The 72,089-nt window shown below is 42.3% G+C and overlaps 1 protein-coding gene across 1 annotated transcript; it reads left to right on the forward strand.

Annotated features, from left to right (window-relative positions):
- Window positions 1-11,283: 11,283 nt before the first annotated feature.
- On the forward strand, window positions 11,284-13,322 carry LOC134561901 (uncharacterized). Its single transcript, XM_063419245.1, has 4 exons — window positions 11,284-11,437; window positions 11,708-11,713; window positions 12,000-12,116; window positions 12,614-13,322. The coding sequence occupies exons 1-4, from the start codon at window positions 11,284-11,286 to the stop codon at window positions 13,306-13,308; spliced, it is 972 nt and encodes a 323-aa protein (XP_063275315.1). The 3' UTR covers window positions 13,309-13,322.
- Window positions 13,323-72,089: the final 58,767 nt, after the last annotated feature.

A 72,089-nucleotide genomic window follows, 5' to 3' on the forward strand; every position in this document is an offset into this window, starting at 1 on the left:
AAGTTAATGTGTCTCTAAAGCTACATATCTGATTTTGAGATATACATTTCTTTAGTCTGGAATGCTCAAGATAGGAATAATTATTCTAGGTGCTTGCAGCAGAAACTTCTGGACATTTACTGGTAGAAAAATCAGGGTGAGGGGGAAGGGAGAGAGACTCTAACAGCCCTGGTTACAGCCAGCTATGTGTAATAAAGTCTTTAATTAAGTAGTGCAAGTGAACTCTGTGAGCTCTTTTGGGATGGGAAGGTGGAGAGAGTGGGATTAGAGCCCACAGCTCTAAATCAACACACACAATTACAGGCACATGTGGTGCAAGTGGAATTCAGTAGAAGTTTGAGACATCTGAGGCCGAATCAGCCTCACTGCTATAAAGTTATCCAGTTAAAGGATAGCAGCAGAGGTCATGGCAGCTTATGCCAAATATAAAAATGAGAACTAGAGGCAGGAAACTGTGTTCAGATGTTACCGAGCTTTAAACCTGTTTTATGTCTGCTTTGGGCCTTCCATTTGTCCAGACACTGCACACCAAACCTGCTCTGGCCACATCAGGTACAGCACAGCCTTGTATTTTAACAGCCCTGGAAACAGCAGTGCAGCTGTGTGCCTGTGCTGTGTGGGATACTGGAACGTGTTTGTAAAAACTAATTGGTGGGCATTAATGTATTTATAGCCCCCCTATTCCCATTCTAATTGCAAATCAATTAGAATTCTCATCTTCCATATGTAGAAACAAAATACAAACCCCTCATTTCCACAAGACAGGGTGAGACAGAAGAAACAGGACACAGTTCCCAGCTGTGCACTGCAGAAAGTTCTCTGTGCAATGAACAGTGGCTACTAGGGCAGGATGAAAAAAAACCCAGGACCTTGACTTTATCAAAGTACCTTATCAAAGTTATCTTACAGCCTGGGTTTGAAAAAGGATTCTATACTAAAAATAAAATTTTTAAAAATGCTCTCTGCCCAAGACAGAACACCTTGTCTTTGTCTAAAAGAGAGGACTACATCCATTCCTTAACTCATAAACTTCAGCCCAAAAGATCAACTGGGTCCTAAGGAGGCTGACTAAACCTTTTCTCGAAATCATCTGCTTTAAGCAGGATAAGACTTTCCACAGCCTAAGGGCAATAGGAGGTAAAAAGAGAATTGGCATCAATTTCCAACCTTCAGAAGCAAGCTTTTGACTTTCAAACACACCTTCCTCACTGAGAAAATCTTATAACTGTGTATTTCTTTTATTCATTATTATCTTTTCTAGAAACATTTTTTCTGTGGAACTTACATTTCTGTGCCATATCTGATTTATGAATAAATTCATAAAGATTACTTTTTATTAGCAAATTCCCTAAGTTTTAGAGCAAGTGATATTAAAATCACTTGTACTCCTGGGAAAACTGAGGAAATTATTATAATACAATCTTTACATATGGTATTGAGGCCACATTTGCTGCAAGATGACAGATAAGTACTTATGGACTCTGCATACTGCTAACCACTTAATATCTGCTGGTATCATCATCGTGACAGACAAACAATATTTCTGCTGGTCCCAGCAGTTCAACACTGCCTTTATCCACTGTAGAATACAATACATGTATCCAAGTACATAGATGAAAACAGAATTTTGAATCAGTGCTGTACCTGAAACCATTTATTCTTTTGATCAAGGAGTCTGCTAAGAGAAACATTATTGATCTAGGGTTCAGTGCATCATTGCTGTGTAACTATTTTATGAATATGTGGTCTGATGGTGCAGGGGATCTTGTTTCCATACTGCTGTTAGGGGAATGTGCTTCCAGGGGTTCCCTGTTTTTTCAGAGTGGTAGCTCAGGGATGGAAGGGCTCTCTAGATTAATTGAAAGCTGTCTATGAGGTGGTGGGGAGATAAGGCCATGGAAAAGGGGTGGGTTAAACCTCGTGGACTCTCCAGGTGGACACAGGCGGCAGTTTTTGCAGAGGCAGCCTGACCAAGAAGACAAACCACAGGGACAAGAGACAAGAAAAAATGAAAAGAAGTGGCAAACCAGAGGGACAACGAAGCTGGCATGGACACAGACCATTCCTTGGCTGGAGTTGTATCTGCTTCTTTTTGGTTCCCTTCTACATCCGTGTTTTACTTCATGGAGGTAGCTGAGTAGTTAGTTATCATGAATATTGTTTCTAGGGCTGCTAAGGCAGCTGTGATAAATCACAGGGAAGCCCAACCTGTGCGTGGTGGGAACAGAGTGTGAGTCAGCTGAGGGGTGATGGATTCTGGGGTTATTTATTCCACACGATGCCAGGGTGAGCTGCAAGTGCCGTTGTCCCTGTGGTGACTGCAACAAATCATCTGATTAATAAAGTTTGCGTTTTAAACCCAGCGGTCTCAAAAAGTCAATGTGTTTTGTACTCTTCCCATTTTTCTCTCCTCTTATTTAAAAAAGAAATGGCAGAATGTAAACAGATTTAGCAAGCAGGTAACAAAATGTCTCCACAAGTGGGCATCTAGTAACTAAACAAAAACTCAAATAAGTACATAGTAATTATAGTAGCTAGCTGCCTGAAACAATGTTAATAGTAACATGGAACACCTTGGATGTGGATAAATTTTCACTCAAATTTCTGCATCTAATTAAAGCTTGTTTAGTTCTCCCTATTTCTATTTCCCTTGCAAAATGAGAAGGGAAAGGGAAAAATTCCTGCTTATTTCAGACTCCAGCATCCCCCAGTGTCTGAGTCACACTTTTCCCCAGGTCCAGCAGGGTAAAAACATAATCTGATTCAATCCTCCTCATAGGTAGCTGGAGATGGCTGGGATTTTTGGAAGAGGGACTAATGCAGGGAGATAAGTTCCACATGTCCAATGCAGGGTGGCAAGTTGCTGCTGATTAGTGATCTGCTGTGATGGTAATGCAGCCCAGCCTTGAGGGGATTGCAGCTGATCTCTTTTGAAGATACACAATGTGCCCCTTCATTGACCCAGCCTCTGAGGCTGCACAGCACACTGGCAGTGGAGGGTGGGGACAACTTTGAAAAGCTGTGTTTAAAATTTAGTTTCAAGGAAGACAGTTTCCAGCTAGCACTGTTTTGTTTATTTGCTGGCTTCTAGAAGTGTTGCATTGCTGTGTCAATACTACTGAAGTTAGTAGCGTTAAGGGCAATTTTAAATCTTAAATATCTGGTTTGTTTACACCCTGGTGGTTTAGCAATCACAAGTTTTGACACTGCCTGCTTGCTCGGTTGCATCAGTTGAAGGAATCCTTTCCATGAAATCAGAGAAGTCTGCAAAATCAGACTGAGCTGTGCCATCCCTCACAGAAGTTTGTTTGAATTTACCTGCAGAATTTCACTGATGGGGACTCTGCTGACTTCCTACATATTCATTTCCACTGCTTGCTTTAACAGAGAGATTTCTGCGTCAGAAAAGGTGAACAGAGTTGACATGGATGCTCAGGGAGTAAGAGACAGAAGGACTCTTGGTTATATTTACAGAGGACATCTGTGCTGAAGTTGAACTTGGCTGCAGAGGGAAGCAGCACATTCTCCGTGTCGAGGGAAGAGGAATGCTTTGTTCTCTGTCCCGTGCCCCTCACGGAGTCTCTCAGCTCAAACCAAACAACACTGAGTGAATTAAACAAGTTCATGCTCTCCTCCTACACCAAGACAGCCTCAGCCAAAAGCAGTGGGAAGGAATCATCCTTGGGGTTCACCTGCAACATTGTCACAAATAAATGATGATCAGTGGCTAATTTAAAGTCCCATGTAGCTCCCCAGTTTGAGTTTCTCCAAAAGAGTTTCTGTTAACAAGGCACTGCTGCTACAAGTTCCATCATCACAAGCCCTGCACAGCAGCTAGATGTCAATAAAATGTCCAGAAACATTGTTTTAGTGTGACATGGAAATCACTAAACTAGATTTAAAAAGCAAAGCCTTCCAGCTCCCTACAAGTATTCTACTGTCAGGACCCAATTCAGACATTTGCTTATGAATTATAAACCACGCTAATTTTACACAGCACTTAATTATTTTTCAGAGGGAGAATGGACTGCTGACACATTTGAAACAGGGAGGTTTTACGAAGAAGTTTGGATCCAAGAGGCTGCAGATCTTGCAGGGCACAAACTATTTGTCTGTTGTGCCTATTCCTGATTGAAATCCTTTCAACCAAGCCATCGAAGCTCTGTGCTCTCACTATTCTTGGCTAGCTCAGATGAACAGAAATTTACTGAAGATGGGTTTGGCTGATCTTAGAACATCATAACAGCAGTTCCCAAAGAAGCATGTTTTTCAAGGGATTTTGGTGCTGTTTGTCCCATTGTAACTCCAAATATCTGCACCTCTCTAGGTGCTGCTGCTTTGAAGAGCTTTGTGTGTGCTGCTGTGAGTGAAGGTGATCAAACCCAGCACAAATCTGTGTGCAGGGATGCAGTTTGCCAATCACAATTCCAGCACTGAAGGGCTGTGTGCTGATGGCTGCTGTGCAGCCAACCCACCTGTCAAGAAACAGGGAGAAATTACTTAAAATGGAGAACCCCCGGTGTAAATCAAATATTGATGAAAGGAGGCCTTTAATCACCTGCCTGCAGCTCCACCAGGCACTGTGAGAGTTGATTTCAGACTTATTTACTGAGTTCCTTTCACCTTTTCCCCCTTCATTAATTTGCTGGGAAATGCTAAATGGAGAGATTGTTGCCTAAAGAACAGGTGTTGTTGCAAGCACTGTTGGTTCTGATACTCTTCCTCTCTGCTTCTCTGCTTAAAGGAGACCCTCCCACACATACACACACTGTGCACAATGCATAGATCGGTCGTGGCACTATCTACATAATATTCAACACCATGATATATTTACTCAGTGTTCTTCCAGCTGCATGTTTTAGACCTGCTCATTAGTTTTGACCCCTCTCTGGTTCTTTTTATCTTGGGAGATTTGACCATGGGTGCAGGTACAAGGACAGTTTAAAGCTCCTTTAGACAGGTGGTTTATCTTTGTCTGCTTGAACAGTTCTGGTTAGGGATGGCTGGGGGAAGAAATTGGAAAGAAGAAAGAAATTGGATACATGAAGAGATAGGGCCACAATTTTCCACACAGTTTTAGGGATCTGACTACTAGCCAGGCACACTGTTTTGGCTGGGGACAGTTGCTTTTTTATTATTATTATTTGGCGCTTTTCCTCTGTCCTGGATTAAGAAGGGTTCAAAGCCAAAAAGGAAAGAGAGAATGGAATGAAAACAGCCATGTGGGGGGCTGTGAAAAACAACATTGCTGTGAAGCTGGGATAATAAACAGTGACCCATGATGATCATTGCTGAGCAGCTACAAAAGCACTGGGAAAAAGGGAAACATCACTCAGCTGCAAGAGAGTCTTTAAGTGACTGGTCCTAGGCAGCTGAACATCCGCTCAGATGGTTGGGAAATCAGCAGGGCTTGAGGGAGCCCAGGCATTTTGCTATTAAAAACCTTGATGTCCTCTCAGCACCAATGGCAGGAACACGTCCGAAGGTGCAGAGCATCTGTTCAGCTCCCTCTCCTGAAGCTGGCTGCAGTCTCAGCACGGAGAACATTGAGCTCTTTCCCCCATGCACTTCCTGCCCGATCCAGGATGCTGTCTCCCACAGCAATAAAGGAAATGATAGCCTCCCATATACATTCAAGTAATAATAAAATAAGAAGTAGGTAATAATAACCAGAGCCATATGAAATATGCACTTCATGAACCAAAATTAAACTGGAGAAATGGCTAAGCAGGAAAGGTCAGGGCTCATAAACTGAACATAATCTCCTGTGCTTTACGCCTCCCTCCCCAAAAGCAAATTAAATTTTAATGATTTTTGGAAGCTCTGACTGCTAAATACCATTTCCAACCTTCTGTATGAAATGACAGCATAACCCTAGGGCCAGTGAAAGTGGCCAAGACCGTGTGCTTTTACACAGAGTGTGTTGGATTACTCCCTAACGTACAGAACGTGCATCCTGGTGGGGTGATGCAAGCAGTCAGGACTGAAAGTTCTGCTCAGAGCTCAGGACATGAAGGTGACTGAGAGGACACCTCTTCAATGTCCATCATGATCAGAAGTGTCAGGAGGGTGTCAGGAGCCAAGCAAGGCCAAGAGGAAAAGGCAGAAACTGGTGCACAGGAGGTTCCACCTGAATACGAGGAAGGGCCGAGCACTGGGACAGGTCACAGCACTGTGCAGTGACCGAGCACTGGGACAGGTTGCCCAGAGAGCTGAAGGTTCTCCTTCACTGGAGATATTCCAGAACTTTCTGGACACAGTCCTGTGCTGTGTGCTCTGGGATGGCCCTGATGGGGCAGATGAGCCACTGCTGTCCTTTCCAACCTGACCCGCTCTGGGATTCTGTGATCCCCACTGCTCTAATGCTGACAATGAAAAATCCCTGCTAGAGCAGAAGACAATGGTGCTGTGTTCACTTTACATAAAACTAAACATCCACACTAACTGTAATATGTTGGGAGATAGGCTTAAATTATTCAGCAAAGGTAATTTATTGATATATCTCAAAACCTGCAAATCTTTGCTTCAGAACACAAGGTGTGCTCTTTTTTTCATTTTACTTATTTTTCTCACTACTACTCTATTGATATGAGTATTTAATATTCTGAACTCTATTCAGTGTCCATAAATCAGGATGATAGAAGAAAATGAAAGCCTAAAATGGTTTCTAAGATATTTCTTCAGCTTCAGATGAATTTTTTAGTCTTTTAGTGAAATACAGGTATTAAGCTGGGAAGCGAAACAGCACAAAATTAATGTGGACCCCAGCAAGAAAATCTTTAGGACTCTGGTGTAATATGTCTGGGATAAAGAAAAGGAGCTCAGTCTGAAATACAGTAGAGGCTGTACCTAAATCAAACCACACAAACTCCTTACACCAAATATTTCCTCCACGTTAACTTCAGCTGCAAAATAAACAAACAAAATTGGCAGCAGATTTTAAAAGGGTCGTTGGTGGCTTATTCAGTTCCTTGAACTGGTTATTTGCTTTACTTATTTGTTCCAAGCTTCTTTGTTTTCAAATAAAATGAACACAAAATGCAAGCTAATAGTAGTTTTTAAATTATTTTCAGACAAAAAAAAAAAATCAAACTGGAAGAGTTAAAGCTTTCTTAAAGATATTCGGCACTGACTCAGATGTATTAAATAAATTTGCATGAAAAAAGGATGGGTTTTTTTGAGAGCTTTCTAAGCATACGAAATCATGGCATTCACATTAAAAGGCAAAACTTCAAAGTACAAGCAAACTTCAGCTTTCATGATAAACAAATATTATTTCTAGTGCCAGACTGTACATCACCATTCATTTAAAAATAATCTGCAGTGATGAATCTTTCCTGTTTTACAGAAGAAGAAACAGAAATTAGATTTCACACAGCAGAAAAGTCTGGACTAAAACTTGTTCCTAACTCATCGCACTCTGATGGTTGGACACACTGGGAATTAGAATTAGTGTTTGTACTCTGCGTTGTTCAGAAGTATGGGAAAAGTGACTGGCAGAACACAAGAAAGGCAGAGGAGATGCATGAATAAAAGAAGGAGCCTTTTCTGCTGTGAGACTGTAGTGATGACAATTGCAGAACAAACCTCTCTTTACAGGAATCAGATCATCTCCGGGTCATTATCACGCTTGCAAAACCTCTGAGCATCGCTGACTTTTCACAGCTTTTGTGCTCGCCCATCTGTCGTTGCCTCCTCGAGTTCCTCCCCCGCCAGGGCGGGGAATGGCAGGCAAGGCAGCAGGGAAATTCAGGGGGCTGCTGTGTCGGGGGGTGCGGGCAGCTCGAATTTGTTCTTTACAGACACACGGGCCAGCCGGGAGCGCTCCCGCTGCCCGCAGCTCTGCACCTGGGCAAGCACTGAACACAGCCCGGAACCCTGGGCACTGAGAATTGCAGACTTTCTGTGCTGACAAGCAGTAACCCCCCCAAAAACCACTACATTTGACCTTAGAACAGGCTTCTGAAATTGAGTGATAGCACTGGGATTGCGGGTGTGTAGTTTGAGTAGAAGTGTGTGATATCACAGAGTGGAAAACTTGGAGTTTAAGGGTTTAGAATATAGTAATACATATATAAAGCAAGATGGAGGATTTAGGGCATAGGCTAAGTTCTTATTTTTCACCACCTTCTTCATGGGTTTGGGTAGTATCTTGTAATTGAATAAGAAAGTCTGCATTATGGGCCACAAGAAACTGCTATTAGGTTAAAAGTAAAAATAATTTAGGGGTCATTTCATAATTGGACAGTCTGTGCTTAGAAGACCTTGGAAAGAAATAGAAACAGAGCCATTTTCCATTTCGTTATCTAGAACTCACAACTTGTGAGACTGTACTATAGATGAGAATGAATAAACAGCTGAGCCCCTGCCAGCCTGGCTCTGATGGGTGCTGTGGGCTGTGATCCCTGGAGCTGAGGGGGCAGAGCCCAGGGGCTGCTTGAGGGCACGGGGGAGACCTGAGGTGATTTGGGGTTCCTGAGGTCACTGCAGTCCCTGGTGGGGTTACCTGAGGGGGTTTGGGGTTCCTGAGGTCACTGCAGTCCCTGGTGGGGTTACCTGAGGGGATTTGGGGTTACCTGAGGTAATTTGGGGTTACCTGAGGTGATTTGGGGTTCCTGAGGTGATTTGGGGTTCCTGAGGTCACTGCAGTCCCTGGTGGGGTTACCTGAGGGGATTTGGGGTTACCTGAGGTCACTGCAGTCCCTGCTGGGGTCATTTGAGGAAATTTGGGGTTACCTGAGGTGATTTGGGGTTCCTGAGGTCACTGCAGTCCCTGGTGGGGGTTCCTGAGGTGATTTGGGGTTCCTGAGGTCACTGCAGTCCCTGGTGGGGGTTCCTGAGGGGATTTGGGGTTCCTGAGGTCACTGCAGTCCCTGGTGGGGTTACCTGAGGGGATTTGGGATTACCTGACGTGATTTGGGGTTCCTGAGGTCACTGCAGTCCCTGGTGGGGGTTCCTGAGGTGATTTGGGGTTCCTGAGGTCACTGCAGTCCCTGGTGGGGGTTCCTGAGGTGATTTGGGGTTCCTGAGGTCACTGCAGTCCCTGGTGGGGTTACCTGAGACCATTTGGGCTTACTTGAGGTCATTGCAGTCCCTGGGGGGGTCTGCACACACCTGAACTTGGGGGTGAAGTAGAAGGTTCAAGGGGGAATTATTCAAGGATGGCAGCTCGGGAAGGTTGTACCTTCCCCGTATCTCAGGTTCCGAGAGGGGGCAACAGGAGGCACTGGCAAAATGCCCCGGAAACGTAGAGCGGGCAGCGAGGGGTTGGATTGGGAAGGGTCGGTGGAAGGGGGAGTGGAGAAATCTGGTCCAGGCAAATGGCAGCGGGAGGTGATGTGATAAGGAAAGAACAGCGGGGACTGGGGAGTTCTCTGCCTTATCTTCAAAATCTGCAGCCTGATAGAGGGCCAGCTGCAAGTCTTGTATTGTCGGCTGCCAGGAGAGGGAAATCCGGGAGGTGTTACTGCCCCACAGGCCTCCCTGGGTCATGATGGGGCCAGGAGGGGGGACCTGGGGCTGGACAGAGCTGGAGAGGTTGGAACGGGGGCTGGGGGGGCTTTGGGGTGTGAGGGACAGGGAGAGATTGGGGTGTGAGGGATGGGGAGAGATTGGGGTGTGAGGGACAGGGAGCGCCTTTGGGGTGACATGTAAGAGACAAACCATGGCCACAGCCTGGCCTGGTACACGAAGGGATTTTGTTTGTGTCACTGGGCATACGAGTGATTTTACAGAGAATTTGGTGGCTGTGGGGCTGAGAGCCCACAGGCAGCAGGAGCAGGGGATGGAGAGGTGGCAGAGTGCCTGGGCCCCCCAGGAATGGGTTAGAAAGGACAGCAGGTGTGTGATAGGTGTGAAAGAAGGGATGAGGAAAGGCCAAGGTACAGGCCAGGATAATGGCACAGTTTTTACAGGCCCTGATGGGAAAAAGTGCAGGGAGCCCCAGGACCACAGGGCAGGGGCAGCCTCCAGGACAGTGACTGGGAAGGAATCAATGTGCCCTTTGTAAAAAAGAACATAAAACTGGATTGTTGAGGGTGTCAGGTTCTGCTGTTTGAGCAGGGCTCACCACACTGGAGCCCTTGTTGCACCAAGAAGTGTTTCCTGCTAGTCCTGGAACTTCTGTGTCTGATTTGAACTCTGTGCCAAAGGGGGAACAATCGTTCAGGTGTTCTTTTGCTCCGTGGGGAAGATGAGCAGGTGCCTTTGGTTCAGGCACTCCTGTGAATGTGTGTGTGGGAATTACCCCAGTGAGTGCAGCCACAGTGCCCCTGCCCATTCCCTTCAGACACGCTGCCCTGGGCTGCCAGAGGCCAGGAGGAGCGGGGCATGAGCTGGCCTGGGCCCACTGCCTTGCTTTGTGCTTTTGCTAACAATATTCACTGCTTTGGGTTCTTTAACCCAGTTCAGGGCTCTGCACTGGCTGTGTGCAGCTGAACTGAAGGGCCACCACGAGCCAGGGGAGCTCTGCCTGCTCAGATCCTGCTGTTGAGGAGAAGAGAGGAACGAGGGCCCAGGCTGGGAGGGAGCTGTGGAGAGGCTGCTCTGCACCCCTGCCCCAGCCTGGCTCTGATGGGTGCTGTGGGCTGTGATCCCTGGAGCTGAGGGGGCAGAGCCCAGGGGCTGCCTGAGGGCACGGGGGAGACCTGAGGGGATTTGGGGCTCCCGAGGTCACTGCAGTCCCTGGTGGGGTTACCTGAGGGGATTTGGGGTTACCTGAGGTGATTTGGGGTTCCTGAGGTCACTGCAGTCCCTGGTGGAGTTACCTGAGGGGATTTGGGGTTACCTGAGGTGATTTGGGGTTCCTGAGGTCACTGCAGTCCCTGGTGGGGTTACCTGAGGTAATTTGGGGTTACCTGAGGTAATTTGTGGTTACCTGAGGTGATTTGGGGTTCCTGAGGTCACTGCAGTCCCTGGTGGGGTTACCTGAGGTGATTTGGGGCTCCTGAGGTCACTGCAGTCCCTGGTGGGGTTACCTGAGGTGACTTGGGGTTCCTGAGGTCACTGCAGTCCCTGGTGGGGTTACCTGAGGTGATTTGGGGTTCCTGAGGTCATTGCAGTCCCTGGTGGGGTTGCCTGAGGTGATTTGGGGTCCCTGAGGTCATTGCAGTCCCTGGGAGGCTCTGTCTCTGTTAATGAGCTATCAAGTCTCTCAGCATGACTCAGAAATGACATCATCCCATTGTGAGATGCTCCGCCCAAGGGGAGGAACCAAGCACCTGCCTGGGTATAGCTGGAGGCTTTGGCACACCTGAGCATTGTTTTCTACTGGATTCTCAGAGGATGAGAGCTACAGAACTACCACTGGATGTGCAGAGGAAGACCAGGGCCTTCTACGGGATCACTGCTTCCACAGAGTCCACTTCTCTCACTTCAGGAGGACTGCAGCCACCATTTAATCACACTGCTACCACCACCCTGACCGACAGGCTGCCAGGTTGTATGCTGACTCTGACAGTGTTTCTGTATTATTGCATTTAGTTTTATTTTCCCATTAAAATGTAGTTATGAATTGGAATCTCCCACTAGTTTACTTTTCGATTAGTACATGTTTTGGGACCCAACATGGGGTGAAGTCAGAATTACAGTTCTGTGTCACAAACACCCCCTGTTCCCCACGGTGCTCCCTTGGCTCCCATGCCTTGCTCTCTCTGTTTCTCTGCACAGGGGGAACTCCCTGCCTGCTGTAATGCTCTCCTGTGAACAGGGAATGGTAAGAAAATGGCTTTATTGGTTTGTTGTGTCTGCTGCATGATAATCTCTAAGGCAGTGAACATCACTAGAAATATGTGCTCAGTTCTGTCTGCTTGTCCTGGCCTGGGCTGCTAAATCTGAGTCGTCCTCAGCAATTGCACCCAGCCCTGGGGGGAAGAAGAGCAGAGAGGGGTTTCTTCAGCCTGTCAGGCCTGGCACAGTGGTTTTTGAGAATGCTGAGTTCCCTCTGGGTGTCAAAGGTGGCACAATCCTGCTGTGAGTTGTGCTTTGTCTCCTCTGTACAGCTGCACCGTGCGCACCGTACTCAGAGACAGAGCAGAGAGGAAAAGGAACCAAAGGAACTTCCCTGTCCCTGGGATCAGGAGGATCCAGGAAGCTCTCAGCCTCTGGGGTGGCTGCTGGTGAGTGCAAGGGGTGGGTGCCTTTGTGGAGAGGCCCTCCAGGTGCCCCAGGGAGGTGGGGCACAGTGGAACCAGGTGTGCCCTGCCTGAGGGAGCTCCTGTGCTGGAGATCCTCTTCCCCAAGAGCCCTGCTGGTGTCCAGTGCCCGGCACAGAAGGGCTGGGATTGGCACAGCCTGGGCCAGAGATGTGCTCTGGTACTGGGGGAACTGCAGGGCAGGGAAGGAGGGACAGGCTGGGAGCACTCTCAGCAAACAGGAATTCACAGGGACACTGTCACTGCCCTGTCATGGCCCCATGTCTCACCCATGGAGACAGAGCTGGCTGAGCACGTCCACAGCTTGACTGGGGAAGGCACCAGGAACTGGGAAAGGAGCTCAAGGAAGGAATTTCCCACATCCCAGCAGAGCCAGCAGGAGCCGCTGCCATCAGGAGCAGATGTCTCCCAGGCAGGAGTGAGGATACATTGCACAAGGTAAGCCCTGGTTTTTCCTTCAGGAACAGGGGATGGAAAACCCAGGCAGGTGAACTGGAAAGAGGAACATCTTCCACAGGAACTCATCCACAGCCAGTTCTGTGTCATAGACAGAACTCTGGATGGCACAGGAATGATAACAGGACTGATTCTCTTGAAGGGACCCCAGGAGGGGAGCAGCGTGTACCTGACCAGCATTGGAGGGGCCCTGCCTCTGGCCAGGGGGAGGACAGGGGCACTGGGATCTTTGTGTGGATCCTTGGCCTGGACCTCTGACCACAGAGATCTGGGCTCAGCTCTGGTGGACACTGAGGCCATGCAGCTAGGTGGGAGTGGAGCCCCTTTGTGTTCCTGGGGGCAGGAGGAGCCCAGCAGCTGCAGGGGTTTAACTGGGACCAGGGGCAGGAACGCCCCACCGTGCCTGGCCCAGAGGCCCCGAGCACCCTGGGCCCAGGCTGTGCCAGAAATGGGCATTCCAAATTCCCCAGGGACACCGCTGGGCTCGTGGGGGAGCTGCTGGTGGGACAGAGGGCAGCAGACCCCTGCACACCCTGCCTGCCCTCTCAGCTGGGCCCTGTGCTGGGGCTGCTGGGAGCTGAGAACAGCAGGGACACAGGTACACAATTCTTCTCAGAACAGGAATGTGCTGAACAACACCTCAACAACGACAAAGTGCTGCGCTTTTTTTTTTGGTTTTTTTTTAATGAAAACAAAATAAAAACCTAAACAAGACTTGTCTCAGCGTGTCTCTGTGATTCCCACCCAGGAGATGATTTGGGCACTGGGCAGCCCAGGGGAGCTCAGCAGGGCTCCGGGGCAGCCCCACAGGGCAGTGCCCGAGTCCAGTGGGCAATGGGAGTGAGCACGGCCTGCCAGGGCCTGAGGGGGGTCAGGGCACCACAGAGGGCGGCAGGGAGGGTTTCACACTAGTGCAGGGTCATCTGAGGCCCTCATCAGGGGTAATCTAGGTCACAGGGGTCATTTGAAGGTAATTTTGGGGTTACTCTAGGTCATAGGGGTCATTTGAAGGTAATTTTGGGGTTACTCTAGGTCACAGGGGTCATTTGAAGGTCATTTTGGGGTTACTCTAGGTCACAGGGGTCATTTGAAGGTCATTTTGGGGTTACTCTAGGTCATGGGGTCATTTGAAGGTCATTTTGGGGTTACTCTAGGTCATAGGGGTTATTTGAGGTCACAGGGGTTACTTTAGGTCATTTGAGAATTTTTCGATTTTCAAGAGGTTACTTTAGGTCATTTGAAACTCCGATTTGGGGTCATTTGAAGGTCATTGTGGGGTTACTCTAGGTCACAGGGGTCATTTGAAGGTCATTTTGGGGTTACTCTAGGTCACAGGGGTCATTTGAGGTCACTAGTGGGGTCACTCTCGGTCTCAGGGGTTACCCGAGGCCATTTGAGCCTTTTCAGGTTGTTCCGGGGTCCCTGAGTCCATTTGGGATTGCTGGAATGGGAAGCCCAGGTGGAACCGAGGCTGCCTCTGGACTTTGGTGCCCCAAAGCTGCAGCCAGGCCTGCAGGACGAGCAGCCAGCACAGCTGGACATGGGGGACGTCACACGGGGGTCCAGGGCTCCAGAGCCCCCCACATTTGGGACCTCTCCACTGGAAGAAAAGGATGGGAGACGTGGGCCACCAGTAGCCATGGGCAAGGACTTGTAGTGATTAATGAGCTTATACAAACTGTAATTTTATTTGTCATGTTTATTTTTGTTCTCTGGATTTGCTTGCCACACTGTTTCAAATGTTCTTCAGGTTGTTTACAAGTTAATAACTAGGGTTTGTAAAGACAAAGTGAGAAATAAGAAGAGGAGAGATTGAGAGGAAAGCTCCTGTCTTTACAAAGAGTTTGAAGGGTGAAGCTGTGGGTGCTGATGTCTTTGAAGTGGGTCTTAATGTCTCTGTTGATTTCAAGCAGCAGGTTTGTTGCAGAGCCAGACAGGCTTGTACGCTGGTTGACTCTCTCCATTTATTCCAATAAAGTTTCAGGACTCCTCTGTTTCCTTTCTGGACATGAACTTCTGGCCTTTGTGGATTTTCCTGATGCTGGAAATTGCTGTACCTTCTATTCTCAACTACTTGTGGAGGCAATGGAAATACTATACCTCTTTAGAACTGCTCCTATTCGTTGATTTCTCTTGAAATATTTCACCTGTTCAAATTGTAACAGAGCCCCAAACATTTTTTTTTTAATCCATGACAAACATCTCTCAAGAGATGGAACTACTGCAGTTCAGGAAGCTGCAGGTACTCCCCTCATTCACCTCCTCTCTGCTGGCACAGACAGGAACCTGCATCCATCTCAGCAGCCTTACCTTGACATCTCTGCAGAGCCCACCAGCATCCGGAGTCACTCTGCTCCTCTGCTCTGCCACCAGCACTTAATCACCGTTGTTACAGCCCCTGCTGTGGTTATCACTGAACAGTAATTACAGCTGCAACATTCCCCTCCCAGGCAGGAGGATATTTGTCCTCTCCCCTCACCACACCTTCCACAGAAATTTCTTCTGTTTTGAGACCTGGCAGTAACGTGGGGTTTGCTGCTGAAAGTCTCAAATGTTTGTTTTCTGCTTGCTCACTTGCAATATCTGAGGTGCTGGTGCCTGGCAAAGCTGTGCCTCTGCACCATCAAGCATTCTGCAAGATGTGACAAGACAGTCTAAAAACACCCAAATTCCCACTTTTCCCAGGACTTTTAACTTGCTGCTAATCCATGTGACTCCTTTTCAATGAGATCATCAGATCTGAGAAACAAACCCTGCATTAATTTTGCATCTTATAATTCTGGCAACTTCAGCTTTTGCTACTGCTCTGAGTTGGACTTGTTTTCTCCTTTTGACTTCACAATTCTTTCTCACTTATGTCTTTGTAAAGGTACATTTATATCTACATGGATTTGCACCATGAGTTTTGCAGCACATTTCTGGGGCAATGTGCTCCATCCATGTATTATAGGCCTCAGAATCACACACTGAACTAAAAATTTATCCCAGAGACAAGATGCTGCATTTCTTGAGGCTGAGAATTGATGAGGAATGGTCCTGCATCCCTGGTTTTTACTTGTGGTTTATGGGGAAAATAAAATTTATGCTGATAGATTAGAAACATTTGAGGGTTAATTTGATTTCATTCAGAATTTAGTATAATTTTCACTTACAAGTCCAGGAGGAATATCTATCTATATTGAAGGATATGTAAAATTGATCATAACTTACTGGAGATAAAGAGGTTTGAAGAGCTCCTCCACAGTTCAGTCTTGAATCCTTGCTGGAAATTAAGGACATGGAACTTCCCTATGAAGACAGGCTGAGAAAGCTGGGAATTTTCATCAAGCAGCACTCACCATGCTTGCTTTAAGGGAGTCACTACAAAGAGAACAGGTGTTTTATTAATTTCAATTTTTTACAGAACAAATGAGGTATTTTTCCTTTTATTTGGCACTTACATGATGGATAATCCATCTTCAGACAGCTACATTTCAGGTCCATATCTTATTAATAGAGATAGACCTTAAATTCAATATTCTAAACTGCTCTAAGCAGCATTTCTGTCTCCATGTTGATTACTTGAGAGCCTGATTTTTAATCACAGACAACTTAAAGTGCATTTCAGTTCACAGTGTTAGAAATTGGGTCAAATAAATAAAACACATGACATGACTTTTCAGGATGGTTTACATGTACCATAAGAAATATAAATCTGTCTGTGATTTATGCCATAAATGCTTTTACAGTTAAATACCAGCAATGCAATGAAAGCAAATGCAAAACCTTGAGATTTGAGTCCTAAAGATTTAGAAATTATTGACTTACATTTTTCTGTACAAGTCTCCCAACCAATTATTGTAGGTCATTTTGACATTGGCCACATAAAAGAGAGCTGGAATTCCTTAGTTCCTACACAAATTATACTGATTGCATCTACCCTGACGTAATCCACAATTCCATTATTTCTTCCTTTACTGAGCTTTCCTCTCCAGCTTCTTACATTTTTTTACCATAATTTCACAATCTTTGCCTTGGGTGTTTGGATGTTTTGTTGGTTTGGGGTGGGTTTTTGTTGTTTTGGGGTTTTGGGTGGGGTTTTTTTTGAGGGGGGTTGTATGGGGCAGGGTAGCTGCTGAGCATTCTCTTCAAAGAGGTTTTTCCTACATTAAGGGCAGTTACTAAGTTATTATGCCTTTTAAGAGTGGGAAGGGCTCATAAAACACAAATACACCCATCAATATTTACCTGAGCAAGAGGGGAGGTTGGGAACGGGATGCAGTTTAACTTAAGTTTAACAGTGTTCCCAGTTGAGGCCACATCAAGCAGAAATATCCAGTGTTTGTCTCCATGGACAATCACACTGACAGTGTTTTGCAATCAAAAAAAAAGCAAGAGGTGCCAACACAACAAGCTCTGTCTCCACCTTGCCTGATACAGTCCCCTGACACCGCCCCATTTCTGTGTTCCCCCTATTAAATTGTCCTTGTCCAGGCTGCTCCTGTCACAGATCTCTGGAGCAGCTCCCATCTTTCAGAGCAGGATTACTTATCCTGTGGCCTTTCTCTCTTTCACAGATGTCTAAACCCATATACACCTGTCGGATTTCTATCAGCTCCTTCCTGGGGACACCTAATCTATCTGTCACTGGCAATCTGCACAACAGCCATGAGAGGCAGGAGCCATCCTGCTAAATGCAGCCTGTCCTGGCTACCTGCAGCCAGGATAACATTTGATTCCTGGCTAAACAAACACCTCAATCACTATTTTTACACATATGAAATGCACAGTAGTAGATAGTTCATATTTTATGGTTCTGCACGCTTCTGTTCTAGCATGGGGTGGCACACAGGCAGCAGAAAACCCGGGGGTGTCACACAGAGCACTGGTGTCTGCCCTGTGCCTTTAAAAACTGACCACACATCCCATTACAGGAATCCCGTAAATGTCAGTCAAGGCATAATTAGTGTCTGCAAAGGTACTTCCTGGCAATAATTGATTTCTCAATCCAGATCCCAATCTGCTCCACTGATATTCTTTAATGACTTTCTGAAGTCAGTGATAACAAATTGGATAAGAAAAGATGTTTTTGTCAATCTGGAGGGCTCACAGGAGACACAAAGGCGGAGTTAACGTGGTGCTGTTGCCAAGAGTGACTGAGCAAACACTGTTTGCAATTACAATTCACCTCCCTAACTTCGTTTCCAGCAAAGCAGCAGCACTTTAAGTTTAATTATGGCAGCCCCAGAGTAAAGCAGAAGGAGGGGGAAAAATTGCTTTCCATCACTTATTTGTTCTTCTGTCTTTCACACTTCTCGGCAAACTCCATCATGTAATTAAACTCTAAAGGCTGTTTGCTGACAACCTGTGGTCAAAGATGATCATGGTGCTCCAGCCAGGTCCCCTCCTTCCCACAGTGCCAGGTCCTGCCAAAGTGCTTCCTGTGCACAAATTACTGCACATCCAAACCGGGTCACTGGCAGGCAGGCTGTGATGTGAGCGTGGCTGGCAAGTTTGAAAAGCTTGCCATTACAATTGCTTAATGAGGAACTACGTTAATAGCCTGTTCCTCCCACACCTCACATCCCGAGGAAAGGGTAAATTCAGCCATTAGAGTGGCTGGAAAACACCGGTATCTCATTTCAAAATTCCACTCAAATTCACCCCTAAGAGTAATAAGCTGCTGTGGCCTCTAATTCCAATAAAAGCAGTATATAGTATGGGGAGGGAGAGCTGGGGTCCCCAAGGGAAGGGGAACTCCAGAACATTTTCAGACATCATGGGGAAAAAATTGAATTACAAAGATTTGGGAACCTTAATGCCATAAAAAGCAATCCCAAGATTGTTTTATATTGCTTTCCAGCTTATATCTGCACACTGCAATATACCAACATATAAACTGATTTTTCTTCTACTACTGAAAAATCAAATAAATGAAACAGAGACTCTTGAAGGACATTCTACAGCGATCAAAGCTTGCCAAATTTCAATCCTGTGAGTAAATTGAGACAAGGGACACAGTCCTGTCATTTGAACAGCCTTCTGGCTCTACCTGGCTGCCTCTCTGTGGCTTATCAGCCTAGAAAATGAGAACATTCTGGGTCTAAAGTGACAGGAGAAACAATTAAACACAGAGTGGGATCTAGGATGAGCCAGAGGAACCTTTGGATCCAGACAAAATCATAGTCAGCAACTCCCCCACCCACTGAGCACTTACTGTGTATGAAGAAACAGCTGGCAGAAACAAAGGCTCCAAGCTGGGAGAGATCTGGCTGCCGTTTGGATTAGGTGCAACCCCGTGGAGGAAAAAAGGGATTCTTCTCCTCACTTCCCTTTAAATACAACACCTGTGAAATTTCTGGCAGGTGTAGGGTGCTGGGGCCAGCTGCAACCAACTTGGGAGAGCCTGGTGAGGACTGGTCCGTGTCAGGGAGCAGGCAGAGAGCCAAGTGTCAGAGGTGACAAAACAAGGTGGCTTTTGCAGAGACCCACAGGGTCAGCGCAGGTGTTTGTGCAAGTCAGAAAGATGCTGAGGGCTGCTGAGGTAGAAAGTGAGCATGGAGAGGAGAAATGCCCCAGGAATTTTGGGAATATTCACTCTCCAGCTGGCTCTGCCTCACCCCAGCATCTCTGAGCTCCTGCTCTTTGAACAAGGTTTCCTTGTTCCAGTTTGGCACTTTTGTTTGCTCTAAGCATGGCTTTAAAGCTAGAAAGTGGCTGATCACTCTTGGTGAGCTCACTTTGAAGAAAAGTCTCCCACCAGGACTGCAGGGAATCACAAACACTTCTCAAACTGCCCTGGGTGTTTGCAGCAGCAGTCCCAGCTGCTCCCTGTGAGCTGTGGCAGCCTGGGGATGCCACCCCTGCAGCCCCTCTGTCCCTTGTCTCAACCTGGAAGGGGCTGAGGCACGGGGATGATGCATGATGGTGATGACTGATGGATATAACCCTTCTGCCCCTCCCAGTCCTGCATTTGGCATTTTTCTCCACCCAGGCAGGAGTAAGTGGATGATTAAGGTGTGTCCCTGTATGCCACAGGCTGATGTAGAGACCCCAGATGCAAACATCACCACTGTGGCCCTGAGGGCAGTCAGACTTTGCTTCTCTAGCTGCTTAAATCCCTGTCCACCTGATTTTTCCACCATTTATGAACCCTCCCTCTGTTCCCAGCATCTGGGTTTCAAATTCATACACATTGTGTTGCCTGTAGTTTTCTTTAGTCCTTGACATGTTAGTTAATCTAATGTCAATTAAACTGCTGGGAATGTCAGCATCTTAATTTTCTGGGAAGCTGCTTGCTTCTCAACACATTCTAATCTTGAATTTCAGCCTTTTTTCTTCCAGGCCTGGACCTTTCCTAAGTACACATAGACAAAAGCTCCAAATTATCCTGTGGTTTGGTGATTCTGAGCAAAATGTGCCCTGGGGCTTAGCCTGAGAACATCAACTCATTTTCTTTAGTGACCCGAGACAGATAACCAGAGGCTGCGTTTCCAAAGGTGAAAGGCTGCTGTCACTAAGCCACTGCAGCAACTTAATTGAATGTTTTCTCCCAGCACCAGCAGCAGAGGCTGCTTTTACTATTTGTTCAATGCTGGGATTAGGATGGAGTATTTGCCCGGCTTGTCTCCGAACAAAAACTGTAAAAGAAAAAAAAAAATGTTTGCAATTCCTTATTGAGTGCCATCCTGACATATCCAAGGGTCATTTGCACAGTTTTCCAGCCACTCTGGGTCAAAACTCATTTCTGCTTTGGTGAATCACAGTCAGGATGGCTTTGTTACATGTTATGACCTGCCCCACATCCACAGATCATCAAACATTTGAATTAAATAGCACAAACACCATAGTGCTTTTTATTTCTCTTCTTTTTTCCCACAGAGCCCTTGCATACTTGGGGTTTTTTTTCCCTCTTTTTTCCTTCCCATTCAAAGGCAGCTATAAAGGCTTAATTCATCATATTTTGTTTCCATTAGGCTTGGGATGGGATGGGGTGTTTCTCTGGGGTGGGGAGCCTGGAGAAGGAGTCTCAGGATGTTCAATAATTTCCCAGTGGGGCTGTGCAGATCAGCTCACAGCCTCAACCTGAGAACGTTCGCTGCTCTTCCCCGCCCCTTTGCACGCACACCCTGCTAATGGAGATGGAGGAGAGATAATCAGAGAGGGAACAGGCAGCTCTTCACCATTTGTGAGACTAATGAGCCCCTTCATTTAGTCTCATTATAAATATGTCACCTCTGGCACCAGCCTTTGGTTCTGTTCCTAGCTACATCAACATCAATTTCGAGGCACGCTGATGCATCACTAACACACACGACAGCCAAACCTCTCCTTTCCAGCATTTTTTTGTCATTGTAGTGTCTGAGACCTTCCCCTCCTCACTGCTCCCCCCCTCAAGAGGCAGAGAAGCCCAGATTGAAAAGTAATGAGACTATTAATTAGAGCTTCTCTAAAGGAAACCTATCCTGACTGGGTGTTGTCTCTCTCTCACTCTTTGTTCCAGCCGTGTTCTGTGAGATTAATACTTGTTTATACAGATTAATACAATAAATTAATATCTCCAGCTGGGGGTGGGGGGGGGGGGGGGAAATCAGCCTGTGTAAAAAGCCTGATTATTCCTGAGGTGGACAGTCCGGGCTCATTTTGTGGAGACACAACTATTTTGTCTTCTTTGCACCTCTTTTCTTCTTTAAAAGCCACGTTTTAGGGCAGTTGCTGGGTGCGGCAAGGAGGAGACACAGAAATGTTTCGTAGGCTGCTCATCAATTTTGGCTGTTCACACACTGTCCAGGCCATGGGGGTGGGAATCTGTTTCCTCAGCAATTTAGAGGTCTGGCTGGAGAGAGTTTGTAGCCTCCTGTCCAAGAAAATGCAACCCTCTGTCGAGATTTTATAGTTCAACCACATGCATTGAGGACTGAGCAGATAATGGCTGATTTTAGCTCAATTAATCTCTTTATTGAGAAATGTAAATGTAACCACAGTACAGATGAACAATGCAACACCAGGTTATGTTCTACTGTCATGGATCAAAGTACAAGCTGTCCAGGACATCAAGTTGTTCATTTGATTATTACTGTTTATATTGTGCCTTTTTAATCTAAAAAAACCCCCTAAATCAGAGCTGATTATATTCTTCCTGTCTGCCAAATATCTTAAGGAGACACCTGTCTGTGATATTAATGACACAATGCCTTTAACTAGCTGATCTTTTAAGAAATAAGATTTTTAACTTCTCAAGTAACAGCATATTATTTTAGTTTCCCTGTTAGCAACATCTAAAGTGAAGAGGATCTAGCTGAAGGTTAGAAAGTCAATTCCTTTAAAGCTTTTTAAAAAATCTAAATCATGAAATTTTCCCAAAATGTTAAAAGACCAATAATTTTTCTGAACAAATCGATAATTTTCCAGGCAACTTTATAGGTATCTTTGTTTCATTAAAGCATACAGCATGCACCAAAAGTTTGTTTTTTAATAAAACCAGATATCTTCAAACAGAAATAAATACAACTGCTGAAATTAGTGACATTAAAATTGTATTGTTATTAAAAACAGCAGCTAAATATTCCCAAAGCAGAATTTTCAAAATTAAAAAGAAAAAAATGGTCAGTAAAATGAATAAATTCAGAATGCCAAGATGAATCCCTGCATTCAAAAATTTGGTACATTCCCTCAGCAAGAAATTTCAGTTATTTTAATGGAGTCCTACTATTAGACTTGTGAAAGTCTCTCTTGCTTGTAAAAAATGACAAATGGTAAGTGCCAGATCTGCTTTGGCAGAAGGATTCCTCCTTTCATCTTCTAAACACAGGCTGCTCTGGCTGGATCTGAAAGCCTGGCCTGGTTGCAGCAGTCCCAGCCAAACACTGCCTCAGTATCTAAAATCTCTTTCCTGAAGGAAACCTGCAGAGAATATTGACAAATACATCTAATTGGTAACCTTCTTGTTCAGGCACAATCTGGATTTAGACCGGGATATGGATTTGAAAAATAAATATTCTTTGTGATAATGAAGAAAAGGGCTGTGCTTTCCTCTTCTCCTGGATATGTCCGACAATGTGCTGAGCTCAGTTTGCTGCTGTCTCACAGAACGGAAAAAAATGTGGTTTCTTCCTCAAAAGATGCAGCTTTCCACACCTTATTACTGATCTGGAAGAAGAAAAGATCTATTTTATTCCCTTGAGACACCTAGCTGTGGTATCCTGTCAGAAAATATCAAGACATCCAACAAATATAACCACAAATAATTAGTCCTTGGGTGAGGAGGAGCTGGCAGCTGAATGCAGCCAGAACAGAGGCAGTATTTGCAAAGTTCACAGCACTGTTGGCCAGCTCAGCTGTTGGACTCTTTCTGGTCAAAGCTTTCAGGAGAAACACCTCGTGGTGGAGCTCTCTAACACAGCTCAAATAGCCGGGGTGATGATCTCACTGTGCTCATTCCTGGTCCTCTCACCTCCTGGCTGAGCTGCATTAATGTAAGACATGTTTGAGAAATGCTTTCTGGTTTTTATTGCATCACTGCTCTGAGCAAGCACACACCAAAGCATACAGCTTGTTTTCCTAAAGGAGAATTTAAGGGTACTCTGTAGGATCTACTGCAGGGCCTACCACTTGCATTGGCTTTGGATTGAAAATCCATTTCTTTTGCTTGACATCACTACCAAACTCTCAAACTACTTTCCCATTAAAATCTAACAAGAGTAACAACAAAGGAAGAGGCTGTTTTGTTATTCCTGGTAGCCCCAAACTGTGTCTTGCTTGCTGGAATGACGAGTAACTTTCAATTCAAGGCATTCTGCTTCCTTGTCCTTCAGCAAAGCAGAGAAAAACCCCATTGTAAAAGTGACAGGTTAAAAAGATTTTAGTATCTTCCATAAGAAAATTGTTATAATTCCAGCAGCTCTGTTCATGAGTTTTATAGGCAGCTTTCTAGGCAGCAGAAATGTGTGAATCTCCTGCCCTGAGACCTCCTCTGCTTCCACCCAAATTTGAGTCTTGCACCTGCCTTTCCATCTTAATAACTGATGGAAAAATCTCACATCCTATCCCGAGGAAACATTGAGGGAATTGTTAACCACAAAAGTCTTTGCGCTTTGACCTTATTCTCTTATTTCTGTTTTTCAATTTCTTGCACCTCTTATTAAAAAAGAACCTTTGGCAACAAGAAATGTCACTGTCCTTAGCAAGTATCACAAGTGCCACAGAGAATAGGAAAGATGGCTTTGTCATAACAAAACAAGACTGAGAAATGCTTACCTCTCATTATTTTTTGCTGTTGTTGTCTTGTGACCTTTATCACCAAATGTAAATCTTCAAACCAGTTTGTCAGACATGCACTGGAGATTGGAAAGAAGCCATGTAGAAAATCTTTGTATCAAACAGAATAATACAAAGAAATCTGAAAGCAGTCCAGCTCAGAGCTCTACAGATAAAAGGAATAGTGAGAGAGGGGGATATTAGTTGGTCTGGATGAAAATAAAAGGGTTGGTTTTTTTTTAATTTCTCTAAAATCCTCTAATTCCATTTATTTAAACAGAAAAAAAAAATCTAGCCTTGTTTCTGTCCTTGGCTACTAAGCCCTAGATGTTTAGCTGTAGAACACTTTATAACATCTATTTCACCTGACAGAAGCCATAAAACTTTCCTAACTTCCTTAACAAACTTAAAACTACAATAAAATCTCCAAAACTAGAATTATTGCCAAGAAACCAATAAGGCACTTTCCTGACATTGCAGGAAAAAATTCAATAAAAGCCCCAGCTAAATCTAAGCAGCCTACTGTGTCCATACCACAGGAAAAAAGGCAAAAAAAGAGCAAAATCTAAATCCTACCAATCTGAAGGAAGAAGTCTTCTGCAGCCCCAAATTTGACAGTTATATGGTGTGAACTGGGTAAAAAAATAACAATCAGTGCCTGAAATGTTAGGGTTTGGGGAGTACTGGGATGCTCTATCCTTTTATCATCTCTCTGTAATCTTTTTCAGGGGATCAGAGCAGAACAGGCAGAGAAATATTCTGAGGATATGAGGGAGGGAGAAGGAATGAGGGAGGAAAGTGATGGAAACCTTGGAAGATGGGACATTACCAAACAAACAGCATGCAAAGAGCAAGCCCAACAGTTTCAAGTCCTTTCAACAGCAAAATTTCTTCTCCCAGTCTCAAGAACTCCAGCTCAAAATGGCTCATATTCTGCCAAAGAGAATCTCCCCTCTTCTGATTATTAGCAACTTTCTAATTTTGAGTCTAAATTTATTCATTACTCCATGCTACATAGTTATTTTTTAACTGTCTCTTCCTCCTTAGTGATAATTATCCCTCAGCTCTAGATGCATTTACCAACATCTGTTCACTCATCTTTCCTCTGGCTGTTTTCATAAGCAAGTTCTCTTTTCATAAGAGATAATAATCCATTCATTTCATCATCCCACGAAGTTTTGTTCTGTGTCCGTTTTCCCCTTCATTTTTTCGTTCTTCAGAAACCATGACCAAACTATTTGTATTCTGATTTCTTTCTATATTTTCCTATCTGTTCTACAATTACACTTATGTATCCTGAACACTGTGAAAACCACATGATTTGTCCTTGGAATTTTGCAGCTCCATTCTGCAGCTGTCATTCTCCCAATGATCAGATCAGCCAATACACTTTTTGGTCTTTGTCACCTCCAGCTGAAAAATTCTAATTAAACCTTGATTTAAGTCCACACAGAGATTTTTTTTCCACTATTTTTCACTATTTTTTCACTATTTTATTCAGTTTCTAATCTTAGTATGACCTGGTTTTGCTACTGTTACAACTTTAAATAATACATTTATGCTGTCTACAGTCAAAGATGTTTCTGCTCCAAGTGCTTGAAGAAATGACTGTCAGAAAGGGCAAACCCACTAAATACGTTGTGCCTTCTAAACAAACTCTTTAACCCTTTTTTTTAAATCTGAGATATTAATTTATTAGAGCAAGAGGATGCAGATAATTTATGTATGTGCATGTATGGGCACCTATCTCCAAATTATCCTCATTAAGCACTGAATGAGAGGATTTGGATTTTTTAATGAAAAGGGCTCTGTTCAGAGTAGAATAATTAACTGACTTAAAACTAAGTTGCTGACAATGATTTCAATTATCAGCCTCATTAACAGGGTGAGGTTATGACTGCAGGTTGGAGCAGTCAGCAAAGAGTGTCACTAGACTGAAACAATGTTTGCAAGCAGTACAGGTGTCTATATTTGCAAAGTAAGGGTCAGGGGGGCAGAAAGTGCAGCAAAAACGTGTCCTACTGCTCAGTAATAAAATTAAAGAAAGCATCTTGCTTGTGAAGAGAACATGATTTGCTATACAGATGATTCCCCCCCCCCCCCCCCCCCCATTTTTAGAACTCTCTGAAGTCCAATTATTGTGTTCTAACCTTTATCTGAAATTGCTTTGGACTTCTGAATTTCCCCCAGATTTGCTTGTAATTGCCTGGGTCTCTGCTATTCAACAGCTTGGAAATTCCATTTTCAAGAGCGAAATGGCAAAGCGTCTTGGTGCGGAAGAAAAGGCAGACTTTCAGTGCCATAAAGGAAGGTTTAGCTGCTATAAATACTGGCCTATTTCCCATTCAGCTCAACATGTCTGCAGCGTGGGATGCAGCTCTCCACAGCAGATCATTCACAAAGTGTCACAGGGGGTTCAGATTTCCTATTGGAAATTGCCAATCAACAGATTTTTACACCCAGTTCATTTTTAGTCAGTGGCACATCATTCTGGAGTGACAAATTACAGGGAGATATTTAGGACTATGTCATAAATTCTGGTAAAAAACTCCAAAAACTCTGGGTGGGCTGAGCCAAAACTTCAATGGATACCAAATATTTTTATATTTACCCCCCAGCCCCCATAATAAGATATACATTTCTAGCTAGATCTCTACTGCACAGCACTAATAAACATGGAAATAGAAGTGATCCAGCCCCACAGAAAAAGCTCCCAAATGCACTTAGGAGGTTTGAACTTTTCAAGGGTATGATCAAAGCTGAGAGGAGTGAATGGAAAGGCTCCTGTTGACATCAATGGGCTCTGGAACAGGCTTGACGTGTTGACAGCTAGAGAGATACTCTGAAACCATCTGAAAATAAATTCAAAGTCTGATAGGCCACTGTGGCAAAGAGATACCATTGCTTCATTCTCTGCCATGTCAGGAAATTATCTCTGAGCTGTCAGAGTGGGTTTCTCATTTTAGTGTTTGTGTTTCTAGCCCATCTCTCACCAAATGGCTTTCCTTTTGTGTGTATGACAATTGATTAGTAACAAAAAGCAGCAGGGTCATAAAAGTAGCACACTTTGCATCTATAATATGAAATATTCTTGCACACAGCCAAGTATTTCAAATAATATTCACCACACCAGAAAAAGCTGAGACAAATTGCTCTCTGTTAACATGGGGCCCATGTACTTTAGCATTCCCTTACATAACATTAGTGAGAAAATTTTAACTTTCCCCTAAGCTCTAATCCACCTTAAAAGCAGCAGTCTCATTCCAATGGATTGGGTGAGATGAATGTTATTTACACTTCAGTTTGCACCTTTTTCTAAGATTTCATAAAAGAATAAATCCACACTTCCAGGGACGGCTGCGCATGAGGAAGTCGGGGGCTGTTAAGAAGAAGTGTTAGACACGTATGGGAATGTATTAGTAAGGGTCACACCTCCATCTTAAGATTTTTAAGTGACAGCAAGAGCATAAAAGACAGCAGGATGGCAAAGAGAGATTGATTGCATGTGGTTTTTTCTTCTTTATAACCAGCTTTTTTAAATCGTTAAGCATCGCTCTCCAACATCCTAGGCAGTGCAGGCTGTCTAGGTGCACCCACATAAATAAGACAAATGAAGCTTTGATGAAACAAATCCTTTCCATTTAATATATAATTTTCATGCTGTGTATGCTGAGGCCAGCAAACACCTCATAACAAATGTGTTGACAAAACGAGGTTAGTTAAAGCAAAATTGTGTTTTTCATGGTAAAAATCCCTTAGAGCAGCTAAGTGAAATGAAGAGGACTCTTCCCAAAGGTTAGAATTAGGGCTGGGAAAAAAGCTGAGAAATTTACACTAAAGTAGAACAGTGATTGTATCACATTTTAATGCTAACACTTTTCCTCCCTTTTTTCCCTGTCTTTTTTCTCATCCCAGCGTCAGTGTTTTCCCCAGCCATCAGATAAGTAACACTGAAAATGTCATTCCTGTGATCTCTCCAAACTGATTTGCTCAGGGATCCTGCAAGCAGAACCAAAGGGGTGAAGCTGTTCTCTGGGCTTCAGTTACATCTGCTGCAACACTTAAATCACATCATGTCCTTTTGCATGGCCTGATCATCCAGAGAGCTGCTGTGGAGGAGAAATCTCTTCAGACTCTGCCCCAAGGGCAGTGCTCTTCCTCCTGCTGGAGATCCCACTGCCACCTCTGTTTGGCACTGTCAGGAGGTTCCTTCAGCAGAGCTACCAGTAAGTCTTGGCTTTGCCTTGGTGACTGCAAAAGGAGGTAAATTGTCAGCACTCAACAAAGCCCCTGACTTCACTGGCAACCAAGTCATTATTTTGTTCTTATAGGTTTTTGGGGAGTGCACATAGCTGTGGTCTGCTGAGCAAAACAATCTGAAAATGTTATAAAGACCATATACCAGTGGAGTCTGTGCTTGAAACAGTTGTCTTAAAAATCAGCCTGACTCACACTCTAAACTGCAGGAACAAAAATACAGTGGTGGCCTGGTCCTTGTTTGGTACCACTGGGTTGTGTCTAGGGAAAGCTGAGGGTTTGTCATGCTGGGAAACTCTGTCCTAGTCCAGGCTGGGATGAAGGACAATATTTATCCTTGGTTTGTCTGAGTTACCAAAGCATTCAAATGCTTTTTTTTTACATCTTTAAAGACTTGAAATTATCTTCCCTAGTCAAACAGCCCCCTTCAAACCTTTCTAGAATTTTCACACCAATTCTTCCTTATTTTCATTTAGGCAAAATCAGCTTGGACTTTAAAGACTTACAACAAAGGTCAGAAGAAAGCCCAGTTCTGGATGATGGCTGATCCAACAATCTTTCCTGGAAATTTTATATATGAAGAGTTTCATTTGGGGTATGAGTTTGAAAAGAATATATTCAACAGCACAGAAATATTTCATAGGTTCTTTTTTTTCAATTAATCCTTTGTTTTAAAAAAGTTCACAAAGAATGCGAGTAGATGGGATTTCTTCTGATGGTTTTCATTTCAAGGGGGCAATTTTAAAATGGACATCATTGAAATGAAACTGTTTGTTTGTGTGCAGCATCGAAAATGCTTTTTGCTCAGAGTGAATTAAAGGTATCTTTTGATGGTTAAGGGTATTACAAGTGTTGATGTGTGTTGATGGCAATCATTCTGCAGTGGATGTAGGAGAAGCAAACAGCTTGGAAGGGGTGAAGCAAGGTCCCTCTGAGGGTTTTCTCTTGTGTGACACAAATTTCCCCCACCTTCCTTGCTACAAGTACTTCTGGCTTGATTTTTTCACCAGACTGTCCAGTAGCTCCTTTCTGCCTGTTCACACAGCATCACAAATCAAGCAGGAGCTGTCCTGTGGAAGCCAGAGCTAACAAGAGGGGACTATTTTTAGCATCAAAGTGAGTTTAACAAATGGATCATGGCTAAGGCAGCATGACAGCCCTGCTGCCTAATTAATAGAGACACCAAAGGTGATTTTGCAACAGAGCCAGAATCCCCACTATGCTGGGCCCTCAGATCAGGCAGATTCTGCAGCTCTCTTGTGTTAAGCAACCAGAAAAAGCAGCCCAAATATACCCCAAACCTGGCCCATAAATGCTCTAACTTAGCATGCTCTGAGACAGATAATAAAAGGTTTTCTTGTTTTGTTTTGGCTTCATTCTTTGTTTATCCCAGCATATAATCAGAAATCATTGTTTTCACTCCCTCTTTTTACTCATAAAAAATGACGAATACCTCTTGAGATGGACCATGGTAGGCTGGACTGAAGCTCCCAGGTAAAGAAGAAGACTGAAATTCCTTCTCTGTAGGGAAGACAGGTGACAACATTGGCACACAACTGGGACAGAAACCAAAACCAGTCAGAACTTGAGCTTTTTCTCCTATCACACCATGTGATTATGGCTAAACCCTGTTCACTCCTGTGCTCTAGGGATTTTATGGGGGTGCAGATTTTTGGCATGGATAACTGCAAATATACCAGGCTCTTTATTAATCTCCCAAACTCCCCACAGATCTTTTTTAAGAATATTGAATGCAATTCCCTGAAAGATCCTTTTAAAGCAAACAATTTTACCAACACTGAATTTTTCCACAAATGAACTTGCTGTGCCTGCAAGACAGTCCCTCCATGCTTTCCTGTCCTTTGAATTCCCATTAAATTTGGCTGAACCCACACGAGTTTAAAAAGACATTTTTCTCAGTAGGCCTTCCTGTTTCAGGAAGTCCTCAGCTCACCATGGCTAAGCTTGTCTTTGGAAATTATTATCTCAGAAGCTGCTCTCCAGGGAAATTACTGCAATCCAATCACCACAAATGTAAATTAAATCAGCATCCGATACAGCCACAGTGGTTTGTGTTCCTCCCCACTCCTTTCTCCCTTTGAGAAATCTAATTCTCCAACCACAGGAATAAATTCTGCTGCCCTCTTCCCACAAGGAAATAGCTGCAATGATCTGAGAGGAGATACAGTCTGTAGGAAATCACAGCACAAGTTGTTTGTGATGCTTATTTTGGTTCATGACTTCAGCAGCTTTCCTGCTGCTCAGCCCCTCCCCTCCAATGCATTTGTCCCATATTCTCTGGGCCAGGGACAAAACTTCCAATCTTCTCTTTTATGTGGGGCCCTGTTTCCCACATGCCACTCTGGAAGTTGTGCTTCCCTGCATGCAGGTCTGGGAACACTCCCCCTGTGAGCTGAGATGTAGAACCAGGCAGAAAAACATTCTGAGAAGTTTAGGATGTGCCTCACCTCACAGCTCTGAAAAGTTTTTCAGCTTGGAGAAGTGTAATACTATTTAAGAAAAGCATCAGGTTTCATTTAGTAGCAGCTAACAAACCAAAATAAGGAAAGGGGTAGGGGGGAAGAAGCTGAAGGAGTGATGAAGAAAGCTGAAAGCCTTTGGAAATGAATATACCAAGAACAAAAGTGGGTTAGCCAAAATTGTCACTTTCGACTCAATCCTTACTCAAGTACAAACGCAGTTCCATGTGACAGATGCTGACCAGTCTGGTAATTCAGACACAGAGCAAACAAACCAGTGAAATGCCCTCAGCTGTGCGTCCCCAGTCACCACTTGGTCTGCACTGTGTGTCTGAGGGAAGCCAGTGCTAGAAAAAAATCACCCTGAGAGCCTCTGAAAGTTGTTTAACAACTACTGGGTAGTATGTAGAACAGTGATGGCCTCTCTTCAAAATAAAAGATCAGCTGATGTCCACATAACCTGCAGTGATGAAAACTGGGCTGATTAAGAAGCGACATATTTAACATTTAAAATCTGTTCCATATAAAATTTTCATAGAAAAAATATTGTTCTGCTTGGTGTCAAAAATATTATCCTTCAAAACATGAACAATATTCAAAAAGTTGCTACAAATCTTGACAGAATCTTCCCATCAGTTACACCTCCTTATTTTGGTTTTGAATATGAAGGGTTCAAAACTCCAGTCACCAAACACAGCATGATCTCACTCTCATGCCATCTATAAACCTTTGTTTTGTTCACATGGTGTCAAAGTACATCATAACTATTATTATTAACAATATTAATAATAGCTAATCTTCAACATTTAAGCAAAAGTGATATAAAAAAACAGATACAAATTAATGTCTTCACCCTGTAAATCTAAAAATATATATTAAAATTTTGGATTGTTTTTTCTCAAATGCATACATACACACACTCTCATTTACTTCTCCTCAGCAAGACAACAAATTTCCTTCTAAATGCATATCAGCAAGGAATGGTGAGTATTGTACAAAATATATCTCTTGAGTTATAAAAAAACTCTTAGCTGAAGTTAACATGACTATTTGCCTGTGCAGGCATCATCCAGGAATTTTTATTGACAACCAGTGTTGGTGTCATAGCACAGCACAGTTGATGGATATAGAGGTTTTTATATCTTGAATGAAGATGCCATACAGCTGGACAATAAAAAACCCCTTTTGTTATAGGGGATATCCTATTAAGAAGGATAGGCTTTGAGGCATTCTGAAGCTTTAAGTTTTCTAAGTATCAGCAGTCACTAGAATGCTGCTTCTGAGCAACTTTACCCAGTCTCAAAAAGGAAAGATTCTTTGTACACAGAATTTATACATAGCTTTGTTAAACTCCCATTAAATCAGAGAAATCTGGAAATTCTGGGGGTAGAAAAAGCAAGTGAATCAGTTCAGCTGTTATAAAATTTCTGGCACGTAGTAGGGGAGGTCAGAGAAAAAAAAAAGTCAGGGACAATTCTGTCAGTTGTAAACATGGGCAGAAATGGTAAAATATAGTTAAGAAGTGCATTTAAGTATGCAGCTGTATTCCAACGGATGGCATCATCCAGGGAGTGATAGAGGCCCAGACTGGTAATGTAATGTAAGCAATTAGTTCTGGCAGCTACAAAAGAACTGGTGAAGCAGAAAAATCAGTCTCAAGAACTAATCTGTATCTGCACAATAGCAATGTCTTGATAACACATCTGAGACATGGCAGTTCAAACAGGCAGGGCAGAGGAGCTCTACGGATGCCTCAGAGAGCTGTCACCCACTAATGACTCCTAGAGCCAGGTGGAAGCATGGCATTATCATCTGGAAAAGCTGGGAGGGAATACAGGCAAGCCACCTACCACTAAAAAGAAAAAATTTGAAAAATGTGCTTCAGTGGAAAAAAAACCCCCATCATTTACATTTCAATTTTACAGAGCAGTTTTCCCAAAGAGCACTGTTTGCCATTCATCAGTAAATTTAAAGCACTGTGTGCACTCACACTGGCTCTAACCCCACAAATCACTTATATTTAAATTTTTACAGAATCACCATTCCAACATAATTGCAATTTGTCCAAACGATCATGTTTTTCTGTGTTTTTACAGTACCTACAGTTCTCACTGTGAACTCCTTTGTGAACTTGGTAAAGGTTGAGCTCGTGCTGCTTCCTGGGACATTAATAGGATCTCCCTCTTTGCTCAGCTCTTTCTCCCAGAAATAAACAGAACATCCTGGACACACCTCTTGTGACATCAGACCAGAAACTGGTCAGAGGTGCTGTAGATTTGAGGCAGAGGAGGGCAGAAGGAGGAAGAGGGTCAGAAATTTAACGCAGATAATTCTTGTTGCTTTAACAAAGCAATCTAAAAAGGGCAGGTAGTTTTACAAGTCCTCAGCAGGGGAGGATTGTACAGGTCCTGATCTACACAGTGTGAAAGCTATTTTTAAAAATCACTCATGTAAGTATCCCAATATAACTTGCACAGAATTTTTACAATATAGGAATTCTTAAAGGCCTACTAGTTTGAAATTGCTACAGAATTTGTAATTGCACAAAGTAAAAAGTAGGCCTGGGGATGGCAAAAGACTTTAGAAACCTATCTGAAATTTATCTTTCATTTACAATAGTTAAACTGGAAAGACAGAAAAAGGAAACTTCAGATTATTTGATCCAGTGGATCGCTCTTGTTTCAGAACTATCTCAGTTCAGCCTCAGGCTATGGATCTCTGAGTGGCATTTATGTAAAAACTAAAAAACTCTCTTCTCTCTTCCCTCTGCTACCAACCAGAAGGAGGAGAGTGCTTTGCATAAGATGTCAGACCAAAGCACAAAACTCCTATTAAGGTTTATTTTGAAAATTATCACAGCTTCTCTTCATTTACTTCCTACCTTTTTTGGTTTGAATATCTTAGCAAATATGCAATGAGCAACTACAGAGGACGCAATAATTTATAAACTCAGCTATGGTGAGACCTCACAGCAACATTTCCCACAGGAACTTTGGTGAGGGAAGAAAAATGTTGCTTCCCTGTGACAATGACATCCCATAGCACGTGGCAGAATATCTCAGTCACCCCGTGCCACTGCCCACACAAAGCAACCCTCTGGGGGCTGTCCAGAGCCCTCCCCCTGTGCATGGGGCAGGCACGACCTCGTGGGGGGAACAGAGGTGAGAAACAGCTCTGACCCAAGTCACCCCCTGGGATGGGTGGCACTGGGTCACCTCTGGGACGTGTGAGTCCCTCTGTCCCCTCATGAGCTTGACCGTGCACCCACCACGGGTTGTCTGCTCTGCCTCTCCCCTGTGCCTTCCCGATCCTCCTGTGACACACACAGATCTCCTGCAGAACAGCAGGAATCACCTTCAATTCTGGATGCTTTCTTTCCTCGCCTAGATTAGGAGCCTTCTTGCAAAAAGCACTTTTGTAAATGTCATGATGCGCTGGAATCAATTGCAGTGCATACCCTTTAAATAAAACAACAAAGGAATTCCTGAGAGCCGTGGTATTTCAAGACATCCAGGGTAAACAGAAAATTTTGTTGGTGCTTGGGTTTATTCTCTGGTGATCCAACAAGAGAGAAACACAAGAAAAATCTGTGGTTGTAGCAGAGACATTGCTGGGAGGGGATTTTACCATGTGTGTATTCGACTCTCCATGGAAAGAGGAGATAAAGCCAAGTGTGGTTTCCTAAAAATGTGTGACTAGTGGATTACTTCCTGCTTAATAAAACATAACTAAATGCATCTAAGTTTCTCCAGATGGATATTATTTATGAATCAGGGAAAAGATAAAATTAATAGGAACATCAAAGATGTGCTGAAAAGTTTCCTGATTAAATATTATCTGACCTCCAAATGGTCTTCCTCTGCATTTCCTGGAGCAATTTGGCTATTAGTCAACCCAGTCCTTCCACAGAAATGCAGATGACAGGTTTATAAATATCTGAATCCGAGCTGGAGTCTAAACTTCACTTTGATTTAAATGCTGTTCAGCAAGGTGACATTTTTTTCAGGGACCAGACGTCCTGGCAAAAGAGGGAGGACATGCTTTTTGCACTCGGGGTTTTTCCAGCATAGCCAAATATTTATTATCCGTGGTACCAGACAGAGGAATTGCTTGGTGTGCATGACCACAGCACACTGCTTTTGTTAGGGCAGGAGTTCTTGTGTGGATAAAAGTCTGCAGGCTGCTGTGGTGACTGAGCCATAAAAGAATTTATCATACTTAGGCTTGCTCACACTCTGCAGCTCAGAGCAGAGCCCAGGCACTGCTCAGTCCCAAAGGCAAGGGGATGCAAAGAATGCAGAATGACTTCTCCACATTCTACCTCCAACCCATACTTGAGGTACATATTACATAAACCTTGCTTTTTCAGTTTTTCCCTGCAAAGAAATCCCCAAAATACAAGGATGTCCTTGGGAGAGCTTTACTCTGCTGGTGAACTCTGAATTTCCTGCCACTTCACTAATGTCTCTCTCTCAACATACAAACGTGCTGGGAGAAGCTCGTAGCTGCAAATCCCAGGAAGCCTCTTCAGGCTCATCATTAAGAGCATCCTCTGAGCTGGCACTTCACAGAAATCAGAGGAGGGAGAGTGAGTAATAGCCTGTGTTAGACAGAATTTCATTAAAATAAAGGATCCACTCTGTGTATGTTCTGAAGGAGCTTTACGAACAAGTGTCAAAACACTTCAGAGACAATTGTGACTATTATTCCTTCTGCTGAACTGCAGCTTTTACCACTGTAAGCAGAATTCCAGGAACATACCTGCTGTTCCAGAGCTCCACACTCTACATCAAGCAGATCTGGTGGGGCAAATTTGGGATTTCTGCTGCAGGAGAGCACAGGAGCTGCAGCACATCAGGGAAAGAGCCTGAGCACACACAGAATGAAAACACACCATGAGCAGTGAGGCTTCAAACACCACCAGTGCCATCCATTGCCAAGTGCTACAAAAAAATTTACCAGCTATGGGTCTCTGAGAATGACTGCAGAGGAATCACAGCCGTGGCATACAGGGCATTCCCACTTTGAGCTGTAATCAAGGAGAAAGGGGGATCTCTGATCTGCATAGTACATCCTCTGTGTTTAGTTAAAGATTTGTCAGATATTTAATTCAGTGAATTTTTAAGGGGCCATATTATGCTCCACTGAAAGTTGAGATTAATTTACATCCCAAAGTATCTAGCTGTGTTTGCTGAGCTAACTCGATCACACAGCACTTTTCTGTGCGTTTAATCTTTACATATCCACAGAGAGAACTTCAACTTGGTGATACCCTGCAAAGCCTGTACAGTGCTCTGGGAAGCCCAGCTGCTTCAGGACATGCAGAAACTAATTAGAAATGCAAACTAATCCCATCCTGTGCCACAGGTCAGCATCAGTTTCTGCTGAATGCATCCAGAGCCCGGATATTTTTCAAAGAACACCTCAATCGGCCGTGCCTCATGCCAGGAATTCCTGCCTCATCTGCAACAGCTGAGTGATCTTCCACTGCCACCATGGGACTGAAATCCTGCCACAAATGTGCCCTGGGATGAGCTCTCCTCAATCACATTGCTCTTGTTTATGTCCACAAAGACTTCCACGCCGACAGTGCTGGGATAAATGGGATAAGTGCAATTTCTGAGGAGGATGAAGATGGGCAGTGTTGTGAGGCTGCTGCAAATGCTTAAACTCTGAAATGGGTCATGAGGCCACGCAACTCCATAGGAGCAGAGAGCCACAGTTTTTGCCTTGCATCCAATAATGCAACACAAAGGCTGGGAAAAGTGGTTGCAGTTAATCTGTTCTGCAATTGTGCCTTTTCCTCCCCCTTCCTGCTCGTGGGACAGCTCTCCATGGTTGCTTGGGCTTTGCCTTGGTGCTTTTGTTATTGTCTTTCCTCTATTTTTACAAACAGAACAGTTTTGTCGTATGCTGCCATTCTTTATTCAAGGGGTAACTGGAACAGGTTGCATCTCTGGAATTAGGATTCACTTTTCCAAATGTCTCCACTCACCATGCTGGCAGAATAAACTTTGCCAGACACATTCCAATCCAGGATTTTTTTCTGAGCAACCCATTCTACTGGAAGGTGTCCCTGCTTATTGCAGAGGGTTTGGAACTAGATTACCTTTAAAGGTCCCTTCCAACCCAGACCATTCCAGGATTCAATGATCATCCCTTTTCAGAGGTTACCTTTTACTACCCATAAGGCTTCAATGAAAATAGCATGAAAAATAATAATTTCTAATACATCTATAACAACATGCTGAGAGCAACCAGATCTAAATATCCAGGTTAATTTTTGCAGTAATTTTGTTTTCAATGGTAGTGTACATATTATTAAAATTAATTTTAAACACACTAAAATGCTTCTATCCACAACAAAATTATTTGATGGGCTGTATTCACCAGTTCTTAACACAAATCTTTCTTCTCCAGAATTCAGTCAGTCATTAGGGAAATTACATTCTCTTGCAAAAAACATTAGTTATCATCTTAGGAAAAATAGCAGTTTTCTTACCAGAAAAAATACAAATGAAAATGTCTTGAATGAGTTACTCTAGAAAGCCACTCTAAGTTTTAAAACTAAATTGCAACAAAAAGGAGGGGTTTTCATCCCTAGTTCAAATTAGAATTTGCAGAGTCAGAATTCAGTGAAATTTTAAACCTGCACGTGTGTAATACACCACCTGCACTTATTGCTAAGAGATGTTTTGCAAGATCTACATCATAACAAGCTTCAAAACTCTATTTTTGTTCCATTGGCACCTTGACCTACCACTTTATTATCAATGCTAGACAAGAAATTAACTAAGAAATATTTATCCACTATGAGAAAACTCTAATGGACTGTCTAAAGCATTTGAAATACACTCTACAGGCAGAAAAAAATGTCCTGACCTATTATGAGCATTTTATTTGTTGCTGAGTTATATGTTGAGATCACAGCAACACCAACAGCCAAGCTGGGTGCACTGCACTGCTACCACACCCATACATCATGACAAATAATGAGAGAGCAAATACTATTAATTCAGCTGCACAGCTCATTATGATGAAAAATTTATTTGTAGATACCTCCTTGATTAATGTCTCGTGCCTGGTTAGTCTAAGACATGTCCAATAGGAAAGAACCTGAAGTCAATGAGAGGTACCTGGGCACAATTTATCACTCCAGTGAACAGTCCATGGCATTGTTCACTGTGCACACAAACAGACACAAACACTTCCACAACCTCCCTGGAAGAGTGAGGTAAATGGGAAAAACCAAAAAAGGCCAGAAAACTCATGAGGCATGTAGTGCAGGTATTTGCATAGACACAAACACTTCCAGTAGACAAAGGCAGCTGTGAGGAACAAAGAGACAGGAGACATGCTGGCTGGAAAAAAAGCTGCTCTGCTCTCTTCTTCTGCACTCAGTGGCATTTTAGGAGCTGCCAAATTGTCAGTGCTTTCTGCTTCAGCACACCTACGCAATTTCCTCAAGTGTTTGGAGCTGCAGCTCACCTGGATTTGCTCCGTATGAGTACTGAGGAGCACCTTCCCTGTGTTCCTACTGCTCATATCTTAGATTTCTACTGGGCCTCTTTGGAAGAATTATAAAGGCATGATCTATCAAAAGCACTATGTTTAGCACTCTGGACTAAGCTATGTTATACTAAGTCCAGTCTTTCATAACTTTTACAAAAGTTTAACTAGTCTTGAAGCAAAGATTAGAGCTTTGGAGAGGGGTTTACATGCAACAGATCACATCAATGCCCCATCCAGTGCAGGAGAAGCAGAAAGTGCAGCCTGAAAAGAGTATGTGAGCCTGGCCCTCCTCTTGGACCACCCCACACTCCCCAGCTGGAGAAATCTCATCCACTGCCATGCAGGTGCTCAACCTTCCCTGCAAACTTAGCCTCAGATTCAGATCTAGCCCCCACATCATTTAGAGTTATGTGCATGGAACAGGCTCTCCCATCAAACACATAATGGGATGATTACACTGAGACAACTTTTCTTTTGTAATAATTCTATTAATCAAGAGTAATAATTCAATGGAGCATCCTTTCTGTAAGCACACAGTTGCCTTGAACTCTTAATGAGCTCTGGGAGCAGATGCATTTTTCTGTTCAGAACAGAAGCCAGGCCCAGAGTATTGATATCCCCCAAGGTGTCCCAGCTGTGACATTCCCCTTCTGTACCCAAAAGGGCAACCCCAGCACCCTGCCAGTGCCAAGGTTACTCCTTCCGAGGCATCCTCTGGGAGAGGGGAATGGGATGGGTAGCAGAGAGGGCAGTGCCAGGGGGCTGCCTGCAAACCCTGCCAATAACTTTCCACAGGACAAACACATCTTAAAATGTCCCAGTCCCACACTGGTGACACACAGCTCCCACTGAAGAACATCCAGCGACTGCCTTGCAAGCCCTCTGGAGAAAATCTGCCTGGAAATTCAGATTTATCAGCTGCTACTTTGCCCTAGATAGAATTCTGCTAGAATTTCATTTCTATCTCATGTCACATTTTTAAACATAACATTTAAGCTAATTAAAGGGGGAAAATTACACTATTTCAAGGTTTTCTAGAGATAGTTGAAATATCTAATTTTAAAATAACCCTGAAATTTGTTCTAGTCCTTTCAGTGGGAAAAAAAGACTTTCCTTTTTGCTATATTACCAGCCAAACATTTCTCTTATAGAAGTAAGTGATTAAAGAAAAGCAAACAGCGGAATAAATAGAAGATTTTTTTTTTTATTCTTGGGTACTTTCAAACAGATAGAGACGATGAGAATATTAATTAGAGGGAGCTTGAATAAAATTAACAAAAATGAACTAAAAATAAGGAAGAGCTTTTCAGTCCCAAATGGAGAAAGAAGAAAAGAACATGCACCTGCAGCAGCACCAGTGATCTGCAGCTTTACAAAGCACAACATCAATTACTGAGTAAAATCTATGAAGCTGTCACAAGACTCTGGTTTCTGAAGTAGCTGCCACTAAAACTCAGCAAGAATTACTAGAACAGGGAAGGAAAATTAGAAAAGTCAACATGGTGATGCCTTAAAATAAAGATTTCTTGCCAAAAAAATAAACAGGAAAAAAAGTCACCCCACTGGGAAACATAAGAAAGACTTTTTTTTATTTATAGATGTTATTTAGGAACAATAAATAGAAAGGCAAATAGAAAGCCAGCTAAAAGATAGTATACCTTGAGAGAGGAAGGAAACAAAACCTTGTGCTATTGGCAGAGTTTGAAGATTTTTGTAATGCCTAATTGGTCAGTGGTTCACTGACTTCTTAAGCCCATGGAAAAGTAAAAATCTTAGTGGTGAAAAGCCCACGAGAATTTCTATATTACAGAATGGCACAGAACATGTTGAAAACATACAGGGCTTTGGACAGACATCTGCAGTCAAGTCCATGGAAGGGCCCTGCAGGGGACAGGACCCACATTCTTCAGAAATTTGGTACATTAAAAGGCAAAATCATTTGCTTTATCCAGGACCTGACAGAACAGAATTTGGCCAGGGAGACAGAAGCTTCTCTTTGAAAGTGAACATTCATGCTATACTCCTGGAGTGTTTAGACCCAGGAGAGACCCCAGGGATAAGAGAAATTACAGTTCTAGTCCATAAAGTCTCTGAATATTCAATAATCAGAGTCTCTGACTTCCTAAAAATAAGAATTGCCTGACCCTGGATCTCCACACAAGAGCGAAATGTCAGTAACTTCCATGTTTGGAGTCTGGCACACAATTTTTAATGTTTCCTTGCCACCTTTTACAAATGACCCCTGGTTCTTTACCATTGTTCTGAGCTGCTACAGAGGCTCTGTGGAAAGGAAAGTTTAGGAATGACTAAAGAATGGGGTTTTGAAGTGGTTTGCAGACTACCTCTAGAACATTAGAGTGCTGAAAATAGTTCCTTATCTACCCTGCAGTTCACAGGGCCAGATGAGATGAACTCTTTGTAATAAAAGGCAGGAGAACCCCTAAGGATATTGGTTTGCTGGGAAATAACGATAGAGAAGAAAGAAGCTGTTAGAGTGAAAGATGGTGAACTTGAAAGGGGAGAAATGAAAGAAGAAAGAATGAAATATTTTCAGAAACCAACATGAGTGCCAAGAAGAGGGAAAGAAGGAAAGAAAACTGAAAGCTACTGAGTGACCTTTACTTTTAGCATGGAAAATAAATGTTTCCTTTTATAGTTTCTTGTTAAAATAAGACCAGTAAGGGATCATGAATCTTTATACAATTTTATGGTTTCCTTTTCAGTGAACCATTTCAGTTTTACACACAATTTTATAATGTAACTGCATGAGAAACTGAGCTTACCTTTACAATGCCATGACGACAGCCTGTGAAGCTGCAACTACATAAATGCACACATTCATTTCTGAGGAAAAAAAAAAAGAGTCTGTAACACATTTTTAATTCACAAAAAAAAAAATCTACTTTGAAATTGAACTGAAATGATATTTCCTAGACAGACTAATAATTACATCAAAAGAGAAAACAGAATACCTCCCGCAACCATACATGCACACAGCTGTAATCACTATTTTTTAGCAGACACTGTGCCTTTGATCTTTCCTGGCCCTCTTCCATCTTCTAGACAGTACAATCCCGAAGGAATCATCATCTACCAGATACTTCCCCATCCCTCCCTGGCCCTGGACTGTCTGCCTCTGCAGCAATGTCACATGGAAAACACAGCCACGTCCTGCTGAAAGCCAGGAAGTCAATACCCACAGACTCAGCATCTGACTGTTCTCCCCCTGGAGACAGACCCTGCCTTCCCAGAAGTCCCGAAGAGCTGCTGGAAAAGAGGGTGAACTCACCACAAGTGGTCTGTCCTTGCAGCTGTGCTTCAAGAATTGCATCTGTGTGCTGGTCCTGAGGAGGCTGACAGGACCTTGGAGTTCATTAAACCCTTCCTTAGACAAAGCCTGCACAGGCATTGTCTGAGTGAGCAGGACCAGTTCAGGGTAAAGCTCCTAGATAAAAAAATCCAGAATATCTGCAGATTTTTCTGGTTTCCATGCAGTTTTCTGGTGCCAAGGCCAAACTCCAGTACTTGCCCATCAGTACAGCAGATTTGAGCTGACCTTGACACTGGTCCTCCAGCCTGGCACGCAGGTCCCAGGTGTGACACCAAGGCACGTTTATTTGCTGCCCTGAAAACCCTTCCTCTGTCTTCTGGAGATGGCTGCTTTCTGCCACCTGCTTTGCAGTGAGTGAGATGGCTCAGATGCCCCTCAGCATTGATCTGGTGCTTCATCTCTGCTGTATTACGGAAATTTTCATGTCTGTGTTGGCCTTTGCACCAATCTGATATTCCTCTGCAGGCAATGAGGCACAGAGAGGGAGGAGTCATCTTCTGTCTTTACTTATGATTTCCATTATTCTGGTCTGTATCTCACATTCTTAGGGGGTTGTGTGAGCCTCCACCATGTGAGCTTGGTCTTGTTTTAAACTGGGTTTTCTCCACTCAGGTTATGATACCCAGACCAAATTACGCCTGGCTTAAAGATCAGGCCCATCAGATAATTCAGTCCTGGTAGTTCCTCAGTTCAGAATATACATTGAATATATGCATCTATTTTAAAGCTGAATCTAGACCTTCTCTATCCCTTCCATTTTATTCAACATATTCAACACACATCAGGCTGTATTCTTGAGTTTTGAACTCTAATTTTGCCAGGATCTCAGGGCAGAGAAAAATCCCTAATTAGAGAAATTTCAGTCCCCTGAAGTCAATGCCACCCAATGGGAATCCACATGATACACCAGAGATTATCAAACCTTTTGTTCTCCATGCTACACGAAATAGAGCTTTATCAATGAAGGCATCCTAGTCATAACTTCTACTAAATACATGCTAGACAGCCACTAAAAGGAGAATTAAAACACTTCTATTGATAGATACAAGGCCCCTCACACAATGTATTTCTGGACACATTATTAGGAGTGGCAGCAGCTTTTTGATATACTGGGATTCAGGGCTGGCCCTAAGAATGGGTGCACTGCCTTATAAATTACAGAGCAAGTTGAAGTATGCTCGTGACACTCTGCCCAATTTCTAGTCTGTTGATGGCTGTCCCCTAAATTAGATCCCCTCTTCTGCCTGGTGATAGAGGCTCAGCAAAAAAAAAGGAAGGATGGGCACAGCAAAAGCTGACAGGAGACATTAGGACAGGGGAAACACAAACCCAGGTGAAAGGCAGGGGATTAGCAGCAAACCCAGCTGCCTCTGTTGTGCTTTTCTGTCAGGTTTCATGAGAGAAAGGACCTTGTGGAAGGGATCTATCCTGACCTGTGTTCCATTAGATGTGTTTTCTGTCAGCACAGGCCCTCCACAAAGCTGCTCACCCTTCCCACTTATGCCAAGCCTCAGCAGCTGCCACATCCCTGTCCTGCTGGAGGAAGAGGGAGAAGTAATCCGTGGCTGAGACCTGAAACAGCAAAGCAGCAAGGCAGAAAAGCCTCAGGCTGACTTTTTGCCTTCCCTGCTGCTCTGGGTGCTGAGGCTCTGCTCTCTGACCCCACACTGGTATAAATCAGCACGATCTCCGTGACACTGACAAAGTTGTATCTATCGCTGCAGGGTCACAAAAAAGTCCTCTGGGTGTTTCCACTTCAGGATAGATTTCCCATTATTATTTCTAAATATATGGAGAGGCACATTGATAAATATGCACACACACTGGCAGGCACCATTCCTCTGCATTTAGGCACTTTGAGGGCCTGTTGATCCCCCTGAAAATAAAATAAAATAAGCAAAGGAGTTGGCAACTCCTGCAGCAAGTAGTGCTGCATGTGGTTACTTTTAATGAAAATGTCAAGTACCAGTTTTTGCTACAAAGTGATCTGAACTAAAAACCTCTTTTCTGAGTCAAGCTGAGCAGGACTCAGGGTGTGCACTTCTTCCATCACAAATTATTGCCTGAAATCAGCAAGACAAAGTAGATTCCTGATGTGCACTCTTCTGTCTCCCAGAGCTGGAGAGAAAAAAAAAATAAAAGAAAAATTTTTCTTCATTTTGTTGTCAACCTGAAAAAAACCCACACCAAACCGCTGGAAAGCACAGAAAACAGGTGCTGCTTTCCATTTGTCAGCCCTGCCTCGGTGAGTGGCCCACGAGGTCAGTAATAAACTTCTATGGTTGCTGCTGCTGCAGCTCCAATCCATCTGCTCCGTCCTGGAAATGACTCCTGTTTCTCTGGGCTCCAGAGACCCATTTTCCCTCCTCTTGCTGCTGGGTGTGCTCCCCATCATCCCAATAATCCCCTGCAGTCCTGGAGTCCCCCTCAGCAGGGTTAGGCTCAACTGCTCATTGCAGCATCTGAATGAAACCCTAATTTTGCTGGAAGAGCCCAAGTAGCTTCAATAGTTTGTTCAAAAGAGACTATTAATTTCTAATTCTTTTACCAAGCATATCTTATTAGATCTGTATTTTGCTTTATAAAAAACAAAACCCAAAACAAACAAAAATCCAACAACCCAGGTGGAGGGTTTCATCCTTCTAAAGACACACTGAGGGTTAAAACTCTTTTATCTCAGTGGAAAGACAAGCCCGGCCTGGGTAAATTGCAAATTAGCAGGAGCCTTAAACCCTGAAATCAAAAATGCACCCCCCGTTTTGGAATAACAGACTGGTGTAGGGCCAGAAGAGTCGACTGAGCAGATTTTGCTATTTTAGAAGGCATTATCAGCAAACTACTCCAAATAAAAGCAGGTCCTGCCCATATCCTGGGAGGATGAAGAGAGCCCCCCTAGGAGAGCTCACATACTTGACACAGGATGAGAAACATCATCTGGAACAAGCACAGGATAACAACAACACAGTTAAATTCAGTGACCACAAGACACACATTACAGAGGATCAGAGAATATTTTAGGTTGGAATGGACTTTCAAGATCATCAAGTCTGACCCTAAACTTAATAATTCCAAGTTTAGCCCTATGTCTGCAAGCATTGCATCTACTGCTTTTTAAATACCTCCAGGGATGTTTTCCTGACAGGGCTGCCTGTTCAAGTGCTTGACAACTCTTTTAGTGAGGAAATTTTAACCTAATATCCCATCCTGACCTCCACTAGTGCAGCTTGAGGGTGTTTCCTCTCATCCTGACACTTGTTACCTGAGAGAAGAGTCTGATCCCCACCTCACCACAACCTCCTCTCAAAGGAGGGGGTGGCAAGGTCTCCCTTGAACCTCCTTTTCTCCTGGCTGAACAATCCCAACTCACTCAGCTGCTCCTCATAAAACTCATTCCAGCACCTCGATGTCTGTCTTGTCCTGAGGGGCAAAATCAAAATTATCTCCGAGCAACACAAATATTTAAATATGTGTATACTTTTTCTATCACCAGCATTTGTGCTGCTGCACATCTGAAGCTCAGCTGTGACAGATGCAAAATATTTGTGTGTTTTTTATGAGTGAAGGGCAAGGGATTGTCACTTCCAAAGCCCATGGTGGTAAGAGAATGTTTAAACACAGCAACATGAAAGGGAGCATTGATCATTACGTTTATGGACTCACCAGTAGGTCCATCATTCACCCAGGAAAGTGTCACTGGTGTCACTCCTTGCAGGCTTGAGGAGCTCCTTGAGGCAGCCGCAGCTGAACTCAGTATTTTTGCTGGCAAAAGAACCTGAGGTGGTGTTGAACTGGAATCCAAAGGAGCTGCAGGTGGTCTGAGGAGAGATGCAGCAGGAGACCAGGTTCACTCCACGAGCACAAAGCAGTCTCAGAATGGAGAGACACTGTGAGTTTGGGGGATGTGTGAGGACAGGCAAAATCTGGGAAACCTCTAGCAGCTCCTGGCCTGGAGGATCAGGAGGTGAACAGCTGGAATACCAACACTGCAACTTAGTGATCTCTCATTTAAAGACAAAATATACTCTTCATCCACAGCCTGAAACAGAAACTTCAGGTTTGCATTCACCTTGTCAAGATATTTGCTTCCAACTCCTCTCCATTGTACCACCCCATGTTCTTTTTTCCTTTTAAGAGCATTTGGGAAAGTGAAAAGTTCATATACTAAAATGACCCCCAGTGATTCTCTGGATAGGTATGGGTCGCCTAATTCAGAAGATTCTCCTACCAAATGCTTTATTTTGCACTTCCCAGTAGAGAATTTCAATTAATCTCGAAGTATGAAAGTAATTGTTCTTGTAACTGAAATGTTCGAATTTTCAGTTTTTATCTTGTTTTGCAAACCTGACATTAATATAAAGGACAATTTCTTAGAACAGCACACTGTGGTGCCCTATAAAATTTTGCCCTCTTGTAAAACAGTGATTTATTTGTAATCTTTGTCTGTTCATACATGCTGTTAGGATCTCCCTTCTCTTGTTTGGTGACTTTTTTCATGACTGTCTCTAAATATTAAACCAGCAGAAATGGAGACTCCTAATACCTGTCAAGTTGTTTTGTACATCTGCCTGTCTTTTGGTCTTATCAAGGCACCAATATTAGGAATAAAGATTATAGGAATCCTCCTAGAGCACCAAAGCAGGATCTGTTTTTCTTTTTTAGAGTATTTTCATAGTGCTCGGTCTGAGCTCCACAGGAGTGAAGTCACTTTATATATATATATATATATATATATATATATATATATATATAATTATTATTACAATTATTTATTCTTTTAAAATATTTTTTAGATTTAGAAATAAAGCATTAATGCTGTATTTCACTGTGAGTTACTACAACTACTTTACATCAGTGACAGAGAACTTAAGAATCACCACAAAGTGCTGAGTACAAACTCCTGTAAAGAACTCTGTGTCTAAAGGCTCAGCATCATCTTCCTAAATCTGAAAACACCTAAAAAACAGCCTAACTGTATGCTCAAGTAATTTTTAATTCACCAAGAGCAAGCTGGGGAGCTGCTTGGTGTGGATCTGTTTATGTTAAATGCATTATATGCACACTGGTAATTCTCAAGGTATTTTTACTGCACTGAAAAACAATGGCAACTTGTCAACTCCCCTGCCTGTAGTAGGAAAAGCATAAAGCCTTTTAGATAAAGAACTTTTTCTTTTCTTTTTTTTTCTTTTTTACCTTAAACGACACAAAAAATTGCATTCAATAGTGGAGCTTAGCAATGCTGTAGGAGGACATGTTATGAGAAGTTTTTTACTCACAAGACACTAATTCTACACACAGGAAATAATTATATATAGCAAAGGGAGGAATGTGCAAATTCACCAAATGTTTATTATTTTGAATATATGATTGCAATCATAAATCACTCCTCACCTAAGAAATTGAGTTTCAAGCCCCAATGTTCCTTAACTAAAGCATTACCTATGGTACAGGCAACAAAAACTTGATAGCAACCACACAAAAAACTTATGATACTTATTTACACTTCTTTTCCCCATCAAAACAATCTTCCTGCTCATACCATTTGATAAGTTAGTGCAGAAAGCAATACTAGAGCTGTATGGGTGAAACTTGGGGATATTTATATATGTATATATTTATAAAGAAGAAATATTATATCATGGGTCAAAAAGAATAAGGGTACAGATAGACATTTCATGGCCATCATGACATCTGTTTTTTCATGAATTTTTGAAATTTATTCCAGTTCCTAACTGTCATATCTGTTCTCTGAAAAAAAATAGACTTTGCCGTGCACTGAACATGTCTTGGGAGACAGAGGGAAAATAAAGGACAAAAAAATTATCAGTGAGAATGAATTTTCAAAAAACTCACCTTTGTTATCCCTGCTTCCCAGAAGCTGCAATGAATCACATCCAGTTGTGTTTCCTAAAGGTAAATTTCCACAGAACCAATGTATTATTTAACATCATAAGTAAGAGGATAAAATTTGGGGATCAGTTTGTTACAAAGTTCTCTGTATTACGCCTAAGTCACAACTCCCAGTTTTATGTTTTTTAGATTTAGAACTTATTCCTGAAATATTGTTTTTTTTAGAAAAAAGTCAAACTCAGCTTTGACACATTACTGAATACCTTTTCCACATTCAGCTGATGTACAAGAGAACATTTCTGTAGCAAATCCTTGGAAAAAAGGGCAATAAAAATGCATTACAGCTCAAGCAGAGATTTACAAGTGGATAAATTGCAATCAGCTTTTAAAAGGAAAACAGGAATAACTGAAACACTACAAAGCTCACATGAACAGAGTTTATAAATTTAAGAATTATACATGAGGCAAATAAAAGTCCGTATAAATTCTCCATACATTGAGGAAGTATTTACATTAAGGAGGTTGTTCCTGGTAAGACACCCATGCAAACACAAGGAATGGAGCAGGCATTGGGGAGGTCAAGGCCAGAACTGATTCCTGGTAGGAACTCACAACTCTTAAAAATTCCATATTTAGTTTAGAAAAATAAAGCCCCATCCAGACAATGTCCAGGGAGCGGTTTTGCATATTTTTCACTCAAGCTGGTGTAGGTAAACTAATTTGAAGGCTGTGAAACCTTCTCATCACTAAATAGCTTTTGCACAAAATATCAGAGGGGTTTTTTTAAGCCACCATCCCTTCTAAAGTGGAAGAGAAAATCATCTGTGCAGCTGTAAGACAGTGCCTATATGTCTGAGATGCTCCAGAAATCCAACACTCACTGGTGTCATTATTCACAGGGAGAGAGGGGGCCTCGGTGACAACACGCTTGACAACTGGCTGAGTTGTTAACTGCAATAAAATTATTTGGAACAGAGAGGCCTGATGTTTTTATTAAGCTGGTTCACACAAAACCATGCAGCAGAGCTTTGAGAATCACTCTTTTTTTGTGCCAAACTGTGACACTCTTGAGCGTGGCAACATTGAAATACAGAACAAGAAAAGAGTGTCTGTTCTTGAATGAAAACATTTATGAGTATGAATGAGAAAATATGTGTTTGCATGTATATACACACACGTGTTCTGCACATGCAGACAAATACACGGAATTAGTTTCACATGGAGCTGCCAGCTGCAGCTCCAAAATCCTGAGTCTCAAAAGACTGAGTGGTGTTCCTTGAAAGTAAGATAAAGTAATTAATTAAATATATAAATAAATTTAAAAGTTAATTGGAAATGCAAGTTCAAAACTACTGAAAATGAAGAAAATAGTAAATTGGTAACTTCTGTCATTTCCAATGGAGTCAATGCCACTAATTGTAGGGGAACTGAAATGGGAAGTTGATAATGGGAGGAGAATCAAGTGCACCTACTGAAATCCTTGCTTCACCTTGCATAAATGATGATTTATTTTTTCCCCTGTACTCTTCATGTGCTGAATTTCTATAGTTTAATGTCAGAATACTCTGAATTACTGAACTTCCAATGGAAGCTGATTTTCCAACATGTGAATCCTGAATAAAGTCCTAAGCTGCAAAACCCCAGCACTGATGAACTTTTCCCCATGATTATTTGAATCACTGTTTGAAGGTTCCAAATCTCAGAATGACTCCGACTTTGGTGCTGGATATATCCTTTGATATAAGGAAGGAAATACGAAATACCTGCTCTTCCAAAGCCACAACAACCACATGGAATATTTTGCTAACATGCTCTGTATTCTTAGGTGGACTTTGCACTAAGTATATTGAGGATAGACCAGCCAATCTCATCCTTTCCCATTTTCACCTTCTAGATCAGAATTCCATGAGTCTGTAGATATCCCTTTCCCAGATTTAACTCAGGTTTCAGACCTCTGAAATTCTGTCAAGAGAAAAAGTGCCAGTTCCTCAAACTGTACCTGGCTCGACTGACACAGGTTGCACCACTAAATGTATTCATGGATCTTCCTGGAACTTATTCTGGTCCATTTTACAAGCTCCAAACTGACTCTACCTGCCAGCAAAGTCCGTTCTTGCCATACCGTATTTTTTTTCCATCTATTTTATAGCCATAGAACCAAAAAAAAAAATCCCACCTGGGTATCAAAAATTAGGCTCCTGTGTTCCAGTGTTGATATTTTGACAGAACTGGTCTGTTCTCAAGCTTGGTTTAGTGAATTTCCACTGGCATGGAAATTTGGAGAATTCTGAGACTGAAGGGTTTTTTCCTCAAATATTGGAATTCTGAGTCAGACAGCACTCCCCAGGCTGCACCAAGATCACCTCCCTTCTTGCTGAGCTATGTAATGACATGAGAAGCCTAATGCTCCTAAGAGAGGACAATGAATTCAGGAAGTACCAAAACACACATTCCACCATGCACTAAAAAATTTACATGTTTGTGGACACAAGCCATACCATGTTAGGCAAAACATTTAACTTTGCTCATGGGAAAAGCAGGTCTCTCTTCTCTCCCAAAATTGTTTTGTTCAGTTTGTTTTGAAAAAGGAAGTGTTAGCCAATATCTCTGTTAAAGATAAAAATGATTGAAAGTACCTTTTGCCATTTGTACACATGAATGGTGTTTCATTTTAAGCTCTTCTAGAGTTTACATCCTTCAGATTCCATGTCCAAATCTGTTACGAAAAGTCAGTCAGAGAAGCAAGACCTTATAGTTAAACTCTAATTCCTCACCACTGGTTACTATTCAAGTCTCCCTAATAATGTCTTAAAAAAAAAAAAAAGGTAGAGGGAAACTTCTTGTTTTTCTGATTTGTTTTCATTAAGGTCCATTAATTTTATTTTTTAAAATAAAATTAAGTTGAAAAAAAGAAAAGGTAATTTGGGAAGTCTGCAGACACTGATATTAAATCTTCTCTTCATTAAAGTCAGCAGATCCTCTAAGGATTTTTTTAATGCACAGAAATTATATCTAGCATAGATTGTTTGATAAAATAACACAATAAGGTCATGTTAACCACAGAAAGAAAATCAAGCTGACCACTCTCACTACTCACAGCAAGCTGGAATATGCTGAGAACACTTCTCCAAAAATGAGCCCAGAGGATTCCTCATGTCTGCAAGGATGAATTTTTAAAAATTACATCAGGATAAAACCTATATCATTGGAGGCAGCTGAGCTACCTCTTGTTGTGTTACTTTTCTCCTAAATATTGGCTGCAAAATATTTCATAAGCAGACAGAAAAAATAAAAAGAGCTGTGTTGAGTTTAATATTAAGGATCACATTTACAACAAATATTTTCTTCATAAGAGTTGGCATGCCTGTTTTAACTGACTTTTCTCTGTTTTTCAGTATTTTCTGGCTTCTGCCTACATCTGCAACAAATTTGGCACATAATGTTCACAGCTTTGTGTAAGGCTCGGGTGCCTTGTATTTGCACTGATGGAGGATATGATTGTGCACAGATGCCTGTTTTCCTTTTCCAACTAATTTTTCCTTTCCTATCCAGACTACTTCTGGCAGTGTTTAAAGTAGAAGAGGGGTGAAGCAAACGAAAAAGGGCGGGGTCTTGGGAAGAATCACATGGCGTGTATGTGAAATAAACATTTGTAAAGGCAGCAATTTGCTGTTCAGAAAGAAACTCAAACTGCCCTGTCCTATTTACACACCTGGGGAGAGTCTGTAGGATTCAGTCACCTGAGCAGCTGACAGAGCTTGGATTTCACCATGTCCTAGTGCAGGGCACTTCAGCTCCCCCTGTTAATAAATAATGTTAATTTTGACTGCACATTTATTCTGTCAGTGGGATAAAGAATTGATGAAACTCAGATGAGCACGTACAGCTGGACAGAGCACCAGTCACACCAGCTGCTGGATGGATTTGGGGCAGGAAGCAGCCAAAATCCCCACCCTGGCAGCATCCCTCTGTCACACCTCTGTGTCACACGATAACTTGTGGAAATGCTGAAAGAATGAATCATGTTATGAGTTTGGATTTAATGCCAGAGAACCTATGCTAGCAGGCAATTTTGGAGAGCAGGGTGCTGAGAGCTGCGTTGTGTTTTCAGCCTTGCAACAACTTGTCTCAGCCCCTCTACAAAAGAGGCACAAATTTTTCCACTCATCACTTTTGTTAGAACAAGGTCCTGAACAGAGAAAACGTGAAATCCCAGAACTGCAATTCTGTTTCTGGGTCCTGCCCAGTCTGGAGGTTTAGATTAATCACTCAAGCTCAAATTTCCACAGCCTCACTGTTCTGGAGTGCCCTGAATTTTAATGGATTAGATCACATGAGGATTGCCAGAACTTCAGAAGTTCCTGATGCTCTTAAAACTAAAAAACTAAAGATTTTACACAGTCTGAAACAAAACCCAAGTGGAAGAACACCAGGCAAACCCCACAAATCAGGCTTTTACCACACTGTCTGCATGTTTCCCATCTGCAAAAATGACAGCAAAATCCTATCCCAAGGCGAGATTACCATCAGATATTTACCCAAACTATGGATGAAGGAGACTGCCTTCAAACTTTTATGAAATTAGTTGTCCCAAGGAGGAAGGGAGTGACACTGTGAGATGCCCAGCTTGCTGTTTCACAAACCTCCTTGCTTTCAGAATCATTTTCCTGCTTGCATTCTCAATTTAGCTCTGTTCAGCTTTCAAGGAAAGCTGCTACCTCAGTCTATGCATGGAAAAAAATATCAGCAGTATATTTTTATTGCCTTTTTTTTCAATGTACACAAACTACACATCTGGCTGAAGCTTTCATTTCAATTATAAGGTTTCCACAGCTTCCTGTAAAGAGAAAAAAAAATTCTTATTCAGGCCAGAACTTGTCCAGCAGAGTTCAAACTGTAAAAAACAATTCCAGCCAAGGTCAAGGAATACAAAGTGAGTCTATGAAGGCAGGTTGCAAGGAAGTCAGTAGATCTGAAGGTGATGGATGACATCTATAGGTACCTGTCCTCTGGTTACTCTTGGAAGAACAAGTTTATATCGCAGTTGTCAAAGATGAAGCCTTAGTTTAAGGAGTTCATGCTAATCAGGCTGTGACTGACATTCTCCTTGGGTCTCCTTCCAGAAAAACTCCACATGAATCCCAGACACCGAGGAATCCTAAATGAGGAGAAATTTGTTTGGCGATTTTCACTGACATTTGTTCTATAACAGCTAATCTTGTGCTGATCACTTTACACCAGCAGGTCACCCCTTTGCCACGGGCCTGCTCAGACTTTGCCACTGTTTCCACAGAGAATCAGACACCCTTGGGAGCTCTCAGCTCTCCGTGGTGTCATTTCCTGGATCCCTGCTCATCTTTCCTCCTCACAGCCTTTTTCTAAAACCTGGATCTGCTCTGCAGGTGGACATGGGGTGAATGTGGATCCTTGTGGTGCATGGAGCACAGAGAAGGTGTCCTCACACCTCTCCTGTCCTACAAAATGAACAGGTTTGGCTGTCTTCGTGTCCTTCCCAGCTTTGGGAATCATGAGGTGCTTTTCCTAGACTGAATGTTCCTATTGACTGTTTCTGCAGCTCCTAGAAGTTGCTAGGAAGCCAGGAGCTCAGCTTATTGTGCTGCCCTGATTTAATCCAGATAATGTTTCCACTCATTTATGAGTTGGAAATAAAGTTCTGTTTTCAGAGATGGTGGTTTGTGGGGTTTTTTTCTTCTTGCTCTAAATACGGGTTGGGTCATCAAAATACCCCCACATTCTCACTGAATGAAATTACTTCTGATTTAGGAAGAAGTGAACACACACAAGGAAAGATACACATCTGGAAAATACAGGAAATGCAATTCAAGTGCTCTGAGTAGGTGGTTCAAGTTACTTTTCCCAGGTAATTATTCTCTTGCTCCCCTTCTACTCACAGACATTTGCTAACTGCAGCTTCAATGTCAAGCACTTCATAGACTTCCAACAGAAACAGAAGTCTTTTCAGCCTGTAAAAATTGCAAACCTTCAATTTGCTCTGTATGCTAAGAAAGGATCTCTGCTTTCATTGCAAAGGAGGGCAACTTCTACCTGGTTTGCCTGAAAACAAATTTATGTCTTCTGGTGCTGTGAGTTACATAGAGCCCAGTTTGAACAATCTGTCTCCTAAGAGTTTTCAGTCTGCCAAAGTTTCACAGCCCTTGAATTTTCACATTTTCATTGCCTTTGAATTTCTGCATCCTTAAGAAATTTACCTAATCCCTTAAAAATTTCAGTTGCAGTAGCAATGCTGCTGCAGATAGAGTAGGGTACATATGCCTGCCCTTGGTAATTTGCAGTGTAAATTGCCATTTTTCAGTAAATGCAAGTCCATTTTTGTACCAGTGAAAATATCTGCAGTCAGATTTTCAGCCTCTGCCTCTCCTGAAATACTGTGGATTAGTAGTATCTCACCCTACAGAGCTCCCAATTCCCAAGGCATGCATCAGGAAGAATCACGTTTGCCCTAAGCTTGAGTTAAATATTTCAGTTCGCTCTTAAAAATGTCAAGAAATTAGAAAGTAGTCCCAGAAATCAAACTGCATTTGAAAATAATTCAACAGTTGAGGTGTAGCAGAGGCAAAATTTTGTACCATGGAGCTTTGCTCTGCATCTTGACTTGAACCTTGAGCCTCAAACATATCCTAGAGCTGGATTGTGTGAATCTTAGTCCAGGACCCTGCAAAGGAAGCTTGTCCTTGTCAGGGAGGCCTTTCAAGCCTTGTTACAGTCATAATTCTGAAGATATGGTGATAACCCAGGGTGAATTTTTGCCTTTGCTGATTCACCAAACATCAACAGAAAATGAGGTCCTCCATCCCATTTTGCTTCCCCCCCAAATGGATCCCTAAAGCTTCTTTCACAGCCTTCCCTTCCCAAAGGCAGGGATCTCTTTCCCCTTTTCAGTAGCCTGGGAATAGCACCCTCTGCCATTCCTTTATCATTGGCAGGGAGTTGGCTCAGAAATCAGGCTGGAATTTGGCATTGTTCCCCTTTCCCCTCTCGAACCACGCTGAATTGAGTTCCCATGCTTCTGCAGGGAAGAGGGAAAACAAGAAGGGATTTTCTCTCAGTGCCCCAAGTAAACATCCGACAGGGACTCCCAGTCTCAGCATCTGGCCTTTCCAAAAGGAGCCAGCCATGAGGTCAAAACACCCCAAATCATCGCTCTCGGCAGTGCCTTCCCAGAGTGCCAGCCATGCTCATAAGGTTCACAAGCAAAGGGAACAGGCAGGATAAGAATCAACCACGGTCTCAAGCCCACGTTCATCCTGAAGCCCCAGTTTCTCATTTTTTGTTGGCCTCCTGGTTTCTGAATTTGAACTCTTGTCAATCACAATAAACAATGTGATCCTAAACAGTTCACTAGTAAGAATGAAGCTTTTTTTTTTTTTTTTTTTTTTTTTTTTTTTTTTTTTTTTTTTTTGTCTTCCTGAAGTTGCCATTGATTAAATTCAAAGCATAAATCAATGGTGCATATAACCATGCAGGATTCTTAGGATGTCATGGGAACGGGTTTCCTCTAAGCAATTTTTTTTTTTTAGGAGCTCACAGAACCCCACCAGCTCAACATCTGCTGGTCCTGCAGCTTCACAAAGGAAGCACCAACCTTATGCCAACAAAAATATCTGCTGAATCAAATACCTGGTTTAATTCACTCCACCAAGAAACAGCAGCGCTTTGCCCCTAAAATGGTTTTCTTAGTGTGAACAGGAGATCCTCAATACATTTAATGTACATTTCACTCACCAGAATATTGACAGGCAGGTCAATTTTTAACTCACAACTTCCTAAAAGGTTTCAGGAAACTGGAGAAGACTGTGATTGGTGTTTTCTTTAGCTTTCATAAATGCCAGAACACACCTAATCTTCATTCCTAATATTTGGGAAATACCTTTGCAGATTCAGCTTGGATCCATACATTGGAGGCTTTGTATTGAAAATCCTCAACTTCTTGCTATTTTAACACTGGTATATAAATGAAAGCATTAAAAAAAATTGAGAATTCTGAAAAAATCAATGCAAAAGGGTAATAACATTTAAAAATAAATTATTGAAATTGTATTACCTTTCTCAAAATCAAATCTCATTGAATGTCTGTAAAAATAGCTGCGTTTAAAGCTGACTGTGCGAGCTAAGATATTGCTGAATGCAAAGCTATTTTACTGAAGACTCCATTTGATCCAATTCATGGTCACACAGAGGCCAACACTTGAAACCCCACTCACTTCACAGGGACTAGAACTCAGCATAGTTAAAATGTCCATGTGATCCCTTAAACTTTTTATACAAATATTTTTCCAGAAATCCCTTTTAGCATTCAGCAACAAGCACTATGAGTTGTATAAAAGCAATTAACTAGAATTTTAATACTGATTTTTTTTATATCTTTTTTCTTGATTTTACCTTTTCAGTGAATGTAAGATGCCAGATTGATTTTATCTGTCTTTCCACTCTGCTCTCTGTGCACTTGCACATTTTTCTTTGGATTTTGCTGACATCTGGAATCGAGCTGCAGGAGGCTGTTTTCCCCACATGAAGCAGCAGAAATTTCTTTCCCTGCCAAAGAATCCCCAGCCACTGCTGGTGGCACTTCAGAATCTGCTGCTCAGCCTGTGCATCTTCACAGGCAAGGGCTGACTGATGTCACCCTGGGAGAGCTGCACTTGTTGATGAACTGGGAGGGCTGACCTGGAACAGAGACTGGGCAGAGCTAGACAATAAAGCAGGGATTTATTGAAAGGCCTCCAGGATCCATCTTAGGCAGGACAGAGTCTGACCAGGACTACACCCAAGGTGGGCTGAGAATGGTCACAAAAGGGCAAACCAGTCACGAGATCTTATATTTTCTATAAGTTTTGGTCCATTTGCATATTGGGGTTTAATTGCCTAGTTACAGCTTCAGGTTAAGGTCCCATCCTTCTTGTTCCTCCCTTCAGCCACCCCTGTTGTGCTGTTGGGCTGAAAGTTGTCCTTGGTGTGCAGCAGGAAAAGGATTTGTTTTGTATCCCTGCTCTGTGCAGAGAGCTGACTGGCACTCGATACTGGGATCAGAACTGCACCCCTGGGCAGCACAGAGTCTGAAATACATCAAAGCTAAAACTTAAGGCATCATTGTCATGCAGCAGCTCCTCACTCCCACTGTGACCTGCAGTCAGCCCTGTCCCATCACACCAGGCCTGTTTGCCTGTCAACAACAAACCCGAGCTGGGCTTTTCCCAACCCAGCCTTTCCTCAGCTGTCCCGGCCTCCCTTGAATTCCTGCTCCACCAGCAGTGGCCATTACCAAATGTCACTTAGTGCTCCCTGGCTCTCTGCCAAGGATAACTCCTGCTTTCTACCCTCACTGCAGATGATATTAAAGGTGCACTCTCTCATGACTCCCGTGAAAGCAATCCCTGCTGGAAGCCCCCAGTTTCCCCAGAGCTGCCAACAACCCATAATGGGAGGCACGCTGGGAGAGGGAATACACCAAAACAAAGGGGCAGCCACTGCCAGCAATTAAAACACCCCAGGCTGGGCATGGCTGGCAGGCCAAAACAAAGGCTGGCTGCCACCGTGGTGGGGCCAGGCCTGGAAAGTGCCATCCCAGAGCACAGCGTGCTTCCCTCTGTGGTTTATCTTGTGAATGGAAACCACTGTGTCTCCATCTCTCACTTGAAGAATGGGAGAAAATGGCCCCTTCTGTGGCAGACTTACTGATCTAATTGCCATTTATTAGACAGCCAAGAGACAGTCACTGATGCAGCATTAAGACATCCTGAATGTATTCCTTCCCATACCCAGCGAGGAAAGAACAACGGAAACAAAAAGTGCCAGCGAGATCATTTAATTTGCATCCCTGCTTATTGACATTTCCATAGCAACTTCATTAGGAAGTCATTCATTTTAATTCTCCTGCTTGTTTTGTTCACAAATTCCTGCTCAGTCCTCTTTCCAGTGGTGGCAATTTACAGGAAAGGGTTTTTTTTGGTGCAAGTCAAAGAAGTCACTCAGAAACAGACTGACAAGGTCTGGGGATCTACACTTTTAACTAAAAAAAAAAAAAAAAAATTTAAAATAAGGAATGTGTTTCGTTTACCTTGAGGGAATATTATGCAGATCATGATTCATGGAGGCATTTAAACACATGCTTCACTCCATCCAAGGCAGGGCTTTAACTCACTTGACTTTTACCTGAATAGGCACCAACATGAGCCAAAAAACATTCTTGAATCAGGGCCTTAAAACATCTGTCAATCATCACTTACTCTACAGGTCTATGAAGTATTAATGCACCGAGGCCAACACAATAAATAAATGAAGCCAATAATGTACAAACTGTTACGGGCAACTAAAGTAACTCAAAACATATGGATTTCCTCATGATCATAAAGTCACCCTTGGTTTTTGTGTAGTGTATACATCAAGGCCTTTCCTCTCTCCTGTTATTTGAGTGTCTTGGTAATCATCCCACCTGAAAACGTCACATAAAATCCATAAGCCTTTTTAAGCCCCTTGGGCTAAAGTCAACATTTGATCTTGGAAAGGAAACCTAAATCATCTTCTCTGGAAAGTTTTTCACTGAGATTTATAATTTTTTTTTCATCATTGTTCCAGAGAGCTAAAAAGGTATAATGGAATCACTAAAAATTTCCTATAAAGAAGAAATCATAAGGACAGCCCTGCAGAGAAATAAACAGCAATGCAACCAATGCAGTTTCTCACTTTGAATTTCTCCTACAATCTGAGGTGAGGAAACCCAAACTCTTTCCCTAAATGATTTAGCTGGGAACAGGCTCAAATTAACAGATGCCAAACTCATCACAGGAAGAAATAGATAGAAGAAGAAGTCCAGTGTGTCAAGGATAAGGAGAAAACACAAATGAAGATATTGAAATGCCCCTGCCAACCACCTACTGCATACAGCCTGGAGGAATATATGCAGACACTTATTTTATATATAAACTAACAGACACCTCATTTTACAGCAAAGTCCCATAGCTCCCATTTTAAGTCTGTCTGTCACATTTGAATATAGCTTCTCAAACCAGCTAAAAAGGAAAAGGCAACGTAAGACATTTCTTAATCTAACATAGCATGAGGATACAGAATATTGTGAGAATTATTTTGCTTTTGAGATATGCAATCAAGTAATATATGCTATAAATGTGGAGTTTTGTGCTCACCATTTTTCCACACCTCGTGCTTCCTCAAGTACAGCACATAAACAGGATGAGTTCTTAACCTAAAGTACCACAGAACTGTAAAACAAAGACTTCTGAGGAGCTGCAGTGAGATTTCTCCTGAATCAGAGGTGGCTCCAAATTGAAGGATCCAGATCCAAACCCAAACTACTCACACTAAATAAAATCTCTCTACCTATGCACAACTGTTATATTCCTCTTTCCTTTAGGTGCTGCTCCTAGGAGAAAATCCTAGGAAAAGAGATTTCTCCCAGTCCCAAGATGCACAGCACATGTTGCTTTGTGCTGAATGTGTGAACAAGGCACTGCTGAGCTCTTTTAAAGAGCACATGCTAACACCTGAGGATTTCTTGGAGCACAGCTTACACACAGAAAACTCAGAAACACCACTCCAGCAGTGTCCCCCATCTCCTCCACTTTCTCTGAAATGCTACTGTTAAAAGATTGCTTTAATATCTCTGCTTTGATTTATTTACACTCTCCCATCCCTCATAACTGCCTTGTTATGATTCATTCTGGCTTCCCAACATTTCATCAGTCACATCAGCTCGGGGTGCAGCTGTATTTCAAGCAGAGATTTGCACAGAGGGCACCAAATTTCTCCACACCAGAATGCAGGATGTGTCCCCCATGCACATTCCACTCGTGCTGCAAGGTCATCCTGAGCAGGGGCTTTGCTTCTCTAACAAAGAGGGGGAAAAAATTAGAAATCCAGGCTGCCCTGGGACAAGGCCACTTGTTTTCCCCGCTGTGACAGTCTCTGACATTTATGTGATGTCAGTATAAACTGCGTGACATTATCCTGTGACACACCATGGCACCCAGCAAGAATTTATGTGCTCGTCTGACATAATCAATGGGCTTGGTTTTAAGATCAGAAAAATAGACACTGCTGATCCTTGTTTGGATGTGATGTCTCTGGAGAAGGTATTTTCCTGCCTTGTATCACTTTTATCACTAATTATGACAGTTGCTGTTCAAAGGGCAACTTGCATTCAGAAAAATCATCACAATTGTATCTCTGATACCACGTTTTGGTCATTACCAATGAATGAAAGCTGATCTTTCTGTGGAAATCATTACCCTGGAAAAATAAGGAGAAAACAAAAAGATGAATGATCAAATGAAAATTGAAAAGAATTAATTTTGTCTCCAAGGAAGTGTAGGTGTCAGCAGTGCAAGTGAATAAAGGCTTCCAAGAACAGCCTTTTATGCAGCTTTTAGAAATTTCTGTTGCACAATGGGAAAAAAAAGGCAAAAAATTAAAAATCCACTTAGAATAAATAAAGTTTTAGCTGTTATGAAATTTAAACTTCCTTATGAAATTTTTAAGCCTTACTAAAACTACATATTATAAAAACAGTAAGAAAAAAATTGAAGAAAAGAAGTATTATAGAAATAAAAAAAAAATCTTCAAGCTTACTGGTTTTAGCCATTCTCCTGCAGAAATAAAAAGATTTATCTTAGTTAAATTTTCTGCAAAATGTTTTGCTTTTCACAAGATTTCATTTCCTAGTAGAAGGCACTTCAAATAAAAAAAAAATTAAGCACTGCTTGGAATTTATAGGGTTTGACAAACAGTATTTGTCTCCTACTTCAGCTTTCTGTGTCATCAGGAGCCACCATGACACAGATGAGCAATAAAATAAACAGTGTTACTTCAGAATTGATCTTGATTTTATAAAGATTTACAGATTGTTAGTAATTTTCCAACAAATCCATCTTTCACAGAGAAGTTTGAAATGCTGAGACTTCTAAGCGGTGCCAGCTGCTTTGAAAAATACATTTTGTGATCCTTTAAATTTAAAGGCTAATAAAATACAGATTCTGGGAGAGAGAGAACAGGCAGGGAGCTTCTGCCCTGTCTCTTAACATAGATTATTGCAAAAAAAAGTGTAGAGATGGGTCTCACAGAAGTGGGAAAGAGGAAAAAGCAAGACAGACAAACAGTTGGGACAGTGTTGGGTCAAAATCCTTGAGTGACAACCTGAAGGGACCTGGTGGCATTTCCCTGTGAGCCTGGTGCAGGATGGTGCCCTGCTGATCAGGATGTTCATTAACTAATTACTTAAAAACTGCAAGAAAAATAATTAGAGGAGTCTTTTAGGAAAAAAAAAAAGTACTGGATGTGGAAAGAAAAGTTGCAATGAGCTCTTTTATGGGGATGATCATTCGTAACTGGAACAGATTGCCAAAATCCAGGAGCAGATTTTTTCATTGTTACAAATTTTCCCACTTGAACTTGATAACTTTCAAATTTGTAAATACTCTCATTCAAACAAGATTCATTTAAGCTGTAAGATACCTGATTTTAAAACAACCCAACAAAAACAAGTAATGGCACATTGTTAATTAGCTAAATTAGTATTTTCTTTTACTTTGCCCTTCTTTCTTCTTGGAGCTGGAGAACCCAGGCCCTGGCCCACATGTTTTCCCCAAGAGCACACTGTACCAAAGCTAAAACCCCCCAAATGAAATAATGTTGTGAAGAAAAGCTGAGTATTTATTTTGATTTTCCTGGCTCCTGCTCATATGTTCTCCACACTCAGGCCTGGGAGGCAGTGCAGTCCATAGTACAGTGATGAGGTGATTCTTTATGTCATCCTGAGTGACAAGAATTTCTGTTTTCCAGGTTGGACCTTTTGATCTCACCACAGCTCTGTGTAAACCTCAGGGCTTCCTTCATGCAGACAAAATCAGAAAAACAAAATAAACCCCAGACCCATCTCTATTTTGTTTCCAGTGAACTCTATCTGTTTAAAGAAGAGATGACTGTTTTCCCAGAAAATAATAAATATTCTGCTTGGAATTTATTTACTTTTAGGTGATACTGGCAGAGAGATTTTGCCCTTCAATTGAAATTTCCATATGAAACACAGGAAAAATTAAAGAGTTTTTACCTTAACAATATTCCTACCTTGAAGTGAAGAAATGTGTCTGTAAAGTAGTAAAAATCTGAGTTAAGTACTGGAAAGGCACCAAAGTTACCTAAATACCCTCTCTTTAGATGTCTGTGCTTCTCAGACTCATCAAGCTGTTTCCTTCTGTATTTCCTGGCACACCAAGGCAGAAATTAAACTGCCTGTCTTCCACTTGGAAAGCAAAAACCCACCAAGATTTTATTTGAATAGAAACCTTGTCCCCGCTCTGCCCAAACTTCAAGGAGAAGGCCTCTGACACACGATCCAGGGCAGGATGGCCCGTGCCAGACCCTGGACTCACCACTGAGCCTCCAAAGGGAACCTGATTCCCTTTGTCCCCGGGTGCCACGGAGAGCTGATGTCATGGAATGCCTCTGAGGAGGAGTAACACCATCAGCACTGTTTATTTAATTAGTAACGAGGGTAAAACCCTCCTAATGCAGCTCAATCAAGGGTCAGCTCGAGGGGTCTCGATCTGAGTTTGGGTAGCCTTCTGTGGCTGAGGCTTAATAATAATCTCTAGACTTCAATTTCCTACTAATAAAGCGTAATATAATGTAGGGTAAGCCCTCTTATTTGTTCAGATCTTTTTAACCACTGAGGAGCTAATATGCAACAACTGAACAAACAGTGGCCACACAGGTTTCATTTTTAGAAGCACAGATGACCTCTGATGAAAGAAATGATCAGTCAAGCTCTGAGGCAGGGATGGAAAGCCAACTAGAAAATGCATTCTTTTTTTTTTTCTGTGCACCAAGAGAAAAGTTACTTTGAAATAATAATTTATGATAGCAAGCGAAAGTGCCTGAAAAAAACCCTGTCTAATTATTACACCACAAAATTATTATGGCTTTCAATGAATTTGTGTTCCAGGTTCTGATGAACACTGCAAATATATTTTACTATCTAGAATCTGTAGAAATCCCTGCAGTTGTTACATTTCATTGTGATGAGGTTGCTGAAGTCTGAACATTGTGTCTGTACAATTTTAACACCACCTAAGCTCACTGTGTTGTTTACTGCCACACACTCTACCCCAAATATCTGCTAAAGTTCAATCTGCCTCAGGAAACCTCCGCCTATGCAGCTCAAACACAGAAGATTTTTCCCACTACAGAAAAACATGACTAAAACATGACTTTGCCCTTTTTTCTTTTAACTTTTTTTTTTTAATTCTGAAGTCTAGCTACTGCAGTAGCCTCCAGATGTCAGGGCCAATTTCAGCACAAATGCAAGACAGCAGAGACATGCCCAACATACCCACCTGCTGAAGGGGGGAAAGGATTCTCTTTAATCCAGGATGTTTAAAAATGTATTCTAAACTTTTCTTCTTCTTGAAATTTGTGGGGTTTTGTTTTCATTGTGCCCACGGGTGTCTGAGTTTAGTTTGCAGTGCTTTGCTTGCCCACCATTCTCTGGATGCCACTGCCCCACCTCTCCTCTTAATTTGCCACCTTCTAATTCACCTGGGTGGTTGCTCTGACAGCTCCTCCCTCAGGGATGACCCTCAGTTCCCACTTCAGAAATTTAATCCACAGAGTCTTTTTCTTTGGGGCAGCTGGTCAATACTGAGAGTCAGATTTATGTCCCTCTAAATGTATTAGCTGTGAAATAACCATTGTTATATTATCAGGAAAGAGGTGTAATAAAACCACTGCTATTGTGTTTTTATGTCTCTGACCCAAACAAATTTGAAAACTAAGTTGTTAAAATCAAATATTGAAAATACTTGTAAATATGCTGCAGGTATTTTATCTACACAATTCTTTTTACCTGTGTACAGAAAGAAAGAGAAGCCAATTAAAGAATATGGTCTCCAGTGAACAGGAATTGTAAATCCCATTAATGCTTATAGGAATTACACCTACACATTTAAAGGGCAGTATAGAAGACCCTTAAATTGACTACCTAACAAATGGCTATAAAATGAGAATAACTTTTTTTTCAAGCACCAGAAGACTCTGTTTCAAACTCCACATTTCATGGATTTTACAGCTCCGGAAGCAGAGTTTGTAAAGGTTATAAAAAATGTGAACAATATAGAACGGTGGAAAACAGCACAAAAGCTTATTGTTTACCAAAATAACAACAATAATAATAATAATAATCACTAAACACTGTGGTTAATTCAACATCAATAAAATAGGTGACAATATAGTTGTAATCCCCAGGCAGGGGCACTGTACTGGACAAAGAAGGAAGTTCTGGTGGTAGTAAAGTAACTTAAAAGCACCTACTTAAAAGGCCAAAGAAATTAAATAGCAGCAAGGCTATGGAGCATCTCTGGGAAACCTCTGCTGGGCCATTTTGAAGGGTCCAATATTGGTGTAAACAGCAAAAATCCTGCAGCACGTGAGAGAAAGAGGGAGAAGGGCACAAAGGGGTGAAACAACAACAAATCTCTCATTTAACATAAACATGATCTGAAGGAATCTGATGAAATTCAGTGACTCTGACAACCTCATGCTTAATTTTTCCTGGAAACATCCTCTAATGGTGCAGAATTCTCAGTATTCTATCCTCATTCTCCCCTTGCAGCAACCTAAGAAAGATTATTTAGGATACTGGCAGGAGCAAATGCCTCACCAATTCCTTCCAGAAATGTTTGATTCCAATGAATTCCTACACAGTGAGAATTTAGATTATTTCAGATTAGGTTATTGGCAAGATGTTTGAGGGTGCATGCTCTCTTCAAACCTTTTGATAACACAGCAGTTTGCTTTCTCTTCATGCATTTCATAAACATTTTTCGTTATCAGCACCACCCTTCCCTCATCCCAACTCTCCTCTTTCACATCCTCTCTTCCTCCATGCCATGGATTTCTGGTCTTCATTCTGACTGGTTTCTACAAAGGCATTATCAGCATTTCTTCCTCTCATTTTAGATTGACACAGTTTCTGGTAAGTGACCTGTGGTTGGATTCCCACCCTCCAGTGCCCCTCTGATGGCAAGGAGGAAACTTTCCCCAGACAGATCCTCAGCCAGCAACGATGGAATAAAACTCTAACATCATCTCCCATCCTTCCAGAGCTCCTGAGCCCTTTCTGCTTCATTTTTCACTGTCATTGGCATGGCATAGACAGAGACTTGCTAGATTGGAAGAGGTTGCACTGCAAATTAATAACGAACTAGCAAAAGTGATTAGCTAAGGACTGATTGCATCCGATGTCCTCAAATGCTGTAATTAGCCTTCAAAAGGAGGCACAGTCACACAACATCAAATCATACCATAACTTGGGAAAAAAACCCAAAAATCTCAAATAAAATAACCCAACTGAAAGTGCCAGGCACTCTTTTCCCAAACTTGGTTAATAAAATAAGCTACAAATTTATTCCTTGACAAAAAAGCAAATCCTATGATCATCTATAAAATGGGAAAACTAAGTATTTACTTGCAACATAATACAGGATGTTTCTTACAGGTAATATTTGTACATAACAATATCATTATCATTGAGTTGTACAGCTCAAAGAGATGTCCAGGTTGAAAGGTCCTGTGCAATTTGGACTGCAAACCTCTGCTTTTGAAATTGTTGACTTTCTGCAAAGCAAAATGAAATAAACATGAAGTCTTTATCCTGTATTGCTTGCACAATCAGATCATTAGATAATTAAAACAACAAAAGACACGCAGAAATATTGGCCATAGATATAAATCAATTACTCCAGAAGCAATTACTTTGGATCTAAATTAGCCAGGGTTGTATGGGAGATATATAATATTTAATTTGCTGTATGACTGGCACAAATCCAGTCAGCAGCAGCAGCAAGCAAAAGTCACCACATCTCATTCGAGGTAAAGAACAACCCAATCACTCTCTGTTGGTGACTCCAGCTCTCAGTGCAAAGATGCAATTAGTGCTGCAACAAGTCATGGCATGGAAAGAAAATTGTCCCATCACAATTCCACTCAGAATGAAAAGAGCTGACCAGAAGGCAGAATGAGAACTGGGATCACAAACCCTTCCAGGAGAAGACAAAGTAAGGAAGGGAAGATTTCTTTCACAAGTGTTTCCTCTATTTTGAAAAACTCCATCTATTTGCTCATGGCAAAATTCACTGCAACAATCATGTTTCCTTTTTTTCCAGTCTGCACACGTGCAACCTTTCTGGGATCTGCTGCCTGGCTCCCAAACCCCTCAGTCCCTGCCCTGCTCAGGGCAAAGCCTCAGGGGCAGCTTGGATTAGGGATGCTCAGGTTCAGTATATGGTGAGATGCTTTGGGCAGGATTTTCTGTTGTTAAGGAGGACCTTAAGCAGGCTGCACTCTGGAATTTTGAGAGGAAATATTTGCATTTTCACCTGTTTACAAAACAAATGAAAAATCTCAGTCCACAGCTACACAAAAAAGTCTTTCCTTTCTCAGCCAGTCATCCAAATTTGGCTCTGGCACACAGCCCAAGAGCACAGAGAAAATCTTCACTACCACGTTCAAGTTCACTTTGCATGGAGGGAACTGCACAATGAGTGGTTTTTCTTCTCCAAATGCCAAAAAGCCCCTGGAAAACAGATGCAGCTCTCAAGTTTGGTTGATGTTGCTCCTGCCCCAGGAAGAAAGTCTCTGTGAGTGAGTTACAGCTAACCATTATCAGGGCATGTAAAATACGCTCACATTAGTTGTAGGACCTGTAGAATCTCTCACATCTCCCAAAGTGCTTCAAAAAGTTGCATAATTTCAGATAAATTAATTTTTGTGTCAGGCCAATGCAAGTCTAAAGTCACAGTCAAGCCTTTTCTTTTTGGTGGAAAGCCCAGTGGAGGCAATATGAAGTTCCATTTCAATTCCCCTCAGAGTGAGAGGAGGTGAGGAAAAGGGAAGGGTTGAGGTCTTTGGTCAGAGGGAAAGAAGGTAATAAAATCCTACAAAAGGAGAAGGGCAATAGCTGCAGCTCATCAAAAAGAAAATTGCTCAAAATACCATAAGTAGTTCTAAGAAAATCTCAAATCCCCATTAAGAACTTAAAGTAGGACAAAACTGGGGCTCGGAGTTGTTCCGAATGTCTTAGTCTGTGCTGCTAAACCAACTCTCTTTCACTGCACATTTAATCTGCCCCTCTAAAAACAAACATTGGGGTGAGTCAAGTTCAAGGACAGGGTAGGGATGCAGGAAGGTTCAGGTTGGCAGCAGCTCTCTCCAACCAGTAATTTCAAGGCAGGCTTTGGAGAGCTAGCCCCTTTTAACACACTAAATGAAATAAACTATTAATCAGGGGGACAGAAGCTTTTGTCATGCCTGTGCCTCAGCCCCCACCACCTCCTGATGGGGGAGTCTGAGCACAAAGCCCCCATCCCTGATCCTGTGCAACTGCTGGAAAAAAAATTACCAAACTAGGAATGTGAGAGAAAGAGCAATTAATTTTTTCCCTCTTTTTTTAATCAAGGACTGTTTTGCCTCAGGGGCTTGGAGGGATAGGAAATCAGGCTTTTCAAGCTTCTGCAGAGCAGGCTTTGGAAAAATATCTGTAACAGACAATCCCCGTCCTTTACAGATTGTGCTCTGCCCTTTTTTCCTTTCCCTTATGGCACACGTGTGGGGGGAGATTTGTTAGACCTTAAACTTGTCACAAATGTAGTCGCTAACCATTTGCCCCTGCGTTCAGATGCTCTCGTGATTGCTTTCTCCAGTGATTACTCAGTGGGAATGTCAGAGCAAGCTCCATAAGTTACAGCTAATCACTCTTAAGTGCTGGAAGCAGGACTGTATTTGTGCAAAGAAACAGCAATCAAATACGGTAAGCAGATGGCTGCTCCTTGTCCTGTTACCACACTGAGCACAACAGATTAAGCCATGATGGATTTATCAGCACTGATGGATACATTAACACCATAAGCTTTTATGGAATAAATAGCTCCTGACATCTCGTCATAACTTCTGATGCCCCAATTTTTCAAAATCTGGGTTGGTTTGAGGTTGGGTGGGGGTTTTTTTGAAATTAAATTATCGATGTTTCCAACAAAGCCTGTAGGTTTTTCTATGTTTTCCTTTAAAACTGCATCTCAGCACCTTATATTATGAAAGACATGATTAAAACCTCAGAAATAGTTGAAGGAATTCATAGCGTTTCTCTCAACCATAAATTCAATATTCTCCAAGCTTTGTGACAATCAATTCTTGTAACTGATAAGTGCCAGTATTTTAAACTGATGAAAGCATTAGCTCATTTGCCATATCTCGAGAATAACATTATGCAAACAGCCCTAAAACAAACATAAGTATCCAAACCCTTTTTCTTTCTGATTTACGGGTTGACCTGTAGGCTGGGGGAATGCGCTTGAAGGCTTAACTGCTATTTTGCAATCCTAGCAGAAAACATACCCTCAGATTTTTCACAGGCCCTCATCTTGTGAGATGAAGGGATAAAAAAAAAAAAAAGCAATTTTTGAGGAATGTGGGTGTCAGCTGCCCAGGGTGCTGTCAGTAAATGAACAGTGAAATGTTCAGTGGGTGCATGGGTGCCCTGACACAGCAGACACGTCAAACCAGGCTCTGAGCAGCCACAGCCACCCTGCAAAGGCTGCAGCAGGCATTCATTTGTCCTGCTGCCTCTGGAAAAGCAGAGTGCTGGCTGTTGAACCTGCACTCAAACTGATAACAAACCCACGTATTTTGTGGGGTACTTCAGGGTTCCTGTTCAGGGGCTCACAGCAGTAGAAAACAGGCAGAAGAGCCCCCTCAGTGCCAGCAGTCAGACCCAGCTGCCCGTGTGTGTGTGCACTGCTGCACCTTCTCCATTCCTCCCTTGGTGTGCTCCAGCTCCTGTCCAGGTCATCAGCCTGGAGTTTGCTAATTGCTCATCTGCAGTCTGGGTTTTAATCACCTGATCCATCAGAAGCCCTCCCTCCCGTGCCGGTATTCATCTTGTCAGTTAGTGACATTTTTTGTAATGAAAGCAGCAGATCTATTGATAGCATCCCTCAACAGAGTGGAAGGCATCCTGCATTAGCTTTGTCTTCTAAACCAGCCTGTTCTATTACAATTGACCTTCTCCTCTTGATTACCACACAAATCATAGTCCTCTCCCCACTCCTCCCCCTCTTCCCTTCCCTCCCACCCCCCAGTGTCTCAGATTATTTTTCCTGTAGCCATTCAATTGCCTGACTGCAGCTGGTAATTGGATTCATGTTTGGAGCACAGCTTTCTATGCACAAGTCTGGAATAATTCAAGGAGGACTCTGGCCCAGGGCTGAGGCCATATGTTAAATTCAGATTTGAGTCTGTAAAATCTGGACTACCCTGAAAGAGGTGTAATCCACTTAGCAGCACAAAGTCCTGTCCTGATCGAAACCTGCACTTACTCTCCTCTCTGAAAGTTAAATTCCATTTTACTCTTCTTTTAAGGGTGAGGCAGTTTTATTAGTGCGACTTGGTGAAATGTAACAGTGATGCTACTTTGGCATCTGCCTTGACTCACTGTAGGAAACAATTTGAGCAGTTTTCATGATAACACAATAATTAAACACCATAAAACAACCGTAACCCAACCTGACAGCGTTCTTTGTGTATACAGCAAACCATGGTGTCTCCAGAGTCTGAAACTCACCACTGGGACCAAGCTCAGCGTGACCAAGATGTTACACTGAAAACCCTAAGTGCAGTTAGTGGTGTCAGCTTTCCTGCCACACATATTGTATGATTTCAGCATCAATTTACTCACCTGAAGTTAAATAACAGAGAAATGAAATGCAGCCAGGTTCATCCTACTGCAGCTCTGAGGCTGTGCAGTTTCTCCCTCTGTGTCTCTCAGTGCCTCAGAGAACCAGCCCTAGATTTTGTACTGACTATTAATGAAGCTTACAGAATTCAACTTACCAGCAACATTTAAAGCTCCTGAAATCTTTAAAAAACCAAAACAAACAAAACAAAACAAAAAAGCCACAATCTCACCTTTCAGTGTTCACATCATGAGAGGGAAGTAGCTGTGGTTCTATCCATGGTATCAGTTTCCTGCAACCCAGTTCTTCAAAACACAAGAGATTTCCTAATCTCTTCCTAATCAAGACTTTAGAAAATAGGCTCTGGTGCTATTAAATCTTCTCCATTAAAGTATTTTCTTCTGAAATCAGTGCATTACTTGAATTACTCAGTATTTTCCAGTTTGAGAGTAGGCTTCCACCTTTACCACCTCTGTTTTTGCTGCCAGGGGAGCAGAGAGCTTTGAAAGCTCCTGTGCTGCCTCCCAGGTGTGTGGTTGTGCAGGTGAACACCAAAGGTGCCTTCACAGGCTGTCAATCAATCAAACAATCAGCCTGAAGCAACTCATTTTGGCCTCTACATCATCCAGAATATCAGCAAAGAAAGATGCCATCTTAAGAAAATATTTCAAAGTTTTGACATTTGACAGAGGGGTCACCTCATACCAACAGAGCAGCTTTTGATTTTCTGGTGATAAAGCACCTGCCTGCTCTGTGGAGGATCTGGGTTATGCTTCCAGCTGTTCTGGATTCAGAGCAAACTGGGAGCACACACGGACCTCTGACATCCCTGGGAAACCTGTTCTTTCTGCCCTGCCAAAATCAGCTTCACTGCTCCATTCCTGTGAGCAGCTCTTCTGTATTTAGCTCTGTATTTAGCAAGTGCACACTCTGCAAGTCCTGGTGAGCTGCATGGAGTTCAAAGCAGTGCCTTGAAACCCTCCTATGGAAAATTTAACTCTCCCTTGTTCCCATTACACTCCATGTCCATTTCCACGCCAAAATGAACTAAATTTTCTGGTCGAAAATATCACCCAAAGTGACAGATTCCTGCAGCAACATTCCTTTGGACAACTTCTTCATTTCCAAATGGCTTTTCTCCAGGGAAGAGTGGGACTGGAGCAGCACACCACCTCAGGAATCAGCCCAGATTAGCCAAAGTTCCATCAGAATAAGAGAAGAACTTGAAATTAGTTAGAATTTTCCTCTCCTCCCCTCCAAGACTCCTGCATAAATTTCATCACTGCTGCCTCTTCCGTCACACCAAAGGTCTGAACTTTAGGTCGAAAATGTTCACCTGAGTCCTTTGGCTCATGCTGTGTGTTTGCATCAAGAATGAGAAATTAAACTATTTACTAATCTTACAGAATTCAACTTATCCACAACCCTTAAGATTCCTGAAACCTTAAAAATAGAAAAAATTGCCATAATCTCCACTTTCAGTATTCCCATTGTGAGAAGGAAGTAGCTGTTGGCTCCATCCATGGTGTCAGCTTTCTACAGCCCATCTCTTCAAAACACCACAGATTTCCTAATAATTTCTGAACTGCTGATTTCTGACTCTTTTTTTCCCCCTTCTTTAGCTCTGGGACTTCATAACTAAAATCTGTCTCTGAGGTTGAAATGCTGGTGATGGCCTGATTTCTTCAACTCTGCAAACAGGAGTCAGCAATAAGCAGAATTTATCTTTTCACCTACATCTATCCCACAAATAAAAGAGGCTTTTTCTGCACTACCTGATTGAAAGTCTACTGAAACGAATTGAATCTATTGCTGACAGCACCAGCACTCTTTGTGGTGGATCTTGTGTCATTTACTTTCCCTAAAATTGCAGTGCCTAAAAGTTAGCAATGAAGTAAAAACCTCATCTTCCTCCTTCTCATTTTCACTTACCACTCACCCTGGAAATTCCTACCGCTACCTCACCCTGTAGGCCTGAAAATGTTACAGAAGTCAGCTTTAAAGCCTTTAAAATAACAGAAAAAAACCCTTTTTCTTCCCTTCCTCCTACTATTTTATAGGTTTAAACTCTTGGCAAGCTGAAATGCCCTCCAAATGGGCCTGAAAAGGGCCATTTCTGGCCATGCAGTGATGGAGAGCCTCTTCACGGGTGCTGATCAACTTTTCACCTGACAGGAGGTTGGAAAGGTCTGAAAAGGGACCAAAGAGCTCTCTCAGATTGCAGAGATTCACCTTCTCATTACAGGTAAAGTCACTTAGCCAGACATTTCCATCAGGTTTTGAGACTGAAAGAACTAAAATTCATTTCAGCTGGGGAAAAAAACCACAAACAAAAACAAACAACCCCAAGCAAAACAATAAAACCTCACCCACATAAAAGAACAAATTGATTTATGACAGATTACTTCTCTCTTGGTGGTCATGCAAACAACTGGAAAATAAAGAATACAGGTGCTACCATCTGCATTATCTTAGTTTGTGAGATTTGCCATAAATTTACATCACAGTGTCTCTACTATTGTAACTAAACCATAATTTTGTCTGTGGGAAACAAAAAAATGTCAATGCACTTATCAAAAGTGCCTTACTGCACTTATCTCAGTCAACATTTATTCTGTGAAATGTAATCAGGATGTTAAATGTTTCTGGGAGGTTTGAGATGCCATATTTTGCCATCTGTTCTAATTATTTTTGAATAATTTGGCACATCTTGCTTTTGTTGCTGAACTACAGAAGAATATTTTACCAGTCTGAATTTATTTAAAAAAATAAGAAACAAACACCACAAAAAAAGAGATGGTATTTACTTTAAAACTTCAACTTTAAGGGTTACATACCAGTAGGATGAAGCAGAAGTCCAGAACATCCTGGAGAGAGATAAAGTAGAGGTAAGTCTTCAGTTCTCTGCGGGGTGACAAAAAAGTGAGGAAAAAATAGCAGACATAGACAGGTGCTGTCATTATATTATGCAGTACATTCTTCATTTCCTGGTTTATTTTCCTTGAAGAACTCTAAATGAATTTTTTGACTTACTCACCTCTTG

This window comes from Prinia subflava, chromosome 25 (assembly GCF_021018805.1).
Source record: "Prinia subflava isolate CZ2003 ecotype Zambia chromosome 25, Cam_Psub_1.2, whole genome shotgun sequence".
NCBI lineage: Eukaryota > Metazoa > Chordata > Aves > Passeriformes > Cisticolidae > Prinia > Prinia subflava.

Excerpts from the sequence above, each read along its gene's own strand:
- LOC134561901 (XM_063419245.1), top strand. The coding sequence starts at position 11,284 with ATGAGAGCTACAGAACTACCACTGGATGTGCAGAGGAAGACCAGGGCC. Across the intron at positions 12,117-12,613 it reads AGCCTCTGGGGTGGCTGCTG|GAACAGGGGATGGAAAACCC; the intron begins GTGAGTGCAAGG and ends TTTTTCCTTCAG.